At 33.3% G+C, this 72,089-nt stretch overlaps 1 protein-coding gene across 1 annotated transcript; it reads right to left on the reverse strand.

The window, feature by feature from the left end:
- Positions 1–19,113: 19,113 nt before the first annotated feature.
- LOC114326507 (equilibrative nucleoside transporter 1-like) lies at positions 19,114–56,696 on the reverse strand. The gene is made up of 8 exons (XM_028274898.2): positions 56,581–56,696; positions 56,386–56,524; positions 52,815–53,100; positions 50,295–50,527; positions 50,021–50,198; positions 40,171–40,292; positions 30,785–30,987; positions 19,114–19,255 (listed from the first exon to the last, which is right to left on the reverse strand). The coding sequence occupies exons 2-8, from the start codon at positions 56,485–56,487 to the stop codon at positions 19,135–19,137; spliced, it is 1,245 nt and encodes a 414-aa protein (XP_028130699.2). The 5' UTR covers positions 56,488–56,524; positions 56,581–56,696; the 3' UTR covers positions 19,114–19,134.
- Positions 56,697–72,089: the final 15,393 nt, after the last annotated feature.

Consider the following 72,089-nt stretch of genomic DNA (forward strand, 5'->3'; position numbering starts at 1 on the left):
TGTATATATGTGGTCCAAATTATATACTTCTATCATTAGATGCACAATTGTTTCACATATCGGCTGCACTATCTATAATTTGTGTTTTTTGCTGTATATACAGGGTGTCCAGAAACTCTACCAACAAACGAAGACAGGAGATTTCTCAGAATTTTAAGACAATTTAACAGAATTCATTTAGTCCGAAAATGCTTCTTAAGGGAGCTAGAGCTCTGTGAAGATGGTGTCATGAAATTAGTTTTTCTTAAATACCTCCAGAACGCTTCTATTTAGAAAAATGAAAATTGGTATGCATATTTACTTTTTAGAGATGAATCGATTGCATCTATTGCAAATTTCTAGTACCGGTCATAGGCGTCCGTTTTGGGTAGAGCAACGGGTATTTTATCGCATAACTTTTTTGTCCTTAACTTTTATGCATTTTTGACACCGGATTATTAAATTATGAGGTATTCTAGTACTAAAAGGTACTTTTGCTTTAAGTCGGTAGGACTTACCGTTTTCTAGAAAAACCGATTTGAAAGTTTTGCATTTTTGGAATTTGAACAAAAGTTGAAAGAACTTTTCAACAAAAAACGAAGTATTTTACCAACATAAAGTAAGAGTAACTGTTAGTACTCGAATACCTCATAATTTAATAATCTACTATCAAAAATTCTCAAAAATTCAAGACAAAAAATTATGCTATAAAATAACTGTTGACCTACCTAGAATATAAATAAATATACCAGTTTTCGTCTTTCTAAACGGGTTTTTTGTTAATTTTTTTATTTCAAAAAGCGAAAAATTTTCAAATTGATTTTTCTAGAAAACGGTGTGTCCTACCGATTTAAAACAAGAGTATCTTTTAGTACTAGAATACTTCACAATTTAATAATCCAGTGTCAGAAATGCATAAAAGTTAAAGATAAAAAAGTTATGCGATAAAATAACCGTTACCCTACCCAAAACGGACGCCTATGATCGGTACTAGAAATTTGAAATGGATGGATTAGATTTATATCTTAAATATAAACACGCGTACCAATTTTTGTTTAAAAGAAGCGTTCTGGAGGTAATTAAGAAAAACTAATTACAAGACGCCATCTTCAAAGGGCTCTAGCTCCCTTAGGAAGCATTTTCGGACTAAGTGAATTGGATTAAATTACCTTAAAATTACTCTGTATATTAATTTGCATACTTTAATTTGACATCTTTTTGGAATAAATTTTTATTATACAATTGCTACAATTAAATACATCATTACTATAAAATTGTATATGTAATATTATATGTATATTACATACTTGTATCAAATGGGGTGGCTTTTTATTGAATCATGATCGTTGCCTACTAAGTTGACTTACTATTCTCCTTCATTCATTCCCCTCTGTTGCTCTTTCTTCCCAACCATCAATTCCCTCTTTCCTGAAATCTTCCTGTAGGCTATCAAACTATCTTTGGCTGGGTCGTCCTTTCCTTGTTTCCTTGATTGGGCTCCGTTTTAGGATCATAAGCCTTTTCTTTTCCCATCTTTCAAATTTTTTCGTATTTGCTATTTTCATTTTCCATACTTGGCTAACATACATCACTCTGGGCTTTATTACCGTTTTATACAGAGTGTCCCAAAAGTAGTGGAACGGTCGAATATCTCGCGAACTAAACATCGGATCAAAAAACTGAAAAATACGTGTTCAATCATTTTCAAAAATCTATCCAATGACACCAAACACCAACCCCCACTACACCCCCTGGAGGTGGGGTGGAGGGTAACTTTAAAATCTCAAATGGAAACCCCTAGGTTTTCTTGCAGATTTGGATTCGTTACGTAAAAGTAAGCAACTTTTATTCAAGACATTTTTTCGAACTGTGGATAGATGGCGCTATAATTGAGAAAAACGATTTATCCTGATACCATAGGTAAATTATAGAAACGGTCTAATATCTCGAGAAATACACTTTCAAATGAGAAACCAAAAAAAGGTTTGTAATACTTTTCGAAAACCTATCGAATAACGCTAAACATGACCCTGTAACACACCCCCTGGAGGTGGGGTGGGGGGTAACATTAAAATCTTAAATAGCAACCCCCACTTTTTATTACAGATTCGGATTCGTCATGAAAAACTAAACAACATTTATTCGAAACATTTTTTAGAATTGTTGATAGATGGCGCTTTAATTGGAAAATACGATTTATTAGCGCCATCTATCAGCAATTTTAAAAAATGTTTCGAATAAATGTAGCTTAATTTTTCATGACGAATTCGAATCTGCAATAAAAAGTGGGGGTTGCTATTTAAGATTTTAAATTTACCCCCACCCCGTCTCCAGGGGGTGGGTTGGAGGGTAATTTTTGGTGTTTATCAATAGGTTTTCGAAAAATATTAAAAACGTATTTTTTTGGTTTCTCATTTGGAAGTGTATTTCTCGAGATATTAGACCGTTTCTATAATTTACCTATGGTATCAGGATAAATCGTTTTTCCCAATTATAGCGCCATCTATCCACAGTTCGAAAAAATGTCTTGAATAAAAGTTCCTTACTTTTACGTAACGAATCCAAATCTGCAAGAAAATCTAGGGGTTTCCATTTGAGATTTTAAAGTTACCCCCCACCCCACCTCCAGGGGGTGTAGTGGTGGTTGGTATTTGGTGTCATTGGATAGATTTTTTAAAATGATTGAACACGTATTTTTCAGTTTTTCGATCCGATGTTTAGTTCGCGAAATATTCGACCGTTCCACTACTTTTGGGACACCCTATATAATATACCTAACTTTGTTTTTTTTTCGACAAATATTTGGATTTCATCAGTATTCTTAGGCTTTCCATCTTTTTATTTCCCCTTGCCATTCTAGCATTTAGTTACTATTCTTCCCCACCTTTCTCTTTTATAATAACCCTTAGATACGTAAAATGGACCAGTCTCTCAAGATTATATTCATTTGATTCATTACATATGAAAATAAACGGCCCCTCTTATTTTTGTTCTGTTTTTTCTTCGATTATCATATACTTTGGTTTTCCTGGTTCATTTATAGGTCTAAATATTTTGCCATCGTTTCTAACCTTTTTATAAAATATCTTAAATTATGCTCTTATTTTCGTTAGAACAGTAAGATCATCAGGGAGGCCAGACGTTGATGTTCATTTTTGAAGATAGTTCCGGTCGTTTTAACTCATCTATTTATGATTAGTGCTTCCTATACCAAATTAAAAAGCACCGTGGATAACGGATCTCCTTGTCTAAGACCTCTATTCGCTTTAAATTCGTCTGATCAGAATCCTTTCCATACTATATTATTTCGTGTGCTATTAACCCTAGAAGAACCAAGGACGGTTAAAAAATATCCACAACATTGCATTACATCCGATTTTCGAAATAACTTTGTTCTTAAAAATCTCAAATAATTAGTAGATATCGGCGTACTACTGCCCTATCAGATGGCATAATTAGCATTTCTATAATTTAATTCATTTCCTCATACTTTTATAAAAACTTGACAGTGGACTATAAATAATCCCCTTGAATACCTTCAACATCATCCCAAAATGGAAAGGGACGATATCATTTATGTGTCAAATTAGCAAAATCTAAAAGAAAAAAGGCCAATGAGTGGGCAAAAACAACCATAGTTTGTTCAAAATGCAAGTATGTATGCGGTAAGCACAGCAAGAAGTCAAAAATGTTTCTGTATCCTACGATGATGCCAATTCCACTGAAGCCGAAGACTCCGGGTAAATTATAAATTCGTATCTTTTAACTGTTCCATTAACGTCTAGGAATAATATAAAAGTGTTATTTTTAAATTAGTTTAAATAAAGAAGCACGTTTTTGATTAATTTATGTGTGGACATTTATTGACCCTCCTTGGTCACCGCTGTTTCTACTAAAAGGTTGATCCTGTGAGGGTTAATATAGTTAAGAGAAATAAGGAAAAAAATATCCTTTTGGCGACACAACCCCCTCCAGGCCGAAACCAAATTTTTCGACTAGTATGGTCATCTATAATAATATAATAACCTATATGTTTCCTGCAGCCGATTTGGATGATATACATAATTATAAACAAATGAAGATCAAAAAACGGTAAAGTTTCGCTTTTTTCGTCTATTACTAAAAAATTGGGCATTTTAAACAAATTTGAGAGTAATAAACTCATAAACCGTATAAAAAACTTCAATATGGCGTTCATTGAATATGTCTATCCTTATGGGTTGCTTAGAAAATTGCAAAATAAATCATAAATTTTGAGTTTTTATAAAGATTTATAACTTATGTAAAAATTAACTGAGAACCTTCTTATTACACAGAATGCTGAAACTTATGGTACTTAATTCATACCCCAAATTTCAAAGCAATAGTTTAAAAGTTATTTAATTCATTTATCCAAAATTAATCTTTTTGCAACACTGTAAGTCAGAAAATGATGAAGTTACAGTAATATTTTGGATAGTTTATGAAAGAAGAAAATTTACAATATTAATTTAATTTAAAAAAAATGACAAAAAATTATTATAAATTTGCAAAATAATTTTGCAAAAACATGTGAATGAAAAAAATGGGGGGGCTAACTTTGTCCCTAATTGTTCTAGGACAGTTGTTTTTCTTTCTAAATGTGTATAAAAATTCAGTCTTTCTACTCCTGGACAAAATTAACGCACCACTTAAATTAATCTAAATATTTACAATATGAACAAAAAATAAAACTAAGTTACATTGAAATAATAATAAACACCTACAAATAAGTCCAACATGACTTTATCATGACCTTAATTTGCCTTATTGTTTCTTTAAAAATTTGTTTTTGCCGGAAATGCGTAAATAAGCTAGCATAACTCCAAATTGCAAAAAGAAAAAAATCAATAAAGTAACACAATAAAATGCATCTGGGTCAACACTAATACCGTGTAGGCCCTCCTCTAATTCTTATGACTGAATTTATGCGTCGAGGCATGCTTGATATCAAATGTTCAACAAAAGCTTGCGGAATATTCTCCCATTCTTCAATAACGGCCTCAATGAGTTGGTTGTGATTGGCCATAGGGGGTCTACGACTTCAAATCTTTTTTTGAGATAGTCCCATAGATGTCTATAGGATTCATGTCCGGACTGTTAGGTGGACACTCTAATAATGGAATATCAACATCATTTAGGTAGCCAATAACCTGTCGAGCCACATGAGGACAAGCGTTGTCTTGCATGAATAAAAAATTAGGTCCAAGAAACGCAGCAAAAGGCATTACATGTTCGACAATAATGTTGTCTAAGTAATAATGGGCATTCATAGACCTCGTACGTATGGGGACCAACTCCGTACGAGCTTCAAAACAAATTTCCCCCCAAAACATTTTAGAGCCACCACCAAAGGTACTTTAGGAGAGATATTGCAGCTGGCAAACCTTTCTCCTCGCCTTCGCCAGACACGCTCATGACCATCTGGAGCTTTTAGGCTTACTATAGTCTCATCGGAGAAAAGAACTCGTTTCCAATCATCGATGGTCCAATTTTGATGCAATCTTGCAAAATTAAATCTCTGAACCCTGTGTTCTCTGGTAAGCATGGGTTTTTTGGCCGGTTTCCGGTTGCTCAATTCTGTTTAATGTAAACGTCTTCTAACTGTTCGAGACGATATCGCGACATTTCGAACATCTGCTAGTTCATTTTTTAGCAAATTACTGGTGACTCTCCTATCTCTGAGAGCACGTTGTTTCAAAAAACGATCATCAATTTGATTAGTCCAACGTTCTCGCCCTTGCCCTGGTCTTCGATGGTACGACCGTGTTTCATTATATCGCCTCACCTTGCGTTTGATGCTGGAATGATGTCTTCCTAACAAACCTGCAACGTATCGCATTGAATATCCTTTATCTAGGAGAGTCGATGCTCGTACTGCCTCCTCCATTGACAAATTTCTTTGGCGGTTCATTTTTTTATTTGATTTTTATGCAAATGAACTTCCAAACATGCATGTGATGAAAAATATCACAATAAAAAGCTTGTTTCTCACAATCACTTTGCTTTAATCGGCACTTTTTATGAAAAGTTAAACTCACTATTAGTCTAAAACGAAGTTTAATAAAAATTATTGTTAAAACAAGACCATTATTAGCTTACATAACAAATTGTCACTGTGAAACAAGGTCCACAGGCAACTTGTCGTAGAGTAAATTATCAATAAATAAAGATTATTGAGAAAAATATGAGTGGTGCGTTAATTTTGTCCAGGAGTTTATGAAAAAATAATTTTTCTGCGGGTAACGGTTAAAAAGTTATTCTAATTGTTTATAAGTAAACAATAATCGACATGTTTGTGCAAAATAATTTCACACTGTTTAAAATTATTTTTCGTCATTTATTTTTAATTAAGGTAATAGTATAAATGGTTTTCTTTCATAAACTGTCCGAAGTATTATTGTAACCTCATAATTTTCTGACTTATAGTGTTGCAAAAAAAATGAATTTGGGATAAACAAATTAAATTACTTTTAAACCATTTTGACCAATGGCTTCGAAATTTAAAATATAATTTAAGTACAAGAAGTCTCGGCATTCTGTGTAATAAGAAGTTAATTTTTACCTAAGTTATGAATATTTATAAAAACTCAAAATTTATGATTTATTTTGCAATTTTCTAAGCAACCAATAAGGATAGACATATTCAGCGAACGTCATATTGAAGTTTTTTATACGATTTATGAGTTTCTTACTCTCAAATTTGTTTGAAGTGCTTAACTTTTTGGTAATAGACGAAAAAAGCGACAATTTACCGTTTTTGATCTTAATTTGTTTATAACTATGTATACGCAGCTAACATTGTTCGTATATGTGACGCCAAACAAACGTCAACATTTTGGGAGAAGTTACGTCGAAAGTTACATCAAATGTTACCTAAAATATACGTATAAAAGTCACAGTGATGTTACGTAACAATTTTACGTAATTTCTATGTAAACTTTTTAACGTCACGAAAACGTCACTTTCTAGTTGAATTTTCGGTATAAATAATATATAGGGCTTTTCATCGATTGTCATTTGTTTCGAGCTACTGTCATGTGTCACATAATATTAGTATATCTACGTCATACGTCTTTGGTTTTTATCATTGGTATATGCCAATAACGTATGACGTAGATATATTTATATTATGTGACACATGACAGAAGCTCGAAACAAATGACTGTAAATGAAAAACCCTATAAGACCCTAAAATTATTGTGTAAATAAAACCACATAAATGATGCTAACACATTTGTTAAATATTTGAAAAAAAAACATTTATTATATATTTGACTTTTATGTGAGACGTAGCTACTTTATCGAATACATAAACATACCTTTAAAGTAATCTTCAAGTGTAAACTGCACTTTCATAAAACGACTTGGCTCCTTTTCCATCTTTAGAAGATATTTCCACACATTTCTTTTGTCAACTAAACTGCCATTGAATATAGTTCTATCTTATTTATGCTTTTTAGGGAAAGGATGAAACGACAAATTACTAATACGCTTTATCCAATAATCACATTGAGGCACACACCATTCATAATTCGATTTTTTTGCCATAACTCAATAAAAACTAACACGATTTTAGGCACGGAAATGTAAGGTTATGTACTAATGTCTATTTGAAAGGTTAGAAATAAATACGCGATAGCGCTGCAATCTTAAACGAGATTGCCACGGTGGCAATGCCACCAAAAAGCCACGTTCTGGGATGAATAAATTCATACGTGTTAAATACCTACCAAAGAGCCACGTTTCAAAAACGAATTAATATATACGTATAATATACGTGCTAAAATTTCGTATCAGTAACGTCATTTTTTGATAGATGTTACGTAACAATACAAAAAAAACCTAAATTTAACGTTAAGGCAACGTTTCTCATCCTTTTACCATTTGCGACCCAATTTTCCATAATTATTTTCACCGCGTCACCCCCCTCGTAAAATAACAACATATATCATATGCAATAATAATGTACCTTAAGCATTTTGACAAAAAATTCAACACTGATTCGGAAAAGATTGTCTGTTTTCGCGGGAAGTTCCGAGTTATTTTGAATATTCTCGATCATCTGCCTGCATCTCCATCTTCTAAGTTCTGACTCTGACCAACCAGTCTTTGTCTTAGTCAAGTCAGTTCAGTCAGTCCTTTTGTAACTGTTAAATTTATTGTAAATGTGTACATATTATGTTCTAGTTACACCCTGTTTCGGTCAACTTTGAGGAAGTCACTAATTTACATTAAATTTGTTGATAATTAGTATTAGTTAGTATTAATACAGTATTAATTAGTATTAATTTAGTATTCAATTAATTATAGCTCCCTGTCAGTGTTCATGGGTATTTTATTTTGTCATAATTTTGTTTGTTTTGATTTTAGTAAATTGGTCAATGTTGGTGTTTTTTTTATATACTCACGTCCCACTATTACCAAAAGCGCGCCCCCAAGGGGGGCGCGCCTCACAGGTTGAGAATTACTGCGTTAAGGTAACGTTATCTTGCTAGCTGGGTATCATCAAAATCGGCTGCAGGAAACATATAGGTTAATAATGTAGATATCCATACTACTCAAAAAATTTGGTTGCGGCCTGGAGGGGGATGTGTCACGAGAAAAATCTTATTTCTCTGGACTAATAGCCATTCTTACTAACCTAACAAATTTTCAGGTATGCCCAAGCTCACTGCTTCATATACATATTTTATTCCTCTTTAGACCAGGATAAATGGCTCTGTTGTTAGGACACCAGCAACATCAGGCAAGTCTAGAGGCTGAATATCTCCCAATAAATGAGCGCCTAATTAAAATTACTCTTGATGGACAGCCAACAAAGGTTCATGTACTACAAGCATATATGCCAACATGCGACGGGACAGATGAAGAAGTAGAAGAGTAGAACATACCCAAAAAAGAGCCAGTCATAATATTGGGGGACTGGAACGCAAAAATAGGCAAAACAACATCAGAAGAGCTGCTGAAAGGAACAGTTGGTAGGTTTGGAATAGGCGAACGAAATGAGAGAGGAGAAAGGCTATTACAATTTGCCATCGACATTGAACTTAGTATCACGAACACCATGTTTAAACATCACCCGCGAAGACTATCAACTTGGACTTCACCAGGGGGAAGATATAAAAATCAAATAGATTATATTCTTGTCAGCAAACTATGGAAAAGTTCGGTAGTAAACGTAAAGACAAAACCAGCGGCGGATTGCGGAACAGACCATAAATTGTTACAATCGGAATTCCGTATCAAATTTTGTAAGAAAATTGAAACAACTAGAACAATTAAATATATTCCTAAAGAGCCTGGAAAATACAAAGAAACACTAAGACATAGTAACACACCAAACATTACTGGCGATCCCAATCAAACATAGGAACATACAAAGACGTGGATTATAGACGCAATAAATATTACAAAGCCCAAAGAAACCCAACGGAAAGAAAAACACTGGATGACTGATGAGACACTGAACCTAGTAGAAGAACGAAGAAACATTAGAAATAACGCTGCAAATCCAACAGAAAGTGAAAACAAGGTAGCAGATGTAAACAGACGCATAAAATCATCAAGTAGAAGAGACAAAAATAATCACATTAAAGAAATATACAAACAACTAGAAGAACACGCCGACCGTCAAGAATCTAGAGAACTGTTTGCCAAAGTGAAATACTTAACTAAAGAGTTTAAACCACAAACGCAGGTCATTAAAGATAACTTGATAACGATCATCACCAATGCAGAGGGCATAGCATCGACATGGAAACAATACTGTGAAATGCTGTTTCATAGTGACCATGAAGATGTGAACCCAGAAGAAATAAATGACGAAATGGAACCACATATTTTAAAATCGGAAATAGAAACCGCAACAAAAAAAATTGAAAACTGGAAAATCTCAAGGAGAAGACGGAATCACGGCGGAAGGACTTAAAGAAATGGGAGACGTAGGAGTTGAAGTGATGTTCAAACTGTGTAATGAAATCTGGAACACAGGAAAATGGTCAGATGATTGGTGTAAGCTTACTTTCATATCCATTTATAAGAAAGGCTCACCAACTGATTGTAATAACTACCGCACTATAGCCCTGATCTCCCACGCAAGTAAAGTCCTTCTAACTATAATTAACGAGAGATTGAAATCAATACTTTTACCACAGATCCCACAAGAACAATGTGGATTTGTCCCTGGAAGAGGCACAAGAGAACAAATTCTTAATCTCAGACAAATTATAGAAAAATCTAGAGAATTTAATCTAGAAACATATTTGTGCTTCGTCGACTACTCGAAAGCGTTCGATAATGTAAAGTGGCATAAAATGTGGGGAATACTGAGAGACATGGGTACCCCCGAACATCTAATATACCTGCTGAAACAACTGTATATCAACAACACAGCAAACGTAAGAGTCAACAACACATACTCCGATAATTTTAAACTAAAAGCCGGTGTTCGTCAAGGATGTATTATCTCTCCCACGTTATTCAATATATATAGCGAACACATCATGCGCATTGTATTCGACGGATGGCTAGGAGGAATATCAGTCGGAGGCCGAAAAATCAGTAATCTCCGCTATGCTGACGACGCTTTAGTACTAGCATCATCAACAAATGAACTTGAATACATCATGTACAGACTAGATACTATTAGTCGTGAATATGGACTTAAAATTAATGCACAGAAGACCAAGGTAATGATAATCGATCGAATTAGAAATAACCAGCCGGAAATACGAAACGTAGCGAGGTTTGAAGTGGTAAGCCATTTCAATTACTTAGGTTCTGTTATCACAAACAATGGTGGATGCGAAGAAGAAATACGCCGACGCCTTACAATGGCCAGATCAGCAACGGTCAAACTCACTAAAATATGGAAAGATACGGCCATAACCAGGAACACGAAACTGCGCCTGGTACGGACGCTTATCTTTTCTATCGCTACCTATGCTTCAGAAACTTGGACCATTAAAAAGTCCGACTCACGACGTATAATGGCCTTTGAAATGTGGGTATATCGTAGAATGATGCGCATACCCTGGACAGCTCAATATCATCAATATTATCTCAATATTATCAGAACTCGACATCAACACTAGGCTTACCACCATCATCAACCAAAATATATTGAGGTACTTTGGACACTTTATCAGACGAAGAGAAGGCATGGAGAGGTTAGTGGTTGAAGGCAAGGTAGAGGGTAAAAGAACTCGAGGAAGATCTCCACTCCGATGGTCAGACCAAATAAAATGCGCCACCGGTTACTCTCTGTCTGAGGCAGCACACCGCACCCAGGAGAGAGAAGAATGGATAGCAACCATTCGTCAAATACCATAACGTCACCACATCACGAAGGATAAAGGACAGAGGAGGAGGAGGAGATGGCTTCAGGATGTGTATTGGATGGTGTTATTGGATCGAGAGGAGTGACGATGATTATATCCAAATGTTTGCGTTACTACTTCACGAGAGATATGAAATATCTTTCAGAAGTTTCTTTTGTTATCATGTAGTGACAATCTTTCTTTTATTTCAGAATAACTCTCACTTTAAAACGAATTGTTATTTATGTTAAAAATTAATATTTATTTTATTACATAAAAGTGAACAGAATTTATATATGAAGAAAAGAAGAAAAGAAAATTAAACTCTCGAAAACGTTGAAAATTGTGCTCTTTGCTGTATAATAATAATTTGTATACTATAATTTGAAAATATAGAAAATAACTGAAAACACATAAGGATTTACATAAGATTAAATTTATTTTATTTACAAAGCTCAAACTCAACAGGCCTTAAAGAACTAGGGCTAAAATACAACTAAATATATAATTAAATAATATGATACCTATATTTTACAAATTTTTATTAAATGGGGTGGCTTCCTGTCCAATGATATTCCTTGCCTACTAAATTGGCTTACTATTCTCCTCCATTAATCCCTATTTGTTTTTCTTTCTTCCTAACCATCAGTTCTCTCTTTTCTGAGATCTTCCTGTATTGTATCAAACCATCTTTATCTGAATCGTCTTTTCCTTCTTTTGTGATTGAGCTTCGTTTTAGGATCATTGTTGGTAGATCGCTAGATCAACAACATTAATCTGTTTCAATGAACTAGGAGAATACCAAATAAAATATGAGTTACCTAGGAACTGCTTACTGATAGGTGATATAAAGAGCACAAGATATCAATAACTATAACGAAAAAGTAACTTTAAACGTGTAAAGAAGATTTAAGGAAAATGGGGAAAGGAACTGAAGAACTATTTATATGGCTAGATGAAAGTAAGGAAAAGCAGCTTGTTTATATTTATTATTCAGAAGAGGTTTTTACTTCATCAAACATACAAGTTAGCTTTTAATACTAATTTAATTTTGTTCTTTTTAGTCGCTTTGTGGAATATATTTTCTTTTATATTTATAGGTAAAAATTATTATCAGGATTCTTAAAAAGCATTTTTCCTACTATTTATATTAAGCGATACATAAGCAGTAGCAGGATGCCATGATTGATGATCGACGTCCTTCCTGAGAGATTCTTGAGACTTACGGCGATATAACCGTGCACTTTTCATGAATAATGTATCTTTGCGTCCGTCTAGATGGCAGCGTTGGCGTTGGCGACACAGACTGTGTGTACCGTGTGTGGGTGTAAAAGGATCCACATAGAACATGACTACAGGGAGAGAGGTTTAAATTGAATATTAGTTACCTAAACAATTGGCGACGAGGATAGTGATAGGAATACGTAATTTTGGAAATGGTATTCATCGCACATCTTTAAAAAGAGCTTTGTTTTAGATTTTTATTTTACTATTGAAATAATTTCATTTTGAACGCGGTTTTACAAAAATTAATAATTTTTTGGAATGAAATACGTTAAAAACTACAGAATACTCTTATTAAAACATACACACACCCAAACTTATATGGCATCATCATGTATTTCAAATAATATTTATTTCTCTGAAAAAAAACTTGTTATTGTTGCGGAAAATAAAGGTTTTTATTGAAAATAAACAAATTTATAAGAAAATCAGATAGTACAGATCGGTACGGTAATGGTTATTTGCTTGAGTTGCAAATTGAACGAAAATAAATAAACTAACGTTTGCGTCCAAAAACGCAAATATGCGTCATATGGGGTTATAGAACTTACAACGGGGATATATTATTGGTCTTGTGGAGTAAGTAGTGTTCTCAGGGGGACATAGCTGTAGAGCTAGGCGTAACACAGGGCGTTCTATCCAAAACCTATGCTAGGAAACAGGACTAGGAAAGGTCAAAAATAAAGCAAGGGAAAGTCGCCAAAAAGTAATAACGGTTCGTCACGATCGTTTAATTGTCCATTCAGCTGGAAGACACCCAACAATTTCTCACCTGCAGCTCCAAAGGCAGCTTTTGGAATCTACAGGTGTAACTCTTTTAGTTGAAACGATAAGAAAAAGAGTTCGTGCCAAGAAGTATACAGCAGGAGACAATAATTAAGGGTTCTCGAGTTATCCAGGTAGCACAAAATTGATCGCCTAAATTGGTGTCTTCACCACCCAAACTGGAACATTGGGCATTGACTATTTTGTGCTATTTTCAGAAAAAGTCAGGATTTGTGTAAAATCAGATGACCCACTAAATCGTGTACTTATAGGTCGAGGAAGACAAGCAAGAACGAAAACTGTCAGAGCTGTTCACAAATATACAAAAGGAAGTGTAATGTTCTGTAGAGGAATTGTGATCCCTAAAAAACTCTTTTAATCTTCATCCAATCAATTTTAACTGCTCACAGGTATGTTGATAACCTGTTTGGCTCTAGAGAGGTGCAACAGGAGAGAACTTCATTTTTTTACATGATAATGGACCTCCACAAACCATTGACTAGTGACTAGAGACATTGAAGCAGAAGGTATCCCCTGTTTGGAGTGGCCTGCTTGCTCACCCGAGCTTAACCATATAGAGTATTTGTGGGATATGCTTAAAAGAAATTTAGAGCTCACCAGGATAATCCACAAAATACCTCACGGCTAGTACCAGCTGCTCTTGAGAGATGGAACAACCTACCACAACAAAATGTTGATAATTTGATTAGGAGCGTGCCCATGCAAACTAAAGCTTGCATAAGGACTAGAGGTGATAACAGTTACTACAGAAAAAGCAAAAAAATAAATAAAAACAATTTAAACATTATTCGTTTTACATTGAAATTTTTTATGCTATTGGCTTTAAAACAACTAATTTCAGTTTGTTTGTTAAATACTTTATTGCTTTACTTAATTATTATGTATTTATTATTAAATTGCTTTAAAATGAATATTGTTTGACTTTGTGTGTTAGTTTTTCTAAATTAGCACGAAATAATAAGAAATATCAGGTCGTGATTCCATATAAGTTTCCATATGGGTGTGTGTATTTCGTACATTATTAGAAGATTATTTACTGAAATACATTGGACGTATCGTTTCTAATGATAAATTTAAAATTTATTGGCCACGTTTTTGAATAATAGCATAACCTTTTAATTTTATAGTTATTAAACAAATGATTAACGAGCCCTAGTTGCTGATATCATCAGCAGCAGACCATAAAGGGAAACGAACCTTTTGCACATATTTTTTCACGTCCTCTTCTCCACAGTTTCCTCGATTGTGCATATTATTTTTTGTTTTTTCTCCATTTTTATCGCCTTTGAAGTGCAATGCTGAGTTCCTTGCATGAAATTCATTATTTAAACATCATCTGTATCTGATTAAATAGTTTTGATGGGGAATAAGCCACAATTTTACTAAAAAAGTGATTTTAGTAACATTTCGACGCCCAAATCAGTTGTCGTTGTCAAAATTCAAAAACTATTAATGAATTAAACAAAAATAGAAAAAACCAATGGGAAAATCCCAATAGTTGGCTGTATACCATAGTTTAAAAAACCAATACAGAAGTAAAAACTTCGAGATGTATTCTGGTATAAAATCGTTTATTTAAAACTATAAAATGTCATGGATTGCAGAACGTTTTCGTTCTAAACAGAATATCTTCAGTGCATCCTGCCGAGTATTTTGAAACTAGCACACTGTAAATAGTGTTAACATCATCGTATATGGTTTACATAATGTAATATATTAAAATGTTATGACTACAAGTCGATGTTGATAGATAAAGTGGAACACATGCTAAAAGGGTGCCATGGTTCCCTGCTCGAAGATGCTAGGTACTTGCCAATTCAATGGGCACAGACCAACTGAGTCACAGTTGGTCTATGCCCATTGAATTGGCAAGTACCTAGCATCTTCGAGCAGGGAACCATGGCACCCTTTTAGCATGTGTTCCACTTTATCTATCAACATCGACTTGTAGTCATAACATTTTAATATATTACATTATGTAAACCATATACGATGATGTTAACACTATTTACAGTGTGCTAGTTTCAAAATACTCGGCAGGATGCACTGAAGATGTTCTGTTTAGAACAAAAACGTTCTGCAATCCGTGACATTTTATAGTTTTAAATAAACGATTTTATACCAGAATATATCTCGAAGTTTTTACTTCTGTATTGGTTTTTTAAACAAAAATGTTGTTGCTTTGTAAAAAAATTCTTCTAATAATTTATTTAGTCTGACTCATTTATATCGGAAATTCAGACACAGATTATACATATTAAAGTAGAAAACTTTAAAATTATATTGCCAATATTTATGAGTTGCATTCCTGGGACGACTTTATTGAAAGATAGTTCATTCGATTACATGAAATCAACCCCTACTCAAGAATATTTGTTACAAAAAAATCATAACCTGTGTGATCTGTCTTTAAAAAGACAACCACATGCAATGGTGACAGTAAAATTCTCGCGCTAGAGATTCCATAGTAAATCACGAGGGAAAACCAGGAAAAAACTTCGTGATACTATCCCTGTATAAAAAATCTCGTCATCTGTATCCTCTATTATCAGTAGGGCTACATTGTCAGGTACCTTAAACATTCCATTTTGGCATGTGGTTATTTGTCTCACGGTTATTTTTGTTTGAATTATTGTTGTCACGCGTCTTTTTATAACGCTGTTTTTCTCATTTTCCTCTTATAATACTGCATACTAGTTCCCTAATATTTCCTTTCATTTCGCACCAATCCTGTCACACCTTTGAGGCTTCTGGTTTAATATACTTCTACGTACTTGCCAACGTTTCTGTTAAATTTTTTAACTCATTGGTGTATACTAGGGTGGTGCGAAAAAAGTCAAGTTGATAATCCAGTATCGCTATAGTGCGGAAAAGTTGCGATTGGTAATTACAAGAAAAACAAAACAAAAATTATTCAAATCGGAATTTATCTTCCGATCCCGCAACGGGCCTAAATATTATGAAAATGAAATTTTACCTTTTTTTCGGAAGTTTTTATTTATTCTCCATGTACGTTTTATTTATCGCTATAGTAAAATTGATTTACAGTTTGCATGGTTGAGTAATAAAAACAATAGTTTTACGCACTTAACGAATATCTTCCCATCCCGCAAGGCCAATCAAAATCTATAAAAATTTGAAATTGTTGATAATTTTGATATATTAAAAAACATTTAGTTATCTCATTTTTCTGTTACATTGTGAAGCTCTTCGCTTGTCTATAATATGAATTATATTGTATAATAATATTTAAACGACCCAGAACTCACAACAAAAAGGTGATTGCACTTTTTACTCCACCCACACCCTTCTCTCCATACAACAAATGAGTGTGTGGTTTTTACATTATTTACATAGTACATTTCTTTTTCATTTGTTTGTATCCAGCTTTTAAACGTCAACTTTGAATTTTGATTTGGTGGTAAAATCCGGCAGCATGGACCTTGATTTAAGTGTTGCCTTGATGAATCCATCTCTTGATTGGGTCCCACATACATTAGACGATACTTCCGTGACCAGCTCTACGTACCGCTAGACAGCTTGCGTATGACAGGGATGGTTTTGTATATTCCAGTCTGGCGTGTTGCCTGATATAATGTAGGAACTTATATCTTCATTTGAAACGCTTTGAAGAACTGGTGGAGAAGATAGTTTTGCAATATTCCAATCTAATACTTCAGTGTAGTCCTGTGCTTCAAAATTTAAAGTAGGAAGGATAAATTTCTAATACGTTTGCCCTTGGCTTTAGTCTATCCGGCTTTTAACATTCTCCTTAGCCCTAGCTCTCTAATATGTTTCATTTCTCCATACTACTTGAAATTTTGAAGCACGGGACTAAACTGAAATAATAGACTGGAATATAATGTTGGAAAACTATTGCAGACTGTTGCAAAACTATTTTCTCCACCACTTCTTCGAAGTGCCAAATGAAGATATAAGTTCTTGCATTACATCGGGCGACATACCAGACTAGAATGTACAAAACTATCCCTGACATACTGATGAGAGGTGCCGAAAGTTGGTTACGGAAGCATCGTCTAATGCAGGGGAGGCCAACCCGTCGATCGCGACCCCTAGATCAGTCGATCGATGTCAAGAAAAAATTATCTACCTACCTATCTATTCCCGTCCTAAATATTACAAAAATCCCTAGCCAGTAGATCCCAGAGAATTAGAAAGGCAGACAGTAGATCTCGAGCCCCATTAAGTTGGTCACCCCTGGTCTAATATATGTGGGCCCCAATCAAGAGATGGATTCATAAGGGCAACACTTACATCAAGGTCCATGCTGCCAGATTCTACCACCAAATCACAATACAAAGTTGACGTTTAAAAGCTGGATACAAGCATGAAAAAGAAATTTACTGTGTAAATAATGTAAAAATCACACTCATTGCTTGGTTGGAGAGAAGGGTGTGTGTGTGGAGCTAGAAGTGCAACCACCTCCTCGTTGGGAGTTCTGGGTTGTTTAAGTATTGTCATACAATCTATAAACAAGCGAAAAACTTCACAATGTAGAAGAAAAATGAGATAACTAAATGTTTTTTAATTTATCAAAATCATCGAAAATTTCAAATATTTATAGATTTTGATTGACCTTGCGGGATCGGAAGATATTCGTTAGATGCATAAAACTCTCGTTTTTATTACTTAACCATGCAAACTGTAAATAAATTTTACTATAGCGATAAATAAGACGTACATGGAGGATAAAAAAAATTTCCGAAGAAAAGGTAAAATTTCATTTTTTTCATAATCTTTAGGCCCGTTGCGGGATCGGAAGTTAAGGTCCGATTTTAATAATTTTTGTTTTGTTTTTCTTGTAATTACCAATTACAACCTTTCCGCACTATAGCGATACGGGATTATCAACTTAACTTTTTTCGCACCACCCTAATGTATACCTCCATTTTCAACATTTTGATCTGTTTTACTTTTTAGATTGATTAAACCTTCACTGTTACCTCAAGAGCGAGGAGAGTACTTTTCTGTTATTAATAGTGATGGCTTAGTATAGATGGAATTTGTAAATTTTCAATTTTCCTTGTGAAAATGTAGAAAACATTGATATTTTAAATGTAAGCTGACAAACGTCAATATGAAACAGACAAAAGCAGATTTGAATATCCAACTTTTTCAGTCAACTATCTCTCTTAGGCCAAAATGGTTGGCTGATACACCCACGCCATGAAAAAAGTTTTAATGTGCTTGTAACGTTTATGCGGCCGTTCTTTCTGTTTTTCTGTTCAGGGGTGCACGGAGGACAAAACAATTCAATAGCATACATGATTATACATTTTAATGCAGATTAATATTATCAATATGCTCACGCATATTATGTCTAAAGTAATGGTACTTTTATCTGATTCACGTGAGTAAAAAAAATAAATTTTGTAGTTATTTTTCTTACAAGATTCCTCTTTTTACTACAGCATTAGCTCGGATAATGACAAGTTTGTCGAAAGCGCTCAGATAAAGAAATAAATTAGGTACTTCTTATATACTTTGATGTACTATCTTTTCAATTTCTTTATTAATTATTCTATAGTTTATATGTTGCTTGCTTACTTATACAATTTAACAGACTTACCAACCTCTTTTTTCAAAAACCTAATTAATACATCAGAAAATTGGTTTTATAATAGACCGTGTCATTCGTGCCTAATACTCCTATACCTGAATTATTACGTCGCATGTATTTTTCCCCATAATTCAGCAAAAGACATTCAATTTAATTTATTTATTTCTAGCCAATAAGAATCATTTCTGGCCATATAAAAGCAAAAATAATACCAAGGAATATTCCAGACAGTAGAGCTGCTGCTGCAATCATTGCTGCCGTTTGTGCATAACGTTCTTCCACCGTACTAAAAAAACAATCAATAAAATTAATACACCATAAAATAGATTAATAATTAAAAAAAAATTGTTAACGTCATCACAAATCTGATATAATAGAATTGTTACGTTCTTTTGGGTATGCTTGAAGGTGAAAAATGAAATATTTAATTTTTAGCCTACTATTACACTATCTAGTTCTACCGAGTCAATCGTTTGTGAAAATCTATAAATATTAATACCAGGGGTCTATGGTATTCTTCGGATTGTTTAAGTACATAATATAACACACACCTAGTTCAATAGTGCCACAAGTGCAAAACACAATATTCTCGAGAAATGAGCAAAACGTTCTGTAGTAAGCGCGTTTTGCCCTGTAAATAATTTATTTTGAGAGTGACTGGCTTCAAAATTACAATTTAGGTAGTAAATTATACAGTTATTGGCTGGATATTATTACAATTTATTAAAAATAAAACGTTATTATTATTTTGATAGTTATGGCGATATTGCATTGTGAAGAAAGTCATTTATAAAACGATACCTAGGAGATACGGAGGCAATATAATGAAAAAATCAATTGATTTTTGCAGTTGTGGCCGTATTGAATTATATCGGTTGTATTGTGGCAGTGTATATTATCGCCACATCTCTCTTGATTTTTGCAGTTGTGGCCGTATTGAACGTATTAAATTACATCGGTTGTATTGTGGCAGTTTATATTATCGCCACATCTCCCAGTTATGGCCATATAGTATAGTATAGTTGATCCAAAAGATGGCATAACCCAGACATCCAAAGTGAAAGTTATCCTTCAACACCAAATTGTTCTATATGGTCCACACAATGTCAAGAAAAAAGTTACACCATTTTGAGCGTCGGGTTTGGGGGGGAGAGGGGGGAGAAATCGGTAAATTCGTAGTTTTTTAAGTTTTTCGCCAATATTTCTAAAACTATGCGGTTTAGCATGAACAACCTTTTATACAAAATTGTTCTACATTAAATTTGAAATAAAAAAGGCCCTATGCATAATCTTTCTAAAATAAATGGTTCCAAAGTTACGGAGGTAGTATATTATAACTGGTCCAAAAAAAGGCCTAACCCAAACATCTTAAGTAAAAGTTTTCCTCCAACACCAAAATGTTCTATATGGTCCACATATTGTTCAGTAAAAAGTTACACCATTTTGAGCGTCCGGTTTGGGAGGGAGATGGGAGAGAAGCCGGTAAATTAGTAGTTTTTTTAAGTTTTTCGTCAATATTTCTAAAACTATGCTTTAGCGTAAACAATGTTATATGCAAAAATGTTCTGCAAGAAATTTAAAACAAAAAATGTTCTATACATAATTGTTATAAAATCAACGGTTCCAGAGTTACGGAGGGTGAAAATCGAGGTTTTCGATACTTTTTATATTTTTTGGGCAATATTTATGATATAACTATACCAAAAACCCAGACATCCAAAGTGAAAGTTATCCTCCAACACCAAATTGTTCTATATGGTCCACATAATGTTCAGAAAAAAGTCACACCATTTTGAGCGTCGGGTTTGGGGGGGAGAGGGGGGAGAAATCGAAAAATATAAAAAGTATCGAAAACCTCCACTTTTCACCCTCCGTAACTCTGGAACCGTTGATTTTATAACAATTATGTATAGAACCTTTTTTGTTGTAAATTTTATGTAGAATAGTTTTTTATAGAACATTCCTTACGCTAAAGCATAGTTTTAGAAATATTGACGAAAAACTTAAAAAAACTACTAATTTACCGACTTCTCCCCCATCTCCCCCCCAAACCAGACGCTCAAAATGGTGTAACTTTTTACTGAACAATATGTGGACCATATAGAATAATTTGGTGATGAAGGAAAACTTTTACTTTGGATGTCTGGGTTAGGCCTTTTTTGGACCAATTATACTATACTACCTCCGTAACTTTGGAACCGTTCATTTTAGAAGGGTTATGCATAGGGCCTTTTTTATTTCAAATTTAATGTAGAACAATTTTTTGTAAAGGGTTGTTCATGCTAAACCGCTTAGTTTTAGAAATATTGACGAAAAACCTAAAAAACTACGAATTTGCAGATTTCTCCCCCCTCTCCCCCCCCCCCCAAACCCGACGCTCAAAATGGTGTGACTTTTTTCTGAACATTATGTGGACCATATAGAACAATTTGGTGGAGGATAACTTTCACTTTGGATGTCTGGGTTTGGGTCTAACTATACCATACTAATATTGCATTTTCAAAACCTCCAAAAACCCTACAGTGAAATACCGAAGTAACTTACTTTATAGTTATCCAAAACAATATTTTAGTTCAGGCTGTATTGCATTAGATGGGCCATTATATAGGCAATATTTTACAGCCTTAACCCAAAATTCGGATTTTTTGCAGATGTGGCACAATTGAACTAGGTGTGCTATAATATGTCCGTCTAGAAAGTATCCGGAATTTTATATTTCTCCTAATTCCAATAGATTTCCTTTTTGTAACATTTTGAGACAAAAGTGCATCACGTAGTTTGTGCCGATAGTAGGTTATGGACAAAATCGCATGACAACACCATCTGTCAAATATTGTTATTTGTAAACAGACTTAAGATTTGTGAAATAATCTCGCAAGTAGAAAAAAGAAAAGTGGTGCAATATTTGTATAGAAAGGGTGTCCGAAACGTTAGGAAATTAGGGCAATTGACTGAACTCGGAAAAAGTGCAGTGTATGAGACAATAAAGAGGATAAAAATGGCATAGATATAAGACATAGACCAGTTTCGGGTAGACCGCTTAAGATTTGCGGAAACTTAACGAACAGATTTGGAAAATTAGCGAACAGATTTGGAAATTAACGAAGAATAAAAGTGTGCCCTGAAACTGTCCGCATGTCACTTAAAAAGCAAGGCTACATATATCAAGAAATCCAAAAAAATCCCTATAATGACACCACTGCAAAGGCAACGAAGAATAGATTTTTGACAACGTTTTCGAGAAGATAATTTTAATAATGTCTTTATATCTGATGAAAGTTGTTTCCAGCTTGGTGCAAATCATCTTAAAGTCCTATCAAGAGAAAATGTTACCGTTCAAATTTCCAAATTTCCCTCTAAAATAATGTTTTGGGGAGCAATATCTCAGCGTGGTGCTACTCCACTCTGTATAGTTAATGGTACTGTAGATAGTGCGAAATATTGTGACATTCTAAATGGTTTTTTCTTGAAACGGCTCATGTTTTATATCCAGAGGGGTGGCGTTTTCAGCAAGATAATGCAAGATGCCATACTTTTGCTTATACTCAAGCTTGGATGCAAGAACACGAATTGGCAACAATTCCGTGGCCAGCAGCATCTCCAGATCTTAGCCCCATTGAAAACATATGGGGATTGATGAAGACTGAAGTGGAACGAGCAGCGCCATGGGTTAAAGAAGATCTGATTCGGTCAGTTTTACAGGCCTGGAACACCATTACCGAAAATTATGGCCTTGACCTAGTTTCGGGTATACATGGACGTTTAGTTAAGTGTTTAGATTTAAATGGAGGTTGTATAAGTAAATGAGATGAAGTATTTGTTGAAATTTTATATTTCAAGTAATAGAAATAAATACCGTTAAATTATAATTCTGCTTCTTTTTTCCGGATACTTTCTAGATGGACTATAGTTCTGTTACCGTTTGCAGGTGATAGTTGGTGTCAAACTTTGATCGAAACTCCGCGTGCTCTCTGGTTTGTTACAGTTCTAGTTTTTTACAAAAACTAGTTGTTATGATTCCGGTGAACCATTTGTTCATATGGCTTAACAGGTTATGGATCGACAATATTCTGGCCAAATTTTATCTCCTTTTTTGTGTAGAAGATACGTTACAGTCTTACCCCATATACAACCGCCATTGCACCTACAAACGCCGACAATGTTACCCCCTTTGCCGCCGACTACGTTCAATACTTTTAATCTGTTTGTCCTTTATCTTGTGTGTGTTATTTGTATTATTATTAATTTTATGTAAATGCCTACGCCAGTTCGGGATGTGCTGGATAGCTTCCTTTTTGGACTGGAATTTTCTGATTTCGATTTCGGTGCTGCTATATGGCATAGAGGGCTGGATACTCAAAACGAGGGATATAGACAGATTAGAAGCCTTCGAAATGTGGCTTTATCGCCGTATCCTAAAGATACCATGGACGGCGAAAGCCACAAATGTGGATGTCCTTAAAAGAATCAACCAAGAACGTCAGCTTTTCGAAAACATCAAGAAAAGAAAAACGGCGTATTTGGGTCACATCATGTGAAACGAAAAATACCAGTTCCTTCAACTTATAATCCAGGGTAAAATTGAAGGCAAGAGAGAAATAGGATGCAAGAAAATTTCCTGGCTTCGAAACATAAGGCAATGGACAGGGATTAACGACATACAATCTCTGATACACATTGCAAGAAACAGAGAGTTAATGGAAAACGTGATCGCCAACACCCATTTGTGGATTTGCATTTGAAGAAGAAGAAGAAGAAGAAGATTTCGATTGTATTTAAGACTTTCAAATCTTTGTCTTTGTTTGTGACGTGTTCTGTCCATATTTTCAAAATTATTCTATATACCCACAACTCGAATGATTCCAGGTTTTTCATTTATGCCGCCTTCAAGGTCCAAGCTTCCATTCCATAAAACCAAGTCGAAAAAACTTAGCATCTAGCCAAAGTAACTTTTAGTTCTAACTTCAAATCTCTGGTGAAAACCACTCTTCTCTTTTTGTTAAAATTTGCTCTTTTCTATTATAGAAAGCAATCTACCTGCTTGTTTTGATGTGTCCTTCTAGATGGCTTCTGGTATTTATCATAAAATACCTAGGATGCTAAACAAAAGGAAATAATTGCAACTTTCTACTTTAAACAAAATGTGTGAATAATGTGCGAAGAGGAATATTGGTACTTTCTTCTCTCCTATCATTCGCAGAAGCGTTTCGATATTTCTATCTCATCAGTGCGACTTTGTAAGAAATACGAAAGCAGTACCCTTTCCGTATAACGATGGCCGGTGTCCAGATGACAAAAATAAACATTAAAAAATTCAATGGGAAAATCCCAATAGTTGGCTGAATACCATAGTTTAAAAAACCAATACAGAAGTAAAGACTTCGAGATGTATTCTGGTATAAAATCGTTTATTTAAAACTATAAAATGTCATCGATTGCAGAACGTTTTCGTTCTAAACAGAACATCTTCAGTGCCTAGAATGAAGTATTTCCACGTTAGTTTAAAGCAAAAGGTTAAAAATGTGACTGTTAAAATGAAAAATGTGGGAATACTTACATCCTGCCGAGTTTTTTGAAACTAGCACACTGTAAATAGTGCTAACATCATCATATATGGTTTACATAATGTAATATGTTAAAATGTTATGACTACAAGTCGATGTTAATAGATAAAGTGGAACACATGCTAAAAGGGTGCCATGGTTCCCTGCTCGAAGATGCTAGGTACTTGCCAATTCAATGGGCACAGACCAACTGAGAAATTAGGAAGTGGATATACAATTTGACAAGGGTGACATGACATGACAAGATAAAGCCAATTTTTGGTTAAAGTTTCATTTGATTTTGGATTTTTTAATAAAATGCAAAGGTTTGTCTGCAAAAATAATTTAAATTATTTGAATAATAAAATCTACTGTAAAGTTTAAATTAGCAACTCTCTATTCCAGAATAACTTAAAGATTCATTAAATTTAATGCAGATATATTACATGGTTTAAGTTGTGACGTCATCGGATGTGAAATGACGAGATGAAAGTTGAGTTTTGTTGAAACAAGGAAATACACTACATAATAAAAGATAATTAGACTTGCGTGGAAAAACAAAGCTAAACAAACCGAAAAAACCAGAATTTAAGAGTATTTTTATGTGATGAAATGTTGGTTGCCTAACAAGGCAAGCAGGCAACAGGTTGAAGGTAAACGGTAGAATATTGCGAGAAAACAGTATATATACAAAAGGTGGCTATTTATCGTGTTAAATTTATTACTATACTATTGTAATGAATGATTATGTCTGTTAAAAGTTGGAAAATAATTGTTAACAAAATTAAATAACTAAAGATTACTGTTAGTGAGGTAGATATATGTGTGAAGGATACGATTGTATATAGTATTGTGAAATGAATAAAAGTATGTAATAATATAATAAAATTAAACTATGTGACATAAAGTCTAATTCATCTTTATGTAGTTTTGAAAGTACTGAATGAATTGGAAGTAATGTATCTTGATAGTCTACCAACGTAGAATAGTGAATAAAATAATTAGAATGAGAGCTACCAATATAGGTCAAATTGTGGGTTGGTGTCAGTATGTAAAGAAGAATCTAAATTGAATGAGTATATGAAATAGAAAAGTATGAGATTGATTTCTATTGCTGATAGTGGAGTGAACAGACTGAACTAAATGAAATATATTTAAGTGCAGAACTTTATGAACGTATGTGATTGCAACTGAAATCAAACAAATGAAAAATGTGAAAAAATTATTTTAAATTGAGATAAATGGATATTGGAAGTTGCCTGATATGAATGGAAATGAAAAGATAGATGAAAAAAGAAGAATAGTGAATGCATTAAAACTTAAATGTTATAGTCTGAAAGAAGTTTGTAATGGATGTAGGTGTGCAGTATCCTATTGTTAAGTAAAGTCTAAGAATCTAAAAAGAAAGAAGTGACAGAATGTTACTAAGTAAGGAAAGTGATATATATGACAGACCAGAGTGATTGGATGTATGGTGTTTTTTATTATTGTAAGCGGAGATGAGAGAAAATGAGTAAGTAACATAACAGGCAACAGGATAAGTGAGTGTGAAGAACATTCCAAAGAGACAATAAACCAGACCGATTTAAGGATTAATAATAATAAGAGCCATTTAAATAAATTATGAAAGAAATGGTGAGATGAGATATAGAGGACCTGAAAAAAGAGACAGAGACACAAGGTCAAACCAGAAATGACTAGGAGTGGAGAAAAATATAAAGGATAGGAAAATAGAAGAATCAAAACTGTGTTAGGGATGGGATAGTGGGGGAGGCAGTAATGAAGTTGAAAAGAAATTGCAAGTTGAGATATGTGTTAATGGGTGATTAGTATGGAAAGAGAAGATTGTTAGAAACTAGTGGGGTAGTGGAAAAAGAGGGGGAGGGGGAAAATGGAGAATAGGAGTAAAGGGGAAGGGGGGTGAGGGGAATAATGAGAGAAAACTAGGGTTGGATTAAGGGAATAGTTGTCGATGGATAGGAGTAAAAGGACGATTTAAAGTTGTTTGACGATTAACGCAATTGGGGCTGGTCCTCATGTCTCTGGAAATCTCAAGGTCCTCGTACAAATCCAGGCGTAGATTGTTTCTGTCTTGGATGTTATGAATTAATTTAACACCATCAGGGATGTTAAGATGATGATTATTAACTTTTAAATGATGGGAAAAGGCTGATGTAGTGTCTCTTTTAGAATGTTCAGCAGATCTGGTTGAGAGTGATCTGTAAGTCCTGCCGATGTAAGAGGCATCACAATCAGAACAAGTCAGTCTATAAACACCACGACGATTCATATAGTGTATTGTATCCTTAGTATTTGTCAAAAAGTGGCCAAGGGTATTTCCAACTTTGAAAGAAATATGTATATTCTCAGAAGAGTTAGATACAATACGTTTAATCTTTTCAGATAGATTGGGGTTATGATATGGTAGTGACCTGTAAATAGCAGAAGAGGAAGATGACTGATGGAAAGCAGAATTTTGAAGCAATTTAGATTCTCTTTTACGGATGAGTTTATCTATTATAGAGGGATCGTAACCATTGTTGACAGCTATTTGTTTTATAATGTTGAGTTCTTTTTTGAATGAATCTGTTGACATAGGTATAGAGAAAAGTCTGTGTATGAAGCTTCTAAAAGCTGCTAGTTTGTGTGATAGAGGATGATTAGAAGAAAAATGAATTACATGGTCAGTTTGGGTGGGTTTACGAAAGATACCAAAGTTGAGTTGGTTGTTAAGTCTGGTAATAGATAAATCAAGGAAATTAATGGCCTGAGAAGATTCTAGTTCCATGGTAAATTTGATATTAGGGTGAATTAAGTTAATTTTAAGAAGTAGTTGTTGAGCTGATGTCCAGCAATGAAGACCAAATAGTCATCTACGTAACGGAACCAATGTAAAATTTCTGGATTTTTCATAATGTGATTGGACTCTAAATGATCCATAAAGACATCAGCTAGGAATGGGGATAAGCAACTGCCCATTGCTAAACCATCTGGTTGTTTATAGAATTTGTTGTTAAATTGAAAGAAATCTTGAGATAGACATAATTCAAGGATATCTAGTATCGGTGAAATGACATTGGGCTGAAAAGACTTGTTGACTAAGAGTGATTTTACCAGACTTAAAGTTTCGATTTTGGGCACTGAAGTAAATAGGTTGCTTACATCAAAAGAAAGCATAGCTATGTCTGGATTGAGATTGATGAGTTGAAGTTTATCAACTAATTGGTATGAATTTGATACAGTAAAACGGGGTGTGAAGTTGATTAAATTTTTTAAGGTGTTGAGTATGAATTTTGATAAAATAGAAACTGGAGTGTTAATGAAACTGACGACAGGACGTATAGGAATTCCAACTTTATGTATCTTGAGTAAACCGTACAACCTCGGAATAAGAGGGTTACCAGGAAGTTTGTTGTAAGGGGCCTCATAATTGGATAAAAATTCAGAGTGTTTTTTGATGTTATCTTTCAATTTACTTATGAATCTCTTGGAAGGATCAGTTGGTAAAATAATGAGGTGGTTGTCATCTAGAAAAGATGAAACTTTATTGTTGTAAGTATCACGGTCTAGAATAACCAAACAATTACCTTTATCAGCTTTAGAAAAAATTAGGTTGTGATTAGCAATTTTATGTTTAATTGATTTAAGAGTTTTGAGATGAGATTGAGCTTGTTTAAATGATAGATTATCAATAAAAGAAGAGTTATGAGAAGAAGAAGAATTTGAAGATGAAGAAATCTTATTTTTATATTTATTGATGTAACGGTAACAGGAATTTCTAGTTGACGTTCTTTGTGAAAGAGATAATGAAAGGTTTTGGATTACTATATCTGTCTCAATAGATAGACTCTCAAGATCGTGTAATACAGCCTTTTCCCATCATTTAAAAGTTAATAATCATCATCTTAACATCCCTGATGGTGTTAAATTAATTCATAACATCCAAGAGAGAAACAATCTACGCCTGGATTTGTACGAGGACCTTGAGATTTCCAGAGACATGAAGACCAGCCCCAATTGCGTTAACCGTCAAACAACTTTAAATCGTCCTTTTACTCCTATCCATCGACAACTATTCCCTTAATCCAACTTTAGTTTTCTCTCATTATTCCCCTCACCCCCCTTCCCCTTTACTCCTATTCTCAATTTTCCCCCTCCCCCTCTTTTTCCACTACCCCACTAGTTTCTAACAATCTTCTCTTTCCATACTAATCACCCATTAACACATATCTCAACTTGCAATTTCTTTTCAACTTCATTACTGCCTCCCCCACTATCCCATCCCTAACACAGTTTTGATTCTTCTATTTTCCTATCCTTCATATTTTTCTCCACTCCTAGTCATTTCTGGTTTGACCTTGTGTCTCTGTCTCTTTTTTCAGATCCTCTATCTCTCATCTCACCATTTCTTTCATAATTTATTTAAATGGCTCTTATTATTATTAATCCTTAAATCGGTCTGGTTTATTGTCTCTTTGGAATGTTCTTCACACTCACTTATCCTGTTGCCTGTTATGTTACTTACTCATTTTCTCTCATCTCCGCTTACAATAATAAAAAACACCATACATCCAATCACTCTGGTCTGTCATATATATCACTTTCCTTACTTAGTAACATTCTGTCACTTCTTTCTTTTTAGATTCTTAGACTTTACTTAACAATAGGATACTGCACACCTACATCCATTACGACCCATTCAGTCAAACTTCTTTCAGACTATAACATTTAAGTTTTAATGCATTCACTATTCTTCTTTTTTCATCTATCTTTTCATTTCCATTCATATCAGGCAACTTCCAATATCCATTTATCTCAATTTAAAATAATTTTTTCACATTTTTCATTTGTTTGATTTCAGTTGCAATCACATACGTTCATAAAGTTCTGCACTTAAATATATTTCATTTAGTTCAGTCTGTTCACTCCACTATCACCAATAGAAATCAATCTCATACTTTTCTATTTCATATACTCATTCAATTTAGATTTTTCTTTACATACTGACACCAACCCACAATTTGACCTATATTGGTAGCTCTCATTCTAATTATTTTATTCACTATTCTACGTTGGTAGACTATCAAGATACATTACTTCCAATTCATTCAGTCCTTTCAAAACTACATAAAGATGAATTAGACTTTATGTCACATAGTTTAATTTTATTATATTATTACATACTTTTATTCATTTCACAATACTATATACATACAATCATATTCTTCACACATATATCTACCTCACTAACAGTAATCTTTAGTTATTTAATTTTGTTAACAATTATTTTCCAACTTTTAACAGACATAATTATTCATTACAATAGTATAATAATAAATTTAACACAATAAATAGCCACCTTTTGTATATATACTGTTTTCTCGCAATATTCTACCGTTTACCTTCAACCTGTTGCCTGCTTGCCTTGTTAGGCAACCAACATTTCATCACATAAAAATACTCTTAAATTCTGGTTTTTTCGGTTTGTTTAGCTTTGTTTTTCCACGCAAGTCTAATTATCTTTTATCATGTAGTGTATTTCCTTGTTTCAACAAAACTCAACTTTCATCTCGTCATTTCACATCCGATGACGTCACAACTTAAACCATGTAATATATCTGCATTAAATTTAATGAATCTATAAGTTATTCTGGAATAGAGAGTTGCTAATTTAAACTTTACAGTAGATTTTATTATTCAAATAATTTAAATTATTTTTGCAGACAAACCTTTGCATTTTATTAAAAAATCCAAAATCAAATGAAACTTTAACCAAAAATTGGCTTTATCTTGTCATGTCATGTCACCCTTGTCAAATTGTATATCCACTTCCTAATTTCTCAGTTGGTCTGTGCCCATTGAATTGGCAAGTACCTAGCATCTTCGAGCAGGGAACCATGGCACCCTTTTAGCATGTGTTCCACTTTATCTATTAACATCGACTTGTAGTCATAACATTTTAACATATTACATTATGTAAACCATATATGATGATGTTAACACTATTTACAGTGTGCTAGTTTCAAAATACTCGGCAGGATGTAAGTATTCCCACATTTTTCATTTTAACAGTCACATTTTTAACCTTTTGCTTTAAACTAACGTGGAAATACTTCATTCTAGGCACTGAAGATGTTCTGTTTAGAACGAAAACGTTCTGCAATCGATGACATTTTATAGTTTTAAATAAACGATTTTATACCAGAATACATCTCGAAGTTTTTACTTCTGTATTGGTTTATTTAAAAATTATTAGTAATTGACTTGCATACCCAGGAGCATACATCATAGCCAATGAACTTAAATATCCACTTGTAATTGCCATTGTTGATCCTATAAGAAAATAAACATAGTCGTTTTTGAAAAGTACTGGTAACTTTCTAGTCACTCCTTCCACCTGATAGTTGCAGAATAAAAACAGAGGTATGTATATCAGTCTAACTACAACAGGTATCCACAGCTTTTTTGGACCAGGCTAAAACAAAAACGTCTGTTGAATATAAACATGTCAATACTACAATCAGAGGTACACAAAATATGGACGCTTTTCCACTTAACACTTCCACATTTGCATTAAGTTAGCATTTCTGATTGTTTCCACCTATTTTCAAAAAATGTGAATACGTTAAACTATTCACCGTCTGTCCAAAAGACATTTAAAACACAACTTCTCCGTGATTGAACCAGATAGAATGACAAATGAGATATCGAATGAAAGCTTATAACCGAAAGATGAGAAATTTAACCTAGTGCTTCCTGTTTTAGAGGGGCAACCGGAAGTATTGTTTTAAAGTCGCCGAAATAGTACAAACGATATATTATTCGACGCTCATTAAAAGACGAGAAAAATATACTTCCGAATTCATGCCTGTCTCTCCGTTCGTCTGTCTGTCCGTGTATGTACCTTCTACTTTATTAAATCAGATGTAATGGCAAATGAGGTTTCGAATGAGGTCTACCCCAAAATCCCGACAGCCAAAATCCCGACAGCCAAAATCCCGACAGCCAAAATCCCGACGGCCAAAATCCCGACACGCCAGAATCCCGACAGGCCAGAATCCTGACTGGCCAGAATCCCGACACGCCAAAATCCCGACAGGCCATAATTCCGACAGGCCAGAATTCCGACAAATTAAAAATCCTGTCAGATTTTCAAAACTATAATACATAGTATTTATCTATTTTTGTTACGTTACAGTATTATTTTAAATATGAAATTTATTTATATTATTTATATTTATATTTAGTTAATTATACTAATATCACCTACATACTTGGAAATAAATTAAAACTGATTATTTCGCGAAGAATTTTTCCATTATTGTTTTCACTAATTTTAAAAAAATATGAGAACTTTGAATTATCAACGTCCGTCCGTCTGTCTGTCCTTGCGCAAACACAACTCCTCCATCATTATACCAGGTTGAATCACATTTGAGGTGTCAAATGAAAGCTTTTAATCCAAGAATGGTATTAAAGGTGAGAAATTTGACCTATGCTGTCTGTCCGTCTGTCTGTCCGACCGCGAATATAACTTCTCCGTCATTATACCAGGTAGAATGGCAAATGAGGTGTCAAATGAAAGTTTAGATGGATACTATGTATTATAGTTTTGAAAATCTGACAGGATTTTTATTTGTCGGGATTCTGGCCTGTCGGGATTTTGGCGTGTCGGGATTCTGGCCTGTCGGGATTCTGGCGTGTCGGGATTTTGGACGTCGGGATTTTGGCCGTCGGAATTTTGGCTGTCGGGATTTTGTCTGTCGGGAATTTTGGACGGCATCGATCGAATGAGAGACTGTAACCCAAAAATGGTATTAGAAGTGAAAAATTTGACATCAGCCTTACGGTTTCAGGGTTGCAATCGAAAGTACTGTGCTAAAGTCGCCGGAATAAAATAAGTAATATATTTTTCGACGTTCCTTAGTTAAGTGCGACCATCCACGTTCTGGCGTACCTGCACAGTTATAACTTTACAAGTAAACCTGTGCAGATATACTTGTGCAGGCGAGAGTATACAGTATACACACGCTACGGTAACCTGAAGATTATAATTCAGTTGAAAATGGCAAGAAAAGACGACGCGATCACTTTAGTCGGTTTGCAAGTAGTTATAAAGAAGTATAAAAAGAAGTGAAAATACAAAATATATTATAAAGATTGGCTTACAAATAAATGTACATACAAGATTATTAACAGAATTAACTTAAGATCCTTCAGATTGCCGTAAATATGTGCGGATAAATGAAAAAATATACCCAAAACTGTTGTCATTTGTAACTCCTCTAATTTCGTTTCATTTCCGATTTGACATGATCATGGATATAAAATGTGTCACCAATTAGCAATTTTATGCACAACTAAATCTAAAACTTACTAAATAAGACGACTGACGCGATAGGGAAGTCAAAACCTGCACAGGTGAACCGTAGAGACTCACACACACGTTCCAGTCAACAGGCCTGTGCAGGTAGAAAATACTGCACAGGTAGATATACCTGTGCAGTTTTGCTTGCAGCGTCCAGTACACACGTTCCGGTTTACCTGTACAGATTACCTGCACAAGCAAACCTGTGCAGGTATATCGAAACGTGGATGGCCTCACTAGAAGAGTGCAAATATATACTTCCAGTTTCATGACTGTCTGCCTTTTATTTGTCTGTCTGCGGACATAGACGTAACCAGGATGATCCTAAGGGGGGGTTACAAGTACTGGAAAGGGGGGGTTACAACTACTGGAAGGTCTCTGAGGGGTATGGTGTTAAGCGTATAGAGCTCAAAGTCCACCCCAATGGGGGTTATAACCCCCAAAACCCCCCTGGTTACGCCTATGTCTGCGGATATAACTCGTACGTTATTAGACCTAATAGAATAACAAATTAAGCGTAGAAAAAGAACTTAAAACTCGAAGGTACGCTCTAGGCATACGCTGTTATTAAAATGAGAAATTGAACCTCGGATTTCTAGTTGCAGAGTTACAATTTGAAGTACTGTTAAAGAGAGAATAAATCTAAACTTCCGGTTTTTATATCACTTCCAGTTAAAAAGGTATAACCGGAAGTCCCACATTGTAGTCAGAGAAATAATACATAATATATGATATATCAATCATGACGTACTGAAAAGTCGGGCTAGAATATTTGGGCAGATTGCAATTGCGCGCAGCGGTCAGGGTTCTCAACAGGGTGTCTAAGCCAATGGTGCAATTGCGCGCACGTCTTTAAAAAGGTATGCTGTGATTGCGCGCAAAGTCGTAAATTATAGTAAACGGAAGTTTTATTTACTTCTTATTCGTTTTGAACGGACATTTTGCTAATTTTAAAAAATTAAGATAATAACAAGTGAATACTACATTGAAATAGTTGTGATAAAAAAAACTAAATATTGTTTCTTTTATAATTAATATTTATTGTATTAAATAATGTATGTACATATGTAGACATTTAATTTGAACATGCCTTATAACATAGAGTTTTAACAAATTCTATTCTGGATATTTCTTTATTTTTAAATTTCTCTATCAAATTTGTTACATATTTTAATGTTCTTTCATAATTAATATTTTTAATTTTTTTTTGTAAATGTAAGCTATTTAGTTGCACATAATTAATTAAAAAATTAATATATTATATGTATTATATATCATACAGTACAATTTTCAAAGGAGGAAGACCTAACCCTTCGGTCCAAACCCAACTTTCGGGTATTAGAGCTGCTGATATATACCGCTGCGCGCAATCACAATATACCGTTTTGTTTACCTGCCTTAATCCTTCCGTTGCGCGCAATCACAGCAACCCTCTTAAAGGTAAATTTCAGTACCCCAGGAGGTAATTGACCGCTGCGCGCAATCACAACCCACCCGAATATTTAACTCCGGTTTTGATGTCATTTCCGGTTAAAAAGATGTCCGGAAGTTTTAAAAAATGTCTCAAAATTAGTGAAATCGTATATCAAGGACGACCACCGACTAAACTGGCTGTAATCAGCCCAGTGTAGAGAACGCTCGAAAGAACTGAGGGAGGCCTATGTCCAGCAGTGGACGCGATTGGCTGATTGATGATGATTATATAAATCGACGCGACACAAAGTTACACGAAGGTTTCAGATATCGACTTTCGGTTCTACTTCCGATCACGTTAGTTGATAACAAGGTGAATACATTAATAAAAAAGTTTAACGCAGTAGGTACAGAAAGGTTTACCTGAAAAAGAACATAAAAAAATGCAACAAATGAAGAAAATCGTCAGATATTTATGTCACTAAAAAAGTAGATCTACACTTGAGATGTCCATAAATCTATATCTAAATTTCACATATTATTATCTTTTTACAAATTAAATTACAAAACTAAATTACAAATCAAATCACAACATTAACGTTAAAAAGGGAATCAATAAATCCTTATATGCTAGAGCCAAAATTACTTGTTCTAACGAAAATTCATTTTTAGAAGAAAAACAAGTGTTAACATCTGTTTTATTAAAAAATGATTATCCATTATCGTTTATAAATAAGGAATTGTCAAGATTGGATCGAATGGAACAAAACAACTTAAAACGGGATCCTACAACATTCACAAGAAATAATACGAGGAAAATATCAATACCATATATAAAAGGACTATCCGAGAAACTTAAAACAATAGGAAATAAATTCAACGTTTCAACAACATTCAATACAACAAACACATTGAGATCTGTTCTATCTAAAACTAAACCTAACAATGAACAAGAAAGGACAAAGAATTGCATTTATAAAATACCTTGTGAATGCGAACAATTTTATTTAGGTGAAACATCAAGACCATTAAACGTTAGAATAAGTGAACATCAGTCTTATATTAAAAATAGAGAATTTGATAGATCTCAAATATGTCAACATGCATGGGATAATGAACATAGAGTTCAGTGGAGAGATTCAAGTATAGTCATGAAAGAATCAGATAGTAAAAGGAGAAAAATCAAACAAGCTGCTCTAATTATGCAGAATGAAACCAATTGTGTCGCAAATTCCTCGGTAGAATGCAGTAGGATGTGGTTACCCATACTGAAAGAGGAAGTCAATAGAAAGAAAATACCACGATTACTAAGTCAATAACATATCGAGTTAGTACATATTTTATATTTTAGTATTACTTATTGTATACCTATAGTTATTATTAATATTATTTATAATTTAAACATTAAAGTCAGAATTTGGTATTAGTTTCTTGAGAGAAACCCACATCTGGAAGAAACGTCTTCAACTCGGCCTAATCTACAGGAAAATGTATTGGTACATGAGTAGGAAATCAAATCTTAGCCTGGAGAACAAAATTATGATTTATAAATGTATTTTAAAACCGGTGTGGCTATATGCAGCACAAATATGGGGAACAGCAAGTAATACCAACATTCAAAAACTTCAACGGTTCCAATCAAAAGTGTTGCGCCAGATCTGCAATGCCCCTTGGTATGTTACGAACCAGAGATTGCACCACGACCTATAGCTACCAACAGTTAGCGAAGCAATATCTGCTGTAAATTCTAGATACAAGACTAAACTATCCTGCCATCCAAATCCACTCGCCACGGACCTGCTCAACATTTCTCATGAAAGACGATTCAAAAGACCTGACCCTTTGGACCTCTAGTACATCTGGACATCAGAGCAACAACAGAGTGCAGTGTCATAGTGCAGTGAAATAATCATGTTTTAGTTTTAGTGATTTTTAAACTTCTTTCGTATTTTTATTCATGTTCCTTAGACTTTTAATAATCATATTTTTATTGTCTGAACTGTCCACTATACTAAATTTTATCTATGTGTTATGTTCCAAGTAATTGTTATGTCTTATTTTAAAATTATAATGTTATATGTCTTACTGGGTGCTCGCCACTGGGCGGCTTCCATCTGTGTTATTTTTCAATAATTATATGTATTGCTTATTGTTTGTGATCAGACAGATTGCAATAAACGTTGGATGTTAAATAAAAAAAAAAGTTTCTTGAGAGTAAATTAAATATAAGACCAAATACTTACGATGACGGGATAGTATCACGAGGTTTTTTCCTGGTTTTCACTCGTGATTTACTATGGAATCTCTAACGCGAGAATTTTACTGTCATCGTTGCATTTATTTGTCTTTTTAAAGACAGATGACATGCTATGATTTTTTTTGTGACCGATATTCTTGAGTTGGGGTTGATTTCATGTAATCGAATGAACTATCTTTCAGTAAAGTCATCCCAGGAACGCAACTCATCAATATAGGCAATATCATTTTAAGTCTTCTACTCTACTTTAAAATGTATAATATATGTCTGAATTGCCAGTATAAATGAGTCAGATTAAATAAATTATTAGAAGAATATTTTACTTAGCAACAACATTTTTGTTTAATTAATAGTATTTTGTATTTTACAATATTTGTCTTTTATAATTTTTTTGTATTTTATAAATTATTTTTTTCTATTTAATTGTGGCTTATTTCCCATATAAATAGTTAATCATAAAAATGCCACAAGGAGATAGCTTCAGAACAACACATCTTTTTGTTTGAAAACAGCATTCATTCTGCGTCGAAAGTTGGGTTCCTTGGGTTGGCTTGGGTTGAGTTGGAAATGGGCCTATCCTAATTTCTTTTATTTCTCTCGGCCTTGAGCTTTCTGCAGCCAGTTCCGTGACGTCATTTTTCCGTCATTTATCCGTCGTATAGTTAGTCTTCCTCTGCGTCTTTTCTCCGCTCGTGATCTGAACACTGTTATTTTTCAGGTCCACCGTACGTGATTCATTCTGGTCATATTATGGCCGGCCCATACAATATAAGCCGTCACATGGCCGGCCCCTATATGTGACGCCTGTACATCTTATTGTCTACTTTCTAATCCTATCTCGGAGAATTAGTCGAAATCACGAGCTTTGGGCTACTCTATTTTAGTTGTCTATTTAGTCTATTTAAGGAGATGCGTTTTCAATGATGTTTATTCGACTGGTGATATCCCTGAAGATTGGTTTAAGTCCGAATTCATAACTCTACCAAAAAAACAACGTCCGAAAAACTGTAGCGATTATAGAATGATAAGCCTTATGAGCCACACTTTGATAATATTTCTACGTATCATCGACAGTATAATCAGAGATAAATGTGAAGAAGACCAGGATGAAACACAATTTGGCTTCAGAAATGGACTGGGAACCCGAGACGCACTCTTTGCACGAAATGTATTATTTCCGAAATGCCGAGATCAAAGGAAAGACGTCTTTGCTGTATTTATTGACTATGAGAAGGCCTTTTATCGATTACAACATCACAAATTAATTAAAATGTTAAAGGATAAAGGAGTTGATAGTCAAGATGTACGAATCATAGAAAAATTATACTGGCGTCAAACAGCGACAGCTTGCATAAATGGAAAATTAACAGAAATATGCAAAATACAAAGAGGTGTCAGACAGGGTTGTATACTGTCCCCACTGTTATTCAATTTATATTCAGATAGAATATTTAAAGAAGCACTCCATAATTTGGAATGGGGTGTGAATTCTGATAAATACAATCAGATATGCAGACGATACAGTTATTTTAAGTGATGATATGAATAAGTTACAACACCTTATAAATGCCATTGACACAGTGGGAAGAGAGTTTGGCCTAAACATAAACTGTTAAAAAAGAAAACATGGTATTTAGCAGTTTGGCCCATCAAGATTCACGGTTATGTATGTTGATGGTCATATAATTCAAAGAGTACCCAGATTTAATCCAGATAAAGAGATAAAACGTAGAATCGAGATGGCCCGCACGACATTTTTAAAAATGAGGTCATTCTTCTGTAATGATAACTTGCAAATTCAACTTCGAAAGCGCATGATTAAATGTTACATTTGGTCATTCCTTTTGTATGGTGTGGAAGCATTGACATTAAAAATATCCACCATTAATCGTTTGGAGGCCTTTCAAATGTGGCTGCACACCCGTACACTAAAAATACCATGGACGGCTTTGATGACAAATGTGGCAGTCCTTAAGAGAGCAAATTCTGCCCGTGAGCTGCTTGATAACATCAAATATAGAAAGATGGCCTATTTTGGACACGTAGTAAGGGGAGACCGGTATAATATTGTTCAAATTATTATGATAGGTAAAATCGAAGGACGCAGAGAAATTGGTAGAAAGCAGGCCTCTTGGTTGAAGAATATCCAAGAGTGGACAGGAACAAAGAAAGCAGAACAACTATTTACAATAGCCCAAAACAGAGACAGTTTCGCCATGTTAATCGCCAACGTCAAGGGGACTTGATAGGGAACGTTAAAAAGAAGAAGGAGCTGCGCTGGCTTCCCTTCTGTTTGATATTGCCTTGGAAATGGTAGTTTGAGACACACGAGCTAGAAACGATGGTACTACTATTTACAATAGATCAATATAAATCTTATGCATATGCTGATGACATTGAACATAACAGGGCGTAGCAAGCAAGATGTCGTCCACTATTTTCTAGCAGTAGAAATAGCGACGAAACAGGTGGTATAGTCATCAAAAAAGACAAAACCAAGCATTTCTTGATTACTAACGATTAACGATAGAAATTGGTGAATGGGTAACACTTTTTGGTAGTCCTATCATTCATGGTGTTGACAGCTTCGTACACCTTGGCTCGCTAGTGACTAAAAAAACAAGTGAAGAAAGTAAAAGGTGGGTAAACCTTAGCATTAGGGCATACTATGGACTCCAAAAACAATTCCATTCAAGAAATAACCAGACAAGAATTAAAAGTCCCCTATACGAAACATTGCTGAGGCCAGTCCACATATATGGATCATAAACATGGACTTCAACGCAGAAGCATTTTTAAGAATATTCGAGCCTAAAATGTACCCCAAAAAATATTTGACATATAAACGCCCCATGGCAGTAGCCAAAAGATATAATTTCGAATTAGACTAACTCTCTATTAAACCAAACATCGTAACGTTTATTAAAATAATTATATAGCAATATAGATGGACTGGACAAAATACGAATGCCAGATAATATGACTGCTAAAAAGCTTACCACAGGAACACAGTAGGAACAAGAAGCAGACTTATCGCAAATTAGGTGATTAGCTAGAATTAAGACCAAGTAAAAACTAGGAGAATACACTAACAGATAGATTACTGAACGACCGAGTAAGAGGTACCTATAACACACAAGCCATAGTACGTTGGAGAAGATAAAGAAGACGAAAATGAAATCAGCATGTCACGAGGAAGTATAGAGAGACCATAGACCGAATAGAAAGAGATTAAAAACTAACAGGTGAGAGATCACTAGGAGGATTTAAAATGTAGCAATATAGATGACAGTCAACATCACAGCTACGAAGCAAGCTCAAACTCGGTGAATAATAGGCCAATAGAGGAAGAAGAAGGAGAGAAGTGTAATTTGCTTTTTTTAAGCAAAATCACAGCGTATTTAACATCTATTGGCACAGGTAGTATTACATAAAGAAATGACAGACCTATATAACCTAAGAATTTTAAAATATACAGACTGATTAATTGGAGAAAACTATCGATTCATCAACAGAATATCGAACATTTTTAATATCTGCGACAACACTTTAAAAAAATAATTCTTAATATTTCTGTGACGTAGACTTTACATTATAATAAACTACGTTACCAAACTTACCCATATGATATATGTAGGCAACCATGAACCAATCATTGCAAACAAATTAAATGTCAAGAAGCACATAACGTCCACGTAAACACGGTCAGAAACAAAGAAGTTTTCTGAACTTTTCTGAATACCTAAAATTAAAAAAAAAAACAATATTAGAATACAACTCATTTATCATCATTCTCTTTGCCTTATCCCTATGCGGGGTCGGCTTTCCTAATTGCATTTCTCCACACAATTCTATCTTGGATCATATCAATGTTAATCCCCTTTACCAACATTTCTTGCCTCATCGTCTCCCCCAGGTCTTCTTTGGTCTTCCTCTCCTACTCCTTCCAGAAATCTGCACTTCAGCTATTCTTCGTATTGGGTGATTAACGTCTCGACGTTGAACATGACCAAACCATCTTAACCTATGCTGTGTCATTTTGGCATCAATTGGTGCCACACCTAGACTTCCCCTAATATACTGATTTCTAAATTTATCCTTCTTTGTCACTCCACTCATCCATCTAAGCATTCTCATTTCCGCCACATGCATTCGTTGTTCCTCTTTCTCTTTCACTGCCCAACATTCAGTTCCGTACATCATAGCCAGTCTTATGGCTGTTTTATAGAATTTTCCCTTCAGCTTCATTGGAATTTTTCTGCCATAAAACACACGACTTGCTTCTTTCTACTTCATCGATCCAGCCCTAATTCTACTGCATGAATCTCCATCTATTTCTTCATTACTTTGTAATACCGATCCTAGGTACTTAAAACTATTGCTTTTCACAATCATTTCACCATCCAAAGATACCATTTTATTTATAGTAACTCCATATTTAAATGAACATTCTAAATACTCTGTTTTTGTCCTACTAAGTTTTAAACCTTTTTCCTCCAGAGCTTGTCTTCACTGTTCCAGTTTTTGTTCTAAGTCTCTTTTACTATTTCCTATTAACACTACATTATCAGCATAAATTATGCACCATGGAATGCTACCCTGTAGTTTCGCTGTTATCTGGTCCAAAATAATGAGAATAAATAAGGACTATGCACCACCGAGCCTTAGTGAAATCCTACTTTCACCTGAAATCTATCAGTCTCTCCCACACCTGCCCTAACACTAGTCGTTACTCCCTCATACATATCTGTCACAATCTTTACATCTTCGCCAGGAACTCCTTTCTTATTGAGTGCCCACCAGAGAATCTCTCGAGGAACTCTACCATATGCTTTTTTAAGATCAATGGATACAATATGAGCGTTGGCCTCTTTATTCCTATATTTTTCCATCAGTTTTACTATGAAAATTGCATCTGTTGTTAATCTGCCCTGCATAAAGCCAAATTGATTATCGGATATTTTGGTTTCTTCACGTATCCGTCTATCAATTACTCTCTCTCTCATATTTTCATGGTGTGGCTAAGTAGTTTCATAGCCCTGTAGTTTGTACATTGATGTATGTCCCCCTTATTTTTGTAGACAGGTACTAATATACTCCTTTACTGCTTCTCCATTCGTCTGGAATTTGTGCAACTTCCATAATTCTATTAAATAGACCTGCTAGCCAACTTACTCCTGTCTCTCCCAATACTCTCCATACTTTCCCAGGAATATCATCTGGTCCGACTTCTTTTCCTTTCTTTATTTTTTGAAGCGCTTGTACAAGAATTCATCTGTACTTATTAGATATCTTTTAAAAAACCCTTTAATTATCTACGTTAATTTCTTTCAATTATTTAAATGTTATCATAAACAAATATCTTTCGTTACATAAATATTATTGACCTAGATTGTGAGGAGTAGTTATACATACAGTCACGGTCGGTGTTTACTATAAACACCTTTCAGGGTCGCCGCTGACTCGGCACTTTCAAATATACTTATACAATCAAAACATAGTAAGGGAATCCATATTCCACATTACACATTCGTCATTATACTTTCTTAGACGTAAGATTATTCATATTCAAATATGTAGTATCATCTCCACTCCGCGAGACGACGTCGCGTAGCTTGCTACCAGCTTATACTCATGCAAGTATAATAAAACAACTTAAGCAGTGATACGACTATTAATCATTCCACCCCTCGGATAAGGGTTAACCACCCTTACCGGGAGAAGATGGTCCTAGTAACCCTGGACCGTTATACGCTTGAGCCACTTCCGCGTTTGTTATTCTGGTAACCATTGCTCTTTCTGTCTCCGTTAACTCCACAGGCTGTCTGTCACATTCTTCATTTAATAAACTGTCAAAATAATTTCTCCATCTCTTTTTGACATCCTTTTCGTGAATTAATATGTTATTATTTTCATCTCGGATACATCTAATCTGATTAATATCTCTTGATTTCTTTGCTCTGTCTTTGGCTACTTCATATATCTTTGCTTCTCCTTCCCTGGTATCAAGTTGATCGTATAGGTTTGAATACGCTTCTGCTTTAGCTTTTGCTACTGCTACTTTCGCTTCCTTTTTGGCGACCATATAATTTTGAAGATCTATGTCCGATCTGGTTTCTTGTCACTTTTTATATTAATTTTCCTTCTCTTTTATTTTTCCTTGTATTCATTTGACCACCACCAAGTCTCTTTGTCCTCAAACTTCTTTCCTGACGTTTTCCCAAGTATTTCAATAGCCGTCTCTCTAATAATATTGGCCATTTTTCTCCAAATTGCGTTAGAGCTTCCTCTCATGTTCCAACATATTTTTTCTACTATTCATTTCCCTGAATAGACCTTCTTTCTCATCTTTTAGTTTCCACCACTTGATTTTTTGTGGTCCTCTCCGATATTTTTGTTTAGTTTCGCTTTTTACTTCGATGTCCAGAACAAGCAGCTTATGTTGTTGGCTTACTGTCTCACTAACTATTACCTTGCAGTCCTTGCATTCAGGTATGTCTACTTTCCTTATCATGAAGTAGTCTATTTGGGATTGATGTTATCCACTTTTGTAGGTAATAAGTTAAGTTTCTCTCTTTTTAAAGAATGTGTTAACAATCGCCATATCCAATTCTGTTGCTAATTCAAACATGTCATCTCCAGCTTCATTTCTAGTTCCAAAGCCTAATACCCCATGTATTGTTTCATATTCTGTCTTGGCTTGACCCATATGTGCATGTGGGCTCATTACAACTCATTATCTTGTCCTATTGTGATCTTATTTTGCGTTATTTTTACATAAACAAACCATATACATCATTACTAATATTCATATAAGTCTCTCTTCCTCTTTTGCGGTGCCTATCCGTTCCGAATGTTGGCGATAGGCTTTGCTTGCTGTTATTTGAAATAGCTTGGTTATCGATGTATAGAGCCACTTTGAAGTTGGTGGTGCTATTTCCGAATACCTTGCCATGAAGAATGAGTTGAAACAAGACATATATCTGTCCATTTTCATAACATGGCCAAGATATTCTAGTATGCGCTCTTTGATGGTGTTAATAATCTCGCATACCTTGTCCATTAGATGTAGGACCTCAACACTAGTCACACGATTTACTCATGAAATTCTTAAAATACGTCTGTTACACCACATCTCCAATACCTTGAGTTTTCAAGAAGAGTCGGAAAGTGTCCAGACCTCTACTCCGTATATTAACGTGGAAAATTCATAGCATCTGGCGATTGAGATTTTGATACTAAGTGGTAAATCGTGGCTTCTGGAAAGAGACATTATCATTATGAAGTCTATGCTTTTCCTATGCGTTGTTTTATTTCACTAGAGTTGCGTCATTGGTCTGTGTCATTACTCGATTTTATTCGTAAGTCTATCTTTTCTTTTAATTTTTGGGAAAACCTCATCCTTTAATTTATTATTTTTTATATTATTTAATTATACAAGAATATATTGATCTATAGCATGTATCAATATCTTTATTCAATTGTATCATATGATAAAATAATATATCGAATTATAATTTTTTTGCCATCCCTGTTAGGACGTGATTTGTGAATTCCCCGAATGTTAAAATCCATACATGTTCGCTAAATTACTTTCGACTCGGCTAAATTGGTTTAGACTAGGCCGTACTAGTTTATCCTGAAGTGTGAGTCTTTAATATATCAGGATATACTAGTTTGGCCTAGGACAAACTAGTTTGGCCTAGGCAATACTAGTTTACCCTAACGCGCTTAGGACAAACTAGTTTGTCGTGAAATCGGGTTTGGCCGGTAACATATATATTTTTTTTATTTAATAAAACTCCAACAGAAATCTTATGATTATTGCTATTTGATCAATCAATGATCAATTAGCAAGTTAGTTCTATTAACAAAATATCACAAAAAACTTATCTAAGGTAATATTTAGCAATAACCCTTAGGCTCTAATACATAGTACTACTAGCTAATGTGTACACTTTAGCTGCGCACTTTGCTCTGCTTTTTCACTTAGCGCACTTATTTAACTTATAGCACTAACTCACACGCCTTCGTTCTCTTAAGTCTTCGTATATGGTTGGCGTTGTCTAGGAGTTTGATGGCCTCGACATTTACATGGTACAGAGTGCCTTTGTTCATGACTCTCGGCAAACTTACCTATTGTCTGACTTAGGGTAAAAATATGCCGAAGGTACATGAATGAGCGCGGTGTAGGCCGCGATCACGGTCGCTACTTCGATATCAGAACAAACCTTCATTTTCTTATGAGATCGCACATACCAAGGATGTGTTACCCGTTCACCCTCGCGAACTTGCATCGCATTTTATAGTGATGTCGATGTTAAAACAGGATACGGAAAGTATCTTCGGTATGTTCTGCCCGTCATCGATGTAAACCTCGACAGCGATCGCGAACTATACCGCGCTCATCCATGTATCTTCGGCATGTTTTTACCCTAACCGTATCCATCTGGAGGTCACGATGAAAATCACAGCTTCTGTAGTACCTTGAAGCGTTGACGATGTTCCTTAACACGTTGACCGACAGTGCGTCAAATGTATAAGCAAGTGTGGTGACACTATACGCTCTGAGCTTCGCTGATGGCGCTCCTAGCGGATTACTGGAATTATCTTTCAACGGTAATTTTTAAATTTATTATTTAATTGTTATCGCTTAACATTTACAACGCAAAAAATTAATCACATTGTAATCGATTTTTTTAAGATTTTGCTAATCATTTTGACGTTCTATTGATAAAATATGAATTTCTTACTTCGGATACTTTCACAATTATCGTGTAGATGGCGCTAAGATTTTTAGATTAAATTATAATTACATATTACGGATCATTAAAAAAACCTAAATTCAGTATTTAAAACGTAAGTATATTTAAGGTAAAAATATATACCACAGCTTTGACCAACTAATATTTTTTATAATTAATGTTTTTAATTTTAATTTTACATTAATCACTTTGATATTTATGTCAAATTTCCGGTAAACGTTTACAGACTTGCCACTACTGGCGCTCGAGAATTTGTAAATATCCCCTCTACGTACGAGCTCACAGCGGATATGTATTTTGCAAAGTAGAATTAGGCTAATAAAATAAAAAAAAGTCAAAATGTAAATTGGTACAGGTTAAAACAAATTTTATATCAAAGTTTAGGTGGGTACAAAATATATTTTCAAGAAAGTATCCAAATCATACAAGGGGATCATTGTTTAAATAATTAAAAAGGGGTCATTTTTGCAAAAAAAAATACATTTTTAACTGCTGAGGTAATTCACTTATAAATGTAGGTCTATGGGATTTTTTTCTGCAAAGTCGATGCGCAAATCTTTCAGATAAGACTTACTAAATTAAATTTGACCCCCTATTTATTTAAATAATTGTATATAAAACTTTAAAAACAAATTTGCAAAAAATTATTTTTAGCGTTTTAAATAAGCACTATAAAATATCTTATTTCACAGACTAAGTTGCGATATGTTACCAGTATTAGGCAAAAAAAAATTGGTCAAAAAATATTTAATATTTTTTGAGATATTGAATTTGTTTATTAAATGTTACTATATTTTCAATTGCAAAAACGCGGTTGTTGCCAAAGAAATATTCACCTGCTTAAGATCTCATTACTTTTATCTTTATGTAATTTTTTGGTAAATGTATTGATAAATTCAAATTTCAATTAAACTCCCCCCTAAAATGGCATTTGAAAATTATTCAAATTTGTTTATAATTTTTGTTTTTAATAACGTCGCAAGGATTAATTATTTTGGAGTGCCGTTTCGATAATTGGGTTCCTGGGATTTTTTTACTAATTAACAAAAAATTTTTGTCGTTTTTTCTTCTTTTTTTTTTCTTGGAGTTAGATTACAACGGGCCCTTTTAGGGTTAAATTTTATTAAGAATGTCGAATCTCTGAGTCATAGATTCTAGACCTAAAAATATTAAGATTTAACTAAAATCTCTTAAATAAAATGTGGCTACTTACTGAGTTACAGGGTGTTTTATTTAAAAATTTAAAAACTATTGTTACCAAGTACATTAAAACTGTTTGACGTATCCTTATCATACTTAGCAGAAAGTGTGGCTATTATGCACCCTACCAATTTGTGATTAATAAACGTTTCTAGCTAGTTCCAGAGGCGTGCGACAGGGGATAGTGAATGATTGACCCTTTCCAAATTCTACGCCACTGAGTGAATTACTATTGTAGCGAAATTTTTCGAGTCTCCAATACTTTTTATGTAAATAACTTTATTGGTATCGATAAAGTCATCAGTTTGAGAGATATTGTAAGTTTAAAACGAATGAATGAATAAATCAAAATAACTAGCGCCGTTTCATTTTTAACGTCCAATATCTCCAAAACTAATAACTTAATCGTTACCAGTAAGGAGTATATTATTTACATAGAAAGTATTGGAGAATCGAAAAATTTCGCTAAAATAGTAATTCCCTCAGTGGCGTAAAATTTGGGAAGGGTCAACCATTAACTGTCCCCTGTCGTACGCCTCTGGTGGTAGCTAGAAACTTTTATTTATCACAATTTAGTTGACTGTATAGTACTCACACTTTCTGTCAAGTATGATAAGGATACGTCAAATAGTTTGAAAGTACTTGGTAAAAAATTTTTATTTTTAAATAAAACACCCTGTAACTCAGTAAGTATTCACATTTTATTTAAGTGATTTTAGACCAATCTTATTATTTTTAGGTCTAGAATCTACAACTTAAAGATTCGACATTCTTAATGAAACTTAACCCAAAAAGGGACCTTAGTAATATAATTCCAAGAAAAAAAAAGAAGAGGAAATAAAGACAAAAAAATTTGTTAATTAGTGAAAAATACCCAGAAACTCAATTATCGAAACCGCATTTCAAAATATTTAATCCCCACGACGCTATTAAAAAAACAAATTATAAACAAATTTGAATAATTTTCAAATTCCATTTTAGGGGGAAGTTTAACTGAAATTTGAATTTATCAATACATTTGTCGAAAATATACATAAAAATAAAAATAATAAGATTTAATACAGGTTAATATTTGCCGATATCGGCAAATTGTTATGGAAGCTACCCACGCCTAAAAATTTGGGCACGGTACTTAAAGAAGAAGAATATTTCTTTGGCAACAACCGCGTTTTTGCAATTGAAAATAGAGTAATATTTAATAATCAAATTCAATATCTCAAAAAATATTAAATATTTTTGCACCAATTTTTTTTTAATTAATACTGATAACAGCGCAACTTATCTTGTAAAATAAGATATTTTATAGTGCTTATTTAAAACGCTAAAAATAATTTTGTGTAAATTTGTTTTTAAAGCTTTATGTATATTTATTTAAATAAATAGGGGCCAAATTTAATTTAGTCAGTCTTATGTGAAAGATTTACCCTTCAACTTTAAAGAAAACAATCCTATAGGCCTTCATTAGTAATTGGATGACCTCAGCAGTTAAAAAAGTAATTTTTATGCAAAAATGACCACTTTTTAATTATTTAAACAATGATCCCCTTGTATGATTTGGATACTTTCTTGAAAATGTCTTTTGTACCCACCTAAACTTTGATATAAAATTTGTTTTAATCTGTACGAATTTACATTTTGATTTACATGTAGTGTAATTTTCTTTTACTAGACTAAATAGGGAAATTGCTGAATTTCTTCTACCGCTTACAGTTTATGGAAACAATGAGTTTTTTAACCGTTTTTGTAAACATGTGGATGACGACCATGGACACCGTGTAACATTTCATTAGCATCTATAGATGTAATGTGACACTTTTTGATACAGATTTTTTGTCACAACTCGCTATTTTAAAAATGACGTCTATAGACGCTGTGTCACATTATATCGATGGGATGGAGACGTCTATAGACATTCTGTCCGTCAACGTGTTAACACTTTATTCTGATATCTTTGTATAATTTGGATGTTACTTTCATTTGTACAGACAATATATTATTTGAGCTGTAATTGATAATTATTACTCTTGACTATGGTTTCGATTTCAAATATTGCCTCCTTTAGTAATGCGCTGATATGAGTAAGACTCCTTATATTGCATTTAACTCTTTAATTGGTTCGTCTAGGAATATTTAAAAGTGTCTTTCTTAATAGTTGTATATAAAGGATTTTACATTTGTTAATTGTTAATTATTTATGGCGATTAGACGACTAGATGGACGGATGATATAAAGGGCGTCACCAAAAAAAGGATGTAAGAAGCTGAGGAGAGTGATAGGTTGAAAATTTTACGGGGGGCCTACGTTCAGCAGTGGACACATATAGGCTAATTTTTTCAATTCTTATCTATTATTTTGAATTTGCAAATTAAGCTTTATATTACATTCATAATTAGGGAGCGGATTTTATGCTAAATGCATATTGCATGCATATTTCGCATATTTGAGAACTTTACTAAATTTTGCATATTTTTAAAGAAACATGCATATTTTGTGCATATTTAGAAACATTAAAGTCCAAAAAAAAATTAAATTTTTTAATTCGACACAAAATTTTAATATTTCTCCGCACAGGCTGTCGTATCTATTAATTCGAGAACTACCTGAAGAGAGTCTAGTTCATTTCCTACCTTTTCATTTTTTCTTAGAAAATACCCGATCTTTACACAAAGTAAAAGTGCTTATAGTACGCCGTTATAAAATGATTGTAGGATGTTAAAATGATGAAGGATGGTTTACCGGGAAATCCGAATTTTATTTACTTTTATTTTATTTAGTACAATTTGTATCCCAATTTAGTAGGTACCTATAATTCTAGTGATTCTTTTAATTCGCCTACTGTTAAGAGAATTTACACCTTAATAGTTTTACGATTTTCTAACGGAAATTGAAATATTCATGCTTTAGATCAGATCCGGTCTTTAAACGGCTTTAAAACTTTGGAGGACATAATATGCGAAATTTTTTATGGAAATTTTGAAATTTATTTTGGTGCAAAATTTTCGGCTTTAACAAGTTCTTTTAAATACGCCTTAATTACTTCTGTTGATGTTTGAAAGGAGTATTTTAAGTTATAAAAATATTTTATCTGATCAAAGAAAATGTTTCCTCGTAAAAAACGTGGAAAAACACATTGTAGTGAATTATAATCGAAGATATATATAGTGATATTGTTGTTTTATTTTAAATAGCTAACTATTGGGTACAGTTTTTGTAAAAAATGTGAATAAATTGCATATATAAAAAATAATGATTATATTTGAAAGATAATAAATAAGATTGCCGCCCCCCGTATAAAAGAACCCCCTAGAATAGAATAGAACAGAAAATTTGCGGTTTCTCGAAATGCGCCTTTTTTGAATTTTTGTGCATATCTTGCTCATATTTCGTAATTTTTAACTGCATATAATATATGCGCATATTTCATCAAAATTGATCGCATATAAATCCGCTCCCTATTCATAATAAATAAATAATTCGTTCTTATTACTTAAATATAGATCCTTACCTGCTTGAAGGGCGGGAAAAACCGCAAGCGTTACGAAAAACACTAAAAATACATTTGCCAACTGGGGAAATGCTTGCTTAGTAATTTGCCAATAAGGAGGTGTTTCTCTTTCGTTATTAGAACTTACGCCTTGCTGCTCTACCTGCTTTTCATGTTCATCGAAAAACCGGTAGTATTTCTAAAACAATATATGGGATTGAGCTACAAATGTTGGTGTAAAATGAGGAAAAGGTTAAATAACTATGCTCACTTACCATTTTTAATTGATACTTACATTAAGAGGTAGGGCAAAATACGTGTCGAAGCACAACAAAAGTACAAACAGAGCCATAATAAAATACCATATTGCAGCCAGTTTTAGATTTGGAGTACTTAGTTTCGAAATAAGGCTGACCAAAGAGGCGAAGGTTCCACTTATATTGTTTCCCAAAATGACTGCTGCTGTGTATTTACCAGGTAATTTTGCTACTATGCCAAATATGCTGTTTTGGTAAACTCCGTTGGCACCTAAAAGCATCACACGCAAGAAAAGAGATCAATATAAAATTTTGATACTTAATTTAATATAAAATCACATTTAAGACACAAACATCAGGATTGGCCGGGATAATTCTAAAAAGTTTCAAATACGAAGAGTAGTAAAACAGGGTTGCATTTTGTCGCCAGTTAATTTTCATTTTTAAGAGTTTTTTTTCCAATAAAGCTGTGGACAGTGTTCAGTTTTGTATCAAAATTAATTCCGTAAATACTGATAATTTGAGGTACGCTTCTGACACAGTGTTAATTGCAAATAGTTACGAAGAATTTCAACATTTTATTCAACATAGCATTACCAAATCGTGTGTAGAATATGGCCTAAAGCTAAACACCACAAAGACAAAGGTGATGGTTGTCAGTAAAATGCCAATAGAGAAAAACAACCTTATTACTTATCTTGGTTATAATCTAAATGAGAACTAGGCCATTAGCAGAAAAGAAATAAAAAAATATATTAGAAAAGGCAAGAGCTGCATTTACCAAGATGAAGAAATTTTGAAAACAATATCATTGAGATTGAAAATTAGGTTTATATGATGTTATATGTTTCCTATTCTTTTGTATGGTGTCAAAGGTTGGACTTTAACGGATACATTTCTCAGAAAACTGAATATTATTTTGGATAATAAATACAAAATAATGTAAAGGAAATTAATATGAAAAAATAATATCGGCAAAACTAATTGAAGCAATTTAAGCCTTGAAAGATTCTTCTTCTTCTGGTTTCTATCTGTTTCGGATGGTGGAAATCATATTGACAATCATAACCTTACTCGCTGCGGCGAAACAGCTCCGCTGAAGTTTTCTTATACCATGTTCTCAAATTCCGCAGTCATGATATTCTCCTAGGGATATGTTGTGGCTTTTGAAAATGGCGCTCATTTTGTTAAAAACCGTTCTTGCCCTTGAAAGTTTATTTGATTCGAATATTATAATTTTTAGCTTTATTTTGGCAAAACAATCGAGACTATTTATGGTGGCAGTGAATAAAATTAAGATACCTATGATGGTAACAAACGTTGTGAAAGGACATGGTACATGACGCAGAAGAATTGCGACTATTTGACACTAGTATCTAGAGTACTACTTTTTATGTTATTTCTGGACATGCTATCTATTGGGTATCTTTAAATGAATTATTTACCAGCACATATTTATTATTTTACATACAAAAATGTGAATACTGATCAACAGGAATCTTGCGGGAAAATAGATAAGCAAAGTGTTTTATATAAGATACTATAAACTCTGGGTAAAGAAGCTCATGGATCAGATGGTTCTAGATTTGATGTACATGGAGAAGTACCTTTTGTAAAATCGAACGATATTTGAGGCACACAGAGCAACACTGGCCTAACCCACAAATTGATCATTTTTAGATTAATGTATCAATAAAAGCAGCAACATTAAATCCTTGGATTAACCAGGGTCTCCACAACTTACCTCTATATTTGACTAAATGGCGCTACATAATTTGTAGCGCTATCCCATAAGCACAATGTAAACACTAATACAAAACTATCCCAAAACTTTGTTTTTGGGGTTAGGCCACTGTTGCTCTGAGCACCTCATTTTTCGAAAGTGTTACGCTAGCCTCTAATTTTGATAATACAGAATCTCTCCCACAAGCTAATAGATAAAATCACAAGCTCAAAAGAAAACGTTTATTTCTTAACCTCAAGTACTTATTTAATACATTCTTAGGAGGCATGGATAAATACAACTAGATATACAAACACTCTTGGTTAAGAAGCTCGTGGATAATATGTATGATTTTAGATTTGATGTAAATGTACGAATACCTTTTGTAAAGTGGAAGCTTAATAAGCCTGTTAATGTACCATTTAATTTTAGAGTGAATTTAAAGGAATCAATAATTATCATATTGCAATATGATATATTGTAATACTATACTTAAATTCACAATAAAAATCCACTAGAAATCAACAATCCAATACACGTTGAATGTTACGAGGAGCACTCCCGAATCATAATTTACAATGTATAAACTTTGTAAATCGGAGTATGGGATTTACAATGCAAAGACATTGTAAATTAGGTTTTGAGAGTGTTCCTCGTAACATTGAACATGTCTTGGTTTGTTTTTTTTTTCAGTGCATCTTTATTGCGATTGTAGTACAGATTATGATGATGATGACGGTGGTGGTGACGATTATGATCATGATTATCATGATCTGATTAAATAACACAATGTATTAAGGTGAGTTTAAATAATTAAATGCGTCTTTATACTTACTATTCATTATCACGACACATAACATAGTCTGCCAAAAGAAGAATTGAGGTGCACCACTGGTGTCTAGCATTGCCATAAATATAGTAAAAATAAACACTACAATAACAACCCCTATACTGCAAACAATTCTTATTGTCAATGGTCCTTTAATCCTCACAAAAATATTCAGCCAACTTAGTATGAGGGCAGGTATTTGGGAGCAAAATGTTAAATATTGCATAAATTTCGGTAAATACGGAAAGTCATATCCAATATATGAAGGTGACAGTTTGTGTTGTGTAAAATACTAAAAAATATAAAACATGTATTATTATAATTAATTAATTAGTTAAGCGAAGTGAAAAACAATTTATGTTTCATTTCGATTCAGAGGCGATGTACATGTACCGGGTGTCCCAATAAGAATGGCTCTAGGCCATATCTCAGGAAGCGTTTATAGTACAACTGTGAGAAAAAAATATTTATAACAAAAGTTACCTCGGGAAAATCCTGGAAATTATTTTCATAATTGTAGGTTTACCGCTAGAGGGTAAAAATTAAAAAATCAAAATTTTACAAAATTTTCCTAACAAAATGGCACTGGAAAAATCCGATCATCGTATTCTTCATAAAATTCTGCGCATATTTGATTTCACAAGTTTAAGTCTACCTTTGCAAATAAGAGGTGGGGGTGAATGGGAACCTCGTTATGAAAAAATGGCTGTAAGTTCGGTTCTGCTAAATCGAATTTTGTAAACTTGGTCTTGTTGAAAATATCTCTTTTTCATCAATGTAAGAATTGTAATTTAGAAACAGCCTATTAAGTAATATGCCAGCTAGGATTCGTTATTTAATTATTTTCAGAAATCTAGTTTTCTTTGGAAAATATTAAATAAAAGTATGCATGTTTAATCCTGTATTACAAGATTAGATCAAATTAGCAACAGAATAGCGAAAACAGCATGTTGATACCTTTTTTATCTCGAGATATCCTAACAAACGTTAAGTTAACTGTTACTGTCACCGGTAAGCGAAGTTAAGGAAAGGTAGTGTGCTGTGGAAAAAACAAAGAAACATTTTTTAGATATCAACGTGTATTAATTAAAACAACAATAGGATAAACAAAACTATAAAATAAAACAAAGAAATAAAAACTTAGTGACGACTAAAATTTTTAAATTGTGGCCTATACTTTTTGATGCAAATATTTACTCTTTAGGAGTATATTTAACAGCAGTCTCAATTTCTGCTCTCGCAATGCTTTGCATGGCGTTTCCAACTCTCTGGATCATGTTTCCTTGAGTAGTCGACCTAGCGGCAAAAACAAAGTCTTTAATCCGCCCCATAAATAAAAGTCTAAAAAACAGTTAAATCTGGTGATCTGGCTAGCCAAAAAATAGGCTTCCACGACTCATCTAAAAAATCTCTTAATACTCTGGAAAAATGCGCGGGACAATCATCGTGCAGAAACAACATGGACCTACGAACTGCAAGCGGTACATATTCCAGAAGAAGAGACAATTCATGCCTTAAAAAAATTATATAGCGTTCACCAATAATAGCATTATCGAAAAAAAGGGTCCAATTACCTGACTATCACCAGATTTAACTGTTTGGTGTGGCGAGGGTTTGGTATTTCACTTTTATTTAGGTATGGGGACGGATTAAAGACCTTGTTTTTGAAGCTAGGCCTACTCAATAAAAAATGATCCAGAGAATACGAAATTCCATTTAAAGCATTTCGAGAGCAGAAATTAAGACTGCTGTTCAATCTACTGTTGAAAGAGTAAATGCTTGAATCACAAATGATGGGCAATACTTGGAACATTTAAGTCGTCACTAAGTAGTTGTTTTTATTTCTTTCTTATATTTTATAGTGTTTGTATTATTGTTGTTTTAATTAACTATATACGTTGAGATCTGGAAAATGGTTTTTTCTTTTTTCCACAGCACACTACCTTCCCTTAACTTCGTTTACCGGTGACAGTAACGGTTAGGTTTAAAATTTGCACGTTTCTTAAGATATCTCGAGACAGATAAAATGTATCGTAATGCGGTTTTAGCTATCCTGTTGCTAATTTTATCTAATTTTGTAATACAGGATTAAAAATGCATACTTGTATTTAATATTTTCCAAAGCAAACTAGATTTCTGAAAATAATTAAATAACGCCTTCTAGCTGGCTTATTACTTAATAGGCTGTTTCGAAATTATAACTCTTACATTTACGAAAAGAGCTGTTTTCAACAAGACCAAGTTTGCAATATTCGATTTAGCAGAACCGGACTTACAGCCATTTTTTCATAACAAGGTTCCCACTCACCCCCACCTCTTATTTGCAAAGCTAGACTTAAACTTGTGAAATCAAATATACGCAAAATTTTATGAAGAATGCGATGATTGGATTTCCAGTGCCCGTTTTTTAGGCAAATTTTGCAAAATTTTGATTTTTTAGTTTTTGATATTCAATTACGCCGTCTCTGTACTATAAACGGTTCCTGAGATATGGCCGAGGGCCATTCTTGTTGGGACACCCGGTACAATCTACAGACAGCTGTTTCTGTTTACAACGTCGTCAGTGTAGTTAGGTCAACGTTAATTAATTAGTTATTTTAATTTAAGTTGATGTCTTAATAACACTACATATTATATGGCGAAACCGACATATTAATACTGATATGAAGTCAATAATTTATAAAGCCAGTGTAAGAACAGCCACAACACAAAAACTACTGAAAAAGACTGAGATGAGAGTACTGAGAAAAATTACAGGAAATACGCTGAGGGATATAGAAAGAGGAGTGAAGATGTTAGATGACAATGTAACGTGCACTGAATAAACGAATGGACACTAACTAGAAAAAAGAAATGGAATAACTACATAAGCATGATGGGGGACACTAAATATGTCACAAATTCAAAGAAAATTGCCCCAGGTGAGAAAGACGGTACGTCCGGAATCTCACACTGATAATAATAAGAATCTGTCTCACGGATTCTGTGGGAGACAATCTAGTGACATTCAGACCAATTCGAAAATGAAAATACATACTCAAGAGATTTGTAAATTGTTACATAAAATGTTAAAAGAATATCAACGGAAGAGAAGCTTCTGGAATAGCTGGAAAAGGTTAATTGGGACATAATTGGAATATGCGAAATCAGAGAACAAGGGGAATAATTCTAAAGACAGGGCATGTCCTTTATTCTATAGGTGAAACTGCCAACTCGATAAGTGGTGTAGGCTTTTGGTAAATAAAATAAATGTTTCAGATATTACAGCCATTATAAGCGTTTCCAAGCTTAAAAAGTAAATTTAAAATAAAATTTATCGAGTCGAATGCACTCACTTCTGCAGCCGAAGGAGAAGAAATAGACCAATTTTATGAAGACATTAAAAAGGCTCTTACGGTTCTTGGGTGTGGTCAAACCTTTCAAATAGGAAACGATAGAGGAAGCACTTTAATAAACATTTCTTTCAAAACATTGAATGTACCTAATGAACAGCGTCTTTAAAATAAGGAAAATATGAGATGAACTTGGAGAAGCCCGAACAAAACAATGGAATTTATTATAAATAATATGTACCTACTCCAATAGCTGTGATAAACATATTCCAAGGCATAAGTATTCCTATTCCATGAACTAAAAATGTTAGATACGTTAGGTAGTATTTGTCTTTAGGTGCTTCCATGATCTGGCCCAAAATGTATGTCCTTTTGCGTTATGTTCTGAAAACATACAAAATCTATTTAATAAAATAAATAACTAATTTTGATTGACATACATGGTTGTGTATAAGTAATTGCAGCCAACAATCTTAAAAACTGTTTGTTTTTCTTGAATAAAAAAATTATGATAAATATTGACAATTTTTGACAGTTTCAAAAAAATGTCTTCTCCTTCTTCTTCTTGTTCTTTTTACGGGGTATGTTTTAATAATTTATCCAGATAAATTTGAGAAAACACTTAAGGGGCAGGCGCAAAATCTTGGTCCGATGCTATTTAAATGCATTTATTTTTATCGAATACTGAGGAAATATATTTCTGAATATAGAAAATATATATCTGAGAATAATTCTGAACTATATGTTAGCACTGGTCTTATTAGTGTTTTGTATACAGCCAATTTAATTTTTCTAGGTATTTTTGAGGTAATCTGTCTTCCTAAGCCATAGAAACAATTATTGGCAATCACTATTCCTCTTTCAATTTCTTCACTGACATTGTTATCTTTAGTTAGCAGCGAGCTTAAGTATATGAAGGTGTCGAGTATTTTAAAATGTTGCAGGACTGAAAAGAAAAGAGAAAAGTTGGTGTAGTTTTTAATTTCAAATATTCAACATAAACTTTTTGTTTATTCTAAGTATCTTTCAGCTCTCGGTAATAATGTTGTCTTTCATTCTGCGTTTAAATTTCTAAAAAATATTTATTAGTTTTCTCAGGATTCGAAGAAAATGAAGGCATTTAAATAGTACTGGACTAAGATTTTGCTCCTTTAAGCCTTGCATCAGCAATAAGTATTTCCAAATGGTCTTTGTTTTCTGTTTGACTATTATCGTTTTTCTTAAAATTTGTTCGAATTTCTCTTCTCTCGTCTTCTCTCGACAGGCCAAAATGTTAATAATAAGATACAACAAAAGTATATACTTTTCGTTCTTGGGGGTCAGGGATAGTCTCTAAGCCTGACATATCAGGGATGATATCAAGCGAGATAGTAAGGATATCCAGCACTGATATAAAAAGCTTTTATTGTAATAATTTTATATTATAAATGGAGGCAAATTTTCATAAGAAGTCCAATGTAGTTTCATTTATTTTTTATAGGATTGTGCATTAAATCTACATACATACCAAAAGAAGTTGATTAATAGCAAGCTGAAAATTTGTTAATAGCTTAACCCGCCAGTGGTCGCTATATGAGATTTTCTCTCACGGTTTCAGAAAATTGCGCACAACTTTTTTCTGGGAAATTATACGCGCTGTAGTTCCTTCTAGTCTCTTAACTATCCTCTCTCGACAATCTAATAGACTCGTCCGCTCAGATAGTGACTCAGTTTACTTAGTATCACCATATTGTTGAGTCAGTGCCCTTCATGTGAGAGATTCTCTCATCAAGCGACCACCGGCGTCACCAACTCTGTATAAAAATTAATATTATTTTTCCCCTTAAAACCTAAAGTAATATCCTTTTATAATGTAATAAAAGGCGCCGTGGACGTCGATGATATGAAAATCCTATATTCTGTTTCACGGGTTAGTTGTAGATGGCCACTTACCATATATTTTTCAATGTTAAATATTGGCGGCATCAATAGTCACATTTTATGTAAAAATAATAATAATAAAACAGAAAAACGTCCTGTATTTTTAAAGAAAATGGCTTTATCGTTGATGAAACCTCATCTTTTTTGTAAAATTTTGTAAAGAAAGGCAAAAGTTGGATATGTGAGAGAAAATCTCACGCACGACCACTCGCGTAACAACCCACCTAGCGACCAATGCCGGGTTAACGGTGTCTAGTCGGACAAAATTTGATGTACGGAAACACTGGAACAGGAGAAGTTTTAATTGTGGAACAGGTCAGACTACGAAAACGTCCCATGTATTTTGTTGGACAGAACTTTCAATAATTGATTTGTTACCGTTTTATTAAACTCTCACGCAAAATCAGACTTCTACGTATCTGATTTTCTTTGTTTTTATGCTGACGTCTTTCTTCCATTATTTCTAAGATTTGCTCCGTCATCCATTGTTTCTTTTTGTATCTGGTTGGTGTCAGAATTTCTTTTTAACTTTTATCTATTTCTGTCTCTATTAATAACCACTTTGTCTCCGTTTAAGTATTTTGCAGAAGTTGTTCTTTAACATTCATTAATCGGTTTTTAATTTAATCAACAACGCCTGGCAGATGAAATTACTAACCGAATATGTAAGTATGTATGTACGCTTAATATTTTGTTTAGTTTATAAAGATGTGTATCACACATAATATAATTAAGTTATTATAAAATACATATTTATATAAAAATATCCAATGATAAATGTTAGCGGCGTTTTGCTAACGGGGCGTGTATTCTTGATAAGTCGGATGAGACAAATTACTAAGGGGTGTATTTTTTTCTCTGTAACAACAATACCAATAATTCTAATTCGGAATACTAAAAGTCTTTTGAAATAGAATTTACACATTTTAATAATATTTGGCTAATTTTAATCTGGATTAGTTATTATACGGATTCCGCAGGGCTTCTACTTCTGTAAAAAAACATGGTGCGTGTCATGACGTGTTAAGTGTCTATTACTTAATAGGCACTGTATAAATGAAAATTTTTAATTGCCCATGACGTCATATTACAATTCTTTAAGATATTTGCTAAACACCAAATAACAAATTAATATATTAGCTATAGGTTTCAGTTATGTATGTTAAAATTAAAACCCTTAAGCTCCTAGCGTTACATATATGTAACGCAAGAATCTCTAAAATCCTAAGCCTTAAATTCGGGAAGTGATTTTAATTTTAACTAAATGATGATGCAAGACTTTCAAGGGACACTTGTTTACTAGTTTTCAGTAGTTGGTTCGAGTATTTGATCTAACTTGTTTATTTAGTTGAGTGTTTTATATGACAGTGTTTATTATTTATGGTAAAAATGGACCCCAAGTTTGAGTAAGTATATTTTTACTATTCTTTTGTTATTATATTTTGTTTAAAGTGTTTTCAATTGAGAATAAATTAGTGTCTTTTTTATTGATAATATAAATTTTTAGAAATTTTATCCTTGTTTTGTAAAAAATGCCTTTAATTTTTGGTGTTACATATATGTAACGCTAGGAACATATGGGAGCAAAATCGGAACTTTTGGAATTGTAACGTATTGTTTGTTCCAGAAAAGGGTTTTCTCATCAAAAAGCGCTGGAGATAATTGATGCCTTTGGCGTTGACCCTATTAGTGGTGTCTATTACATTGATGCTGGAAATAACTATGGACATACCTAATGGTCTATTTACATTGATAATGGACATAACTGGACATAGTATATCCTATGATCCTATGCCACGACTAGAATTTCGAATATATCTAGTAACATCGTATCTTACGTAATATGGTACCAAACCAAAAGACGCCCCACGTTGGGTGCCAGTGAAAAAAGTAAGCGATGGACTACCCCAGCTAATTGAAATAATATTCCAAAATATTACCTCGATCACCCAGGATAGCCATCGCTACACCCTTAGCTGAGCTCAGTCACTCAGGGTGTGTGTTCGTCTTGTCTTAATCTTAGAAATGAACTATGAAAATTTGGAATGACAGCAAGCAAAACAGTATTTTTAACTAATCAAGTTTATTGTTCAATAAAGATATAATAAAAATATGACTTAGTAAATTACATTAACAAATATATTCAAGTTCTTGCCAAAAACTAACAATTCTGGATTATACTAATGGCTTTTGGTAGCTGATGGTAACTTCTTGATGATGAATGGTACTGCTGATGGTTCTTCAACAGGCTCTGGGGTTGTAGGTGTTGTATTCCACCAGGCCTACATATGTTGGTCATTGCAGTCTTGGTGATGTGGGTGCAGCATGGATGACATGTCCTCGTTGTTCTATCGCCGGCGATTTGAGGGTTGCTGAAACTCCCGGAGGGAGAACTATGATCTTTATCCCAAAAACTAGAACAGTAAAACACATATCAGCAATCAAGAAGATAAACCAACGTGTGCCGTCTGCCATTCTAATTGTCAGAAAGAGTAGCAGATGACAAGAATAAATTAAATGAAATTTAGATGAGGAGAATAGTTAAAATTTGATTACCAAACGTGTATATATGTAAATTAAAAAGATAATATATTTAAAACTAAAATATCCGAAACCAAGGTTTTTGCATTGGAGGTTAAATATAAAATTTTTTAGAAAAAGCCGTTTCATTTAGAAAATGTGTACAAAAAAAATAATTAGAACACAACTCACCCCAAGAGAATGAAAGTATGGAAATAGATAAGGCATCATGGGCTTATTCCTTTAAATAGAGAATTTTTCCCTGTCCCTTCCATTTTTATTTTGTGTCAGCGGGTAGGGATGAAGTGTCACTTTCATGACAGTTCGACGTTTGAAATGACAAAGTACTATGAAGTAGCAGGCATGTTCCGTATTGAAAGACAAATACTTACAGAGTAAGAATATACAGGGTACGTTCAGTATGTTTAATTGATGATTTAAATGAAAAAAGATATAGTAAATAGAAGATAATAAAATAAGATAATAAAAGAGGATAATCAAAGAGGGTAATAAAAGAGGATAATAAAAGAGGGCGCCAACGAGTTTTTAACGAATAAAACTGGTAAAACAAGTAGAAAAAATTATTGTTAATGAAATATTAAAGAAAATAAAGTAAAATAATTATTTAAAAATAAAATAACAAATATGTGACGTTTGTAACGTTATACACTCCTCTCACCCATCAGAAAAATTTTGAACACAAGTGAGAAATTTTTCTCAAAGAAAACAGGAATGTTACAAGATGCAAGATAAGATTGATCACCTCCGGACCTATATTCCTGATAAGAAATAGAGGCGATTTGCAGATGAATGCTGTAGTTCATATGTATGTACCACGGGTTGCAAGTGCAATGTGGGAGTGTGTATCAAGTGCAACATAGATTTTCATCTACAATAACTTGATTATGATTTTTCATTTATCTAGTTTTGTATTTGTTTGTTATTTTGAAATTTATGATATGAAATATTTTAAATATGTTTGCTCCTATATCTTCCTAGCGTTACATATATGTAACGGCAATTTTCTAAAAAAATAAAAAATAATTAAGAAAAAAAATGTTTGTATTTCATTTTAAAACCTTCTCCTGAATACATCAAAATAAAAAATAATTGTAATTTTCTAAATAAATTAATTCAATATCTTAAGGGTTAAAAATATATATTTCTGCTCAGCCTTTGTAGAAAAAGCTTCAGGCTTATATATATTTTTACAAATTTTTATTGTTTTCTAATAATATGTGTTTTCAAAATAATAGGCAGTATGATACAAATAGTATCTTCTAAATCCTGAAGTAATTTTAAAATGTCAAAATAATATTTTTATTTTAAATTCGTAAAATAACAATATTGCAAAACCAATTTTTCCAGTTGAAAGCTATGACCATAAAGCTTTGTACATTATTGCCTCGCAGGAAATTAATATAGCAACGACATCGCAGTTCCTAAAGGATTATCGACCAGGATTACAATTTACCACTACCCTATAATCTGTCTTCAATCTAGCACGAAACAGTAAATTTTCTAAATCTCGTCCCTCTCACCCTTCTTAAATCCTAAATCCTGTCCACCCGAGTGTCTGCTCGTAGACCATATTTTTCCCGCGCCTTCTTTACTTGTTACTCTCGCGATTACAACCAGTACTGGCTTTAAATAATGGAATAAATCGAAAAGACTGAACCAGCCATTTTTTAGAAAAGTGCGTCAAAATACAACTAATATAGTAATAGATGTAATACATTAATGTATTATGATATAATACAATAATAGATCTAATACATATATTATTACATTAGTTGTATTTTGACGCACCTTTCTAAAAAATGGCTGGTTCAGTCTTTTCGATTTATTTCATTATTTAAAGCCAGTACTGGTTGTAATCGCGAGAGTAACAAGTAAAGAACGCGCGGGAAAAATATGGTCTACGAGCAGACAGTCGGGTGGACAGGATTTGGGATTTAAGTAGGGTGAGAGGGACGAGATTTAGAAATTTTTTACAATTATACTATAATGTTTATGAAGTCACAAAAATATTAATTTACTTTATCCACCGTACGAAAAAACTTCAATACGGTTTGAAACCAAATCTTAATTTTTTATAACCAAATAAATATCACAATTATACAATCTAGCAAATGTATTCTTCTTCTTCGCCTTTAAGTACCGTGCCCAAATTTTAGGTATACGTAGCTTCCATGACAATTTGTGGATACTGTTGTCGATCTTACGCGGCATGTAACAACGCATCTGCTGATGCCTGTCCATTGACGAAGATTACCGAGTCATGAAAATTTATTTATACCAATTCTCCTTTTCCCTTTGAATCATCCGTTGAGTAATAACTGCAGTACCCAGTATCTGCTACCTCTCATTATATGCCCCAGATTCAAGATTTCTCTTTATTATTATCTTCGCCAAGTCACTTTCACCTTGACCTGTTATTCTGGTTACTCTTATGTATGTTTGAAATTCGTAGAACACATTCGTGACATTTTGAGCATTCTACAATATGACTATATCTCGAAGGCTTCTAATTTTTTTAATCATATTAACCTTCATGTTCCAGGTTTTACATCCATACAGGATACACATAACATTTTAGGAACTTGATTCATTCTTAGTTGTTGCAAGTTCAGCTGAGAATTCCTCATTATTTCTATATATATATATATATATATATATATATATATATATATATTTGATTTCTATATAAGTTGTAACTTCCCCATCAGGATTTATCGAGCATACTAGTTCTTTAAAATTCTTAGCTTTTGTAATAGGCTCATTGTTGACAATGAGTTTCATATTAACAACATCTTATTTACTAACCACAAGATCCTCTGTCTTTGACGTATCTATGCAAAATCCGGAGTATTCTCTAGTGACTCGATTTATAAGAAATATCGATACTTTCAGTCATAATCGTTGCGTCCGGCACCAATAAAAATAGTAGTACATAGCTGTTAAAGAAAAACAAAACGAATGTCTCTAGCTAAAACCACGTATTAATACTGTAGGAAAATAATCCGATTTGAAAGTAAAACTGAAACAGTAACATATTTATTTAAAAATAGTGTTATCAGTACATGGAGAGCTACTGTATAAGGGTAAAGTTAGATGAAAGAGCTTTCTTGTCTTACAGATCTCACTAAGCAGAAGCTGAAAAATATATAAGTTTTGATGTTTAGATATTCCACATGTTCCATCTAATTGGGGATGTAAGGATGTGGCCTTAGTTTTCTGTGTGCATTCTGTAGTATAGTCTTATTCTGTACGGTACAACCACAGTATAAAGAGGGAAAGTAAACCTCTTCCATGTCGGCACTTTGATCTCAAGGAGTAATACCGGCAGTACGCAATTTGGTAATTCACCAGTGGTGGATGCGGGTTTTTCCTGTTAAAACTCGTACGTTTCTATGCGACTAACAATGCGAGAGTGGGGCAAAAGCGACTGGGAAAATTGCGCGGTCGCCATGCGCGACTAAAGCTTTTACTTCCAATTTTTCGGAGAGTGATTCTACTGTCCGTGCAACTCTAAGTGGACGTGTTCTAAATGCAAACTTTCTCTTTGTTTATTAAAAGTAAAAGTTGTTTTTAACCTTCCAGCAGACGTGCCCTTTAATTTCACAATAGTGGGCGCGTGTCATAAATTTTACCTATTTTTGTAAATGATGTCTTCTTTAAATAAATGTGGAATTGTTACAAGGATTTTCAAAAATTATATTGTAGATACGATATTTTAAACTAATATATTTTTATTTTTGTTAAGAAAAAATCAGATAACACTTTAAAAATATAATATGATTCTAAAGGATCTGGTTATTGGTCAGAATCAACATTCTCATCCTTACAATAATTGCAAACCACCCCAATGACAGAATGTTTCTTGCATATAAATGACTGACAACGGCAACACTTAATTGAAGTTGACTATATTTTCTTCTCCATTACACATTGTTGGCACACACCGTGCTTTAGAGGGTTTTTATTTTGTTCTTCTTCGGTAGGTTCAACTTCTTGACCATAAGTCACCTTTAGGAAAGCACTTATATCTTCAGGTAAATGTCTGAGGATTGATCTATGATGCACTTTTATTAGGCTATATGTCTGATTTTTCAGGACAACTCTTCTATATCTAGAAGCCTTAGCCAATTTGTATTAGATTTGAGGTCGTGTAATCGGCACACCGTTTGTTGTCTATAGTGTCCATTCCATCTTTGGTTTTATTGTAATCTAGTATTAGTATGTTCTTTAGCGGTAACATATTGCAAAATCTCTAAATTTTAAAAAACACTTGGATTGACATGAACTTTGGCATACACATAGCTAATACGTCAAAGAAAAATAGTGATATTGTGAGGATCTGTGCTTTTGCCCTGGGGGTGAGTCTCAACCCTTATCGGGGGTGAAAAAATATATGTCCAAAATAGGTTCGGAATTCGATAAACTGACTAATTCTAAGCAACTTTTGTTCTATAGAGTTTTTTCACCAAGACAATACTTTTTGAGTTATTTGCCAGTGAATTTGTTCACGAAAAATCCCAGTGAAAATATCCACGTTTTTAGATGGTTTTTCGCAAATAACTCAAAAAGTAAGTACTTTGTCGAAAAAAATATTCTTAATAAAAATATAGCCTATAAGAAAATGAAAAAACAAATGCATATACTAAGTCTATAGACCCAGTACAAGCAAAGTTGTAGCTAATGAAAAGTAGGTACTTATTCGTCAAATTCCAAATCGAGTATTTCATCGAGAAATTACCAAAAAACGGAACACTTTTCGAGGAACACTCATTTCAACTTTTTTAAAGTGTTTAAAAGAGGTATAATATTTTTGTTTTTTTTTAACTTCTAACCTTAAAAGTAAGTGAGTTATGCTCAAAATATTCATGGTACCTTTTATTTCTTGGTAAAAAGAATCGCGATAAGCACCCCCTAATTAACAAATCAAATAAAATTAAACGTTACCGCTTCACAAGTTACTTTGCTTATGTATTCTTTATGCGATCTGTAAGTCTCAGCGGTTCAAAGTGCTTCTTTTTGAAAAGGCTGTAGTTAAAATGACTTGGACGAGTCACTAATCCGGAGTGTATGCAAACTTTGATCAGCCATAGCATAACCTATTTTTGTCTAACAGGAAAACAAAAAGTCCAAAATATTCAGAAAAGAAAAACGTACATTTTATTACTTTTTGAGATTTTCGGTATTACTAACAATTTTTAAGTTATTTTGAAAAACAGCATTTTTTTCAAGATTAAACTTTTTAAAAATTTTACTTTAAAACCACTTTTTTTCCAAAAATAACTACGTTGAATTGATAAAACTTACAGATCATATAGACACAACATAAATAAAGCAACATGTAAAGCGTTAACGATTAATTCTATTGAAGTTATTATTATTAGGGGGCGATTTTCCCGATTTTTTTTATGCCAAATCAAAACGGACTAACTGTATTTTGAGCGTAACTTGCTCACATTTGATGCTAGAATATTTTTTTATAAAAATAGGCATAAAGCTTTTTAAACTCTTTAAAAAGTTGAGATGAGTTTTTCCAAAAACTGTTTCATTTTTTGGTTATTTCACGTTGAATTATATTTATTTGAAGTTTGGAGAATATGAACCTATTTTTCTTTAGCTATGCTTCTACTAGGTCTAGAGTCTAGAGACTTCATGTATACACCATTTTTTTTACTTTTTTAGAAGCTATACTTTTGCTAACAATGGTTTTTTCGATAAAATACTTACTTTTTAAATTAATTGCGAAAAATTGTCTAAAAACGTGTTTGTTTTGTTGAAAAATTAACATATTCACTCGCAAATAACTCGAAAAGTATTGACTTAGTGAACAAACTGTATGGAAAAAAAAGTTACTTAGAATTAGGCATTTTATCAAATTTTGGACTTTTGAATTTTGAACATATGCTTTTCACCCCCTGAGAAAGGGTGCAACTCACCCCCAGGGCAATAGCACACATCGGAATAATATCAACTTTTTCTTTGACATTATGGCTATGCCTATGCCAAATTTTATGTCAATCCAAGCGGTTCTTTAAAATTTACAGCAAAAACCGTCAAATAATGTACTATATAACCTAAGGCTTTTTAGTGCCAGGAACCATTTTCAAGCAAATTTTGTCGATATCAAACATCTGTGCCTACACCCGACACGTTGTTATTATAGTGAACTTCACAAACCTAGAAAATCGACGCTCTAGACCATGTAATATTAGCGGGTGGGCCAATCACGTGTTTTTTTCGTAAAATTTACGACAGCGCACCCACTCGAAGGGTAAATATACCATTTGAAGTAATCATTACCAATGGGCGGTGTGGTTAATTTTGCATACTTCCTCAGTATTTTCTATATAAATCTAGTAGTTTAAAAGTTTTTATACAAATATTAATAGGTCTGGATCCCGCGTATGAAAAAAAAGTTGATTAATAGCAAGCTGAAAATTTGTTAATAGCTTAAGGGTGTCTAATCGGACAAACTTTGATATATGGGAACACTGGAACAGGGGAAGTTTTAATTGTGGAACAGGTTAAAAATTTGAAACGGTCAGACCACGAAAACGGCACATGTATTTTGTCCGACAGAACAGACTTAAACTCTCCGAACAGAGATTAAACTCTTATGCAAAAATCAGACTGATATTTATCACCAAATGGCCGTTTTAATGAGTGGAACATGTAGAATATGTCAAATAACAGGAATTATGACAGGTGCAAAATAACAGCCTGATTTTTGCATGAGAGTTTAATCTCTGTTCGGAGAGTTTAAGTCTATTCTGTCGGACAAAATAAATGTGCCGTTTTCGTGGTGTGACCGTTCCAAATTTTTAACCTGTTCCACAATTAAAACTTCCCCTGTTCCAGTATTCCCATATATCAAAGTTTATCCGACTTGACACCCTTAAGCTATTAACAGATTTTCAGCTTGCTATTAATCAACTTTTTTTTCATACGCGGGATCCAGACCTATAATATGCTTGGGCCATTTGCTACTATTTAATATAATAATAATTCATAAACTTGATTTTTTTCTACTACTGCCTCCACATTATAACAAATTATGGTAGAACATTGTTGCCACTGAAGGAGTTAAATAATCCCAAAACCTACTTGGACTCTCAAAAAGTTGGCTATACTTTGTATAATTGTTACTCGCGCGAGGCCGGCACTGAGTTCAATAATAAATCTAGAAAAAGAGAGATTGGAATCGAGCCTTGGGGGGCTTAAAAAATCCCCAGACTGGGGTCGGTGTTAACCGATCGCTTACCTTCAGATTTATGTAAGAAGACTCTTGAATACAAACAGTGTAAGACGTAAGACAAAGACGACTTTTTTATTTTGCCACTTCTTGAGCACCCTCACCAATCTTTTTTCGGAGATCGTGAGCTTCTGCATATTTTTATTGAAAGCACATCGGTTAATTATCTTGTCGCTTAAGGGATTAAAAGTTAAAAGGGTAATTTTTTGTACAATGTTTATACAACCAAAAAAGTAAATTTAATTCTAGTAAAAGCTGCAAGGAAATACGCAAATCAAAAATTGTATACTTGGACTAAAAATCTGATAATACAATATAAAACTATAAAAAAGATGGCAATAATGGATACACAGTAATTATTAGTCCAAGTAATGAAGCCTAAAATATGACAAAACCTCGCAATTTTTACAGAATGGATCGATTTGCTTGAAAAATTGAGAATAAGTAGTGAATAGTCCAAGGATCAAAATTTATATCATGCCGAAAGGCGCTTTTACCATGGGGGTGGTTGCCACCCCACCTCATTGGGGAAAATTTTTTACTATTTTAATCACAAAAGTTGGTAAAAACGCTCATTCTTAGCAAAAAACGTTCCACACATTTTTTTAATAAAATTGATAGTTTTCGATTTATTCGCTATCGAAAGTGTTGGTTTTATATCGAAAAAATCAATGTTTTTAATAAGTTTTCTGCTAATAACTCCAAAATTTTCGTTATATCAAAACAACTTTACTTAACAAAAATGTACCTTTTGAAAAAATAAACAAAAACGTGTTTTTAGCTAATCTTTAAGACCAACAGTAATCGAGCTTTAGGTGTTCAGCGCTAAAGTAGCTAAAAACTAAATGACAAAATGTTGGAAAATGGCGGTTAAGTCAAGCGTCCACAGACCCGCATCGTACGCATCGTACGCAACGGATTTTAGTTTGACAATCGATAATGCGATCCGTACGATGCGGATCAGTGGACGCGGTTACATAAGTTTCTGTACAAGGCAAACTAAAATCCGTTGCGTACGATGCGTCCGATGCGTACGATGCGGGTCTGTGGACGCTTGCCTTAAAGATAAGCCTATATTACATTGTTGTTAGAACTTCAATGATAACTAGGAAAAAGATACTATTGAATGTGATATTGATAAAAAATTATTTACTTTTATGGTTTACTGAATAAGAACACTCTATATTATTTATTTACTAAAATAAATGGCACTTAGCCTAATTTGGCCCATCTAGATATCCATTAAACTGGCACTTAAAGCATAAATTGCTGGTGCATAGGTCACTTTGGCGTTACAATCAATGTCGTCTATTTTAAATATTTAAAATAGGTAAAGTAGCTTAAGTACCAATTTGGCGGTTTATTCTATTTTTATTAAAAAAATTCACAATAGATGGTTTATTATATCATTCTGGATGATTAATAATATAAAGTACTATAAGCTTTTATAGGTTTTGGACGTTTTCCTTGTGAACAAATGAATCTATGCAGTAAAAATAGTGGTATATTTAGCTGTGATAGCTCATTTTTAATGTTGATAATAAATTGGATAAAATCATAAAATAATAACTTCAAAGTTGTTTTAGTAAAGTATTGTTATCGAAGATTACTTTTTATCTATTACGCCTAAAAAAATAAATTATTGATAGAAATATTTTTATTAAAACGAATCCATTCACATAACCTATAAGATCTTCAACGTCTAAAATAACGTAATAATGCTTAATAAATAAACTTGCCAGAAGTGATAAATGAACTAAATATTGAAGAACAAATATTTAAGACTTTATTAGTGCTGCTCTTAAAACTCGACATTTTATTAATACAGCACAACCAGCGAATCAATAATTCACTACAAACAGTGAATATTATGTTGTAATACAATAATCGCATGGAGTACGGCACTTAAGTTAGTCTGGCATCAAACGAACACGTTTTATCAGTGTTGCTAAAATGAATTTTTAATAAAATAATAATATTCCTGCTTGATATTGTCGTTTCTACCAATTTGGCGCCACAATTTAACTCTCACAGAAGCTGATAGAATAGAAATCGCAAGTTAATACTTTTTGTCGCTTAAGTCAGTTTGGCGCTGAACGCTTCTATTATATGTTGGCTCTTCTTAGTCAAATGCTAAATATTTTAGTTTCAAAGTAAAAAGACGAGAAAACTATGCATTTTTCGAGGACAACGTGTTCAAACTAATTTAAATTATTAAAAATATCTATCTCCAGAATTAAACTCTAGCACAAAAATTAAGTAACTTATAATGAAAAGAATGTCAGTCCCTATTTTTTCAGCGAAAAAGTGATTGGAAGCAGCCCCCTAATCATTATCCTAATTAAAATTAGTCATTAGCCTTATTTGGTTTTTTTTATTTATGTATTATTAATAGGTTCTAGAAGTTTGACCGGCTTAGAATGAATAGTTTTTAAAAAAATGGAGTTAAAAGCAAATAACGAATTTTTTTAGTTTGGAAAAAATTGCCTTTTCTTCAGAATGGCAAGAGTAGCATCAGAGATACGAAAAAATGTTCTAATATGAAATTGTAGCGGATTTAATTTCCAAAAACCTGGTTGGCAAAAATTTTTTCTACGGCAAAAGTTGAGTGAGCTATCGACAATTAAAACTTGTAAGAACATGCAAAAACCACCTTTACCAACCCTTTCAAAGTCACCTCTTTTTGCAACTGAGGATTTTAACAAGAATTAATATTAATAGCGTTATAGACCTTATAAAAATCTACAAAATTCTTTTTTACCAAACTTCTAGGATCAAAATTAAAAATGTTAGGGTTAAAAAATCAATATATTTTTTTGAAAAAAAAAAGGAGAAATTCAATTGGAAGCATAATCATGTAAGTTAGCGGTGTTTTTAGTCATTGGCCTTATTCATTCTTATTTATTTGTGTATTATTAATAGATTCTAGATGTTTGACTGGCTTAGAATGATTAGTTTTTAAAAACAGGAGTTAAAAGCGAATAACAAATTTTTGTAGCTTGGTAAAAAATGCCATTTTCTTCAGAATATAAAGATTTGCATCAGAGATACGAAAAAATGTTTCAATATAAAATTGTAGGTCGTTCAAATTTCAAGAACTTGGTTTGAAAAAATTTTTTCTACGGCAAAAATTGAGTGAACCGTAAATGAGTATACCTATCAAAACATTGATTATTTCGATATAACACTAACATTTTTGATGGCAAATAAATCGAAAACTGTTAGTTTTTTCAAAAAAATGTATAGAACATTTTTCGCTTAGAATGAATGTTTCTATCAACTTTTGCAGTCAAAATATAATAAAAAATTTCCACCCACGAGATGGGGTGACAACCACCCCCATGGTAAAAGCGCCTTTCCGCATCATATATATTTTGATCCTTGGTCTATTTACTACTTATTTTTAAATTTTCAAGCAAATCTATCCATTCTATAAAAATTGCGAGGTGAAAAGTTCGGTTCCTGGCCTATATTTTATTGTGTTTTTTTAAATAAATTTATAAAATCACTCTAGGTCCAATTTTATTATTCGCGTATTTAACAAGAGTTTCTGTTTAGATCAGTTGAAGGTTTGTAACTACATTCCTTGAACCGGCATCTAAGTACTATTTATATACACTTTCATACCATTACATTGTCATAATATTGGTACTAATTAGAATAGAGGAGCATTGGCTAAATTTTCAAAAAAAGTTAAGCTGAATTTTTCATTTTAGTTGGGATTTTCCATTTTTTTAATTTAATTTTCCATTTCCCCCAATAGTTTTTTTTTTAATTTTAGCGCCATCTACCCATAATTCGAAAACATGTCTCGAATAAAAGTTACTTATTTTTATGCAATAAATCCAAATCTGTAATAATAAATGGGGTGCCTATTTAATATTTTAAAGCAAACCCCACCCCAACTCCGTGAGTGAGTGGTGCCGTGGGTGGTGCCATTCGACAGATTTTTGAAAAATATTAAACACCTATTTTTCAGCTTTTTCAACCTGAAACACCTATATAATACAATACAATATATTGTATTCTATAGAAAGTTATAACTTTCTCTATCAAGAATCTTATTATTTGTAGATGGTCATTCGTTCCAAAGCTACTTCTAAATACGGCTTGCTCTAGTGGTTTTTAGTAGAAAATATATATATGTTATGATTATTCAATAGTCCTAAAAGTTTTAGGCCATTTTTTAATGAGTGTGGTAATCTCGTTGAGATCAAGTGATAGTTAATAAAAAGAATT

Source organism: Diabrotica virgifera, chromosome 2 (assembly GCF_917563875.1).
Source record: "Diabrotica virgifera virgifera chromosome 2, PGI_DIABVI_V3a".
Classification (NCBI taxonomy): Eukaryota; Metazoa; Arthropoda; class Insecta; order Coleoptera; family Chrysomelidae; genus Diabrotica; species Diabrotica virgifera.

Excerpts from the sequence above, each read along its gene's own strand:
- LOC114326507 (XM_028274898.2), bottom strand. The coding sequence starts at position 56,487 with ATGGAAGCACCTAAAGACAAATACTACCTAACGTATCTAACATTTTTA. Across the intron at positions 53,101-56,385 it reads TGTTTATCACAGCTATTGGA|TATTTTACACAACACAAACT; the intron begins GTAGGTACATAT and ends TATATTTTTTAG. Across the intron at positions 50,199-50,294 it reads ATTTTGCCCTACCTCTTAAT|AAATACTACCGGTTTTTCGA; the intron begins GTAAGTATCAAT and ends ATATTGTTTTAG.